General features: G+C 39.8%; 4 protein-coding genes across 9 annotated transcripts in view; 2 read left to right on the top strand and 2 right to left on the bottom strand.

Annotated features, from left to right (window-relative positions):
* LOC133916062 (serine/arginine-rich SC35-like splicing factor SCL28) overlaps positions 1-3,223 on the top strand; it is a 4,385-nt gene extending 1,162 nt beyond the window's left edge. Inside the window, exons 2-7 of one of the 2 annotated variants that reach the window (XR_009909450.1) lie at positions 215-292; positions 650-814; positions 939-1,006; positions 1,084-1,123; positions 2,074-2,351; positions 2,719-2,855. Coding sequence is in view for 1 of the 2 variants with exons in the window: in XM_062359551.1 (XP_062215535.1) it covers positions 215-292; positions 650-814; positions 939-1,006; positions 1,084-1,123; positions 2,719-2,911 (544 nt within the window). In the remaining variant the exon portion in view is untranslated. Of the gene's footprint in view, positions 1-214; positions 293-649; positions 815-938; positions 1,007-1,083; positions 1,124-2,073; positions 2,352-2,718; positions 2,914-2,995 lie in introns of those variants that run through there. The other variant, XM_062359551.1, reaches the window with a different exon arrangement.
* Positions 3,224-24,576: 21,353 nt separating this feature from the next.
* LOC133916059 (probable protein S-acyltransferase 17) lies at positions 24,577-30,944 on the top strand. The gene is made up of 11 exons (XM_062359549.1): positions 24,577-24,889; positions 24,972-25,065; positions 26,281-26,375; positions 26,453-26,620; positions 26,914-26,986; positions 27,059-27,111; positions 28,013-28,104; positions 29,544-29,596; positions 29,680-29,805; positions 30,196-30,693; positions 30,786-30,944. Exons 1-10 carry the CDS (start codon positions 24,741-24,743, stop codon positions 30,469-30,471), a joined length of 1,179 nt encoding a protein of 392 aa, XP_062215533.1. The 5' UTR covers positions 24,577-24,740; the 3' UTR covers positions 30,472-30,693; positions 30,786-30,944.
* Positions 30,945-32,700: 1,756 nt separating this feature from the next.
* Positions 32,701-37,949, bottom strand: LOC133914314 (uncharacterized). 2 transcript variants are annotated; one of them, XM_062357434.1, is made up of 7 exons: positions 37,610-37,949; positions 36,074-36,209; positions 35,758-35,996; positions 35,398-35,656; positions 34,157-34,336; positions 33,295-33,450; positions 32,701-33,211 (listed from the first exon to the last, which is right to left on the bottom strand). In XM_062357434.1, the coding sequence occupies exons 2-7, from the start codon at positions 36,074-36,076 to the stop codon at positions 33,035-33,037; spliced, it is 1,014 nt and encodes a 337-aa protein (XP_062213418.1). In that variant the 5' UTR covers positions 36,077-36,209; positions 37,610-37,949; the 3' UTR covers positions 32,701-33,034. The 2 variants fall into 2 exon arrangements, with proteins under 2 accessions (XP_062213418.1, XP_062213419.1); XM_062357435.1 differs by lacking the exon at positions 37,610-37,949 and having other exon boundaries at positions 36,074-37,240.
* Positions 37,950-42,546: 4,597 nt separating this feature from the next.
* Positions 42,547-46,785, bottom strand: LOC133916058 (uncharacterized). Of its 4 annotated transcripts, none has more exons than XM_062359546.1 (5): positions 46,643-46,785; positions 43,793-43,978; positions 43,524-43,563; positions 42,984-43,020; positions 42,547-42,733 (listed from the first exon to the last, which is right to left on the bottom strand). In XM_062359546.1, the coding sequence occupies exons 2-5, from the start codon at positions 43,973-43,975 to the stop codon at positions 42,694-42,696; spliced, it is 300 nt and encodes a 99-aa protein (XP_062215530.1). In that variant the 5' UTR covers positions 43,976-43,978; positions 46,643-46,785; the 3' UTR covers positions 42,547-42,693. The 4 variants fall into 4 exon arrangements, 3 of the variants coding, with proteins under 3 accessions (XP_062215530.1, XP_062215532.1, XP_062215531.1); XM_062359548.1 differs by having other exon boundaries at positions 42,590-42,892; XR_009909449.1 differs by having other exon boundaries at positions 42,610-42,733; positions 42,893-43,020.
* Positions 46,786-72,089: the final 25,304 nt, after the last annotated feature.

Below are 72,089 nucleotides of genomic sequence, written 5' to 3'. Positions count from 1 at the left end.
AACAGGAATCCCTTTTTACCTTGTAAATGTTTCCAAGTGCATAAATTTCATCTTTTTGCTACTGTGTCAATGTAATGTGTTAGTAGTCACTGCGAAGTAACACTCTTATATGCTATATACTGCATCAATGTGACGCAATCTCTCTTTTTTGTGTATCTGGGTGACTTTACAATGTAAATTGATTATGTTCTGTCATTTGATGTTCTTCTGGCAGGCCAGAAGATCTTCGTGCTGCATTTGAGAAATTTGGCCCTGTAAAAGACGTCTACCTTCCAAGGAATTTCCACACAAGGTAAGATGATGAACAGCTTTTTGAACAGGATGAAAAAACCTAACAATTTATCCCAGACCACTGATATTAGTTTACTGTTCAAGGACATAATATTGGTTTGATCCATAAGGATGTAAATAATAATGTAATGTAAGCATGCAAATTCTCAGTGAAAGTCATTGTTTTTGGCCGAAAAGGTCCTGGATGATGTCATGGTAGAGTGCTTGTTTTTGATAAACAATTTATTTTATGTCTTTAACTGTTCTTTTTAGAGTAGTGATTGGAATGAAAAGCCAGTTGTTGGAACCATGAAGTGTTGGTTTTGACTAAATCATGATGAGATCCTTAACCATTGGTGTAATTGGTCAATGTTTACAGGGAATTACGTGGTTTTGGGTTTGTGAAATTCCGCTACCCTGAGGATGCTGCAGTGGCCAAGCAAGAAATGAATAATCAAGTCATTGGCGGTCGAGAGATTTCAATAGTTTATGCTGAGGAGAATAGGAAAACCCCACAAGAAATGCGCACAAGAACAAGAACAAGGTGCATATATTCTTCCTTTTAACCATGCTATGTACTCTAGGTTGGGTTGGGCATTAGCGATATGGTAGTAAATTTTGAAATTGGAGGCAAGGGAACAAATTTATTTGTGCTTCTGTTGATATAGTGGTAGGTACATGGATGGGAGCTACACAAGGCGGTCACTATCAAGATCCCCGCGGTCTCGTTACCACTGTAAGTGTGAAGCTGTTCGTGAATTCATGTCTAACGTTCTTTTGTTTCATTATTAAGTATTACTTCTTTCCCGGCAGCTTATTCACCCTCACCTTCTCCAGTTAGGCGTGACTCAAGGTTTGATCTCGATTCTTTAATAGATAAATATGTTGCTTGTCCTGCAGTCCTATTTGTCATTATATCATATTGCTTCTTTTTGAACACGCCCTGACCAATTTCATTTACTTGTGCTATTGGCATATACTGAGGCAGTTGTTATTTAATCTTTCTTTTCTCTGTTATGAATCTATGATTGTGATGGCTAAAGCCGTGGGATTATATGATACATTAGCTACACTTCTCCAAGTAATTCGTTTTCATACATCTAACTTTGTATGGTTTTTAAAAATTTCCAACATTTGCAAAGCTTCTACTGAGACAAGATGGGCAAGAAATGACATATATTTATTCGACCTCACCTTGTCTACAGATTTTAATTTTGAGGAGAATAAGAGAAGGCATATAGTTACACACCATTAATCCCATTCATCGTCGTCATGGTTATTATTTCTTGAATCTTAGGTTATGCAAAATGAAATAAAGATAATATATTATGACCAAAGTCTCTTTTTTTTACCCCCATTCTACGATTTAATAATATCATCAGGATCAAGTGGATTTTCATCCCATTCGTTATGCTTTCAACTTAAATAAGGATCAGCAAGTTCCTTTTTTCATCAATAAATAAATTAGCATTCTAGCTTCCTCATAAAGTGTTATGACCTAGAGATTTTCATCTTGATTTGATGGACAAATTTTCTTCTTTGTTGAGTTATTATTTTTTAATTAGCTCCTTTGTCTTAGTCATCAGGAAAGTAACTTTCAAGAGGACTGATTATGTATGATTGTGTTAGTGATGTGGATTGGTAAATTTATTTTTAGCTGATGTGCATACTATGTCATTAGTAATATGGTTTTGTTAATTATGTGATAATTTTTTTTGAAGTTGCTGTTGTCTATTTTCCTCTTGAAGTAAGGCTATTAATTTTGCTATAAATTTTGTTGCTTTGGTTTTGTATATTATCCAGTCAACAAAGAATCTAGAGTCTAAAAGACCAAAAGAGAACCATGATGTTTGGAGAATAGGCCAAAGTGAAAGTATCATGACCTCCAGAGTTGGAGAATGTGAAAGGCATTACTGTTAAAGATAAAGCGGTACTGTCACTCAAGAGTTTAAAGATAATCTTGGCTAAGAAATCTGTGGGAAAGAATGTTTTGAAGTGAGCTGATTCTGTTGAGCCAGCTGTGGCAACATCTTAGTGCATTGTTTGGATCAGATTGGGTAGCTTTTATTGAGATGGGACAGGTAAAATGGATATCTCGCATTTCAATTCAGTTAGTTTGGTGGTAAAAGTGGGTGCTGTGCTGCTATAGCTGCTGTTGACCAGTGTGCAATTCTCTAAAATTTAGTTTGCTGATAATTCTGTTCTGTTTTTTCTTATGCTTGCCAGCTATCAATATTTTTACTATTACTAGTACCTTTATTATCATTATTGTTTTATCATCATCTTTTTAGTTGGATCCTGAGGGTTTCATCTCTAGCCTACCTTAACTTGCTTGGGACAAAGGCTGTTGCTGTTATTGTTATTGCTAGCTATCAATATTTTGATTGAATCACTCCTTGCATCCTTGTGATATTCATACTCAGCAATTTGAACTCTGACTATTTGCAGGGGCAGGGATTGCCATGACAATTGTTCACCCAGGGAGGCATACTCTCCTCATCCTCGTGACAATAGGCGCTACAGGTCAAATGGTCTATCTCCAAGCCTGGATGGACGTGACCATCCGGTATCACCATCCAATAACGGACATGGTCCACCAGTGGGCGGAATGAGTCCATCTAGATCTAGGTCTCGCTCCTAAAGGTTGCCTGCTTGATTTGTTGTTTTTATACGTCTCTTGTGTGACAGTTCTATTTATGTGCTGATTGTTTCCTTCACAATGCAGGATTAGAGCTGTTCGTGGAGGTGGGATCATGAAAACTACGGGCAATACCTTCATTTCTGCAATGTTTGCTAGAATAGATCAGTAGGTTTGTAGTAAGCAAATGTTTTATATGACGGGATGTTGTCGGGTATACCCCGTTTCTTTGTGACACTGCTTTTACGCTTTTCAAACTGATCCTGGTTATCTTGTTGGTATCATTTATGACAATTTTGTTGGTTCTCACTTGAATTCCATTGTCTTTTTAGCAAGGGCTTGTTCACCCTTTACTTGGAAAGAGGCTATTGGGATCCAAATCCCTTGGTCTCAGTTCAATTTTGAACTAAATCTTATAATTATTGGAGAAATCCCTTCCAAACAGGCTTCAATGGGTAGGTCACCTACTCGTAGGTCTGCACATTGATGTACACTGTTAACAGGGCATCTTGATGACATCAATTTGCTGAGGGGGAATCTGAATGAAAGTATTGACTTTTAGAGTTCTGTAGTGTCTAGAATATTGACATGAAAATGTGCTAGGATCACAAATGCGCTGGAGGAACTCGTAAGCCTTGTGAATTTCATGGTTGACGGCGCTTTTTGTGCTGAGGGAGGAATAGTTGGTGATTTTATCAGTTAAGGAATGGGGAATGGTTTTAACAGTTCGATTTACGCTTTAGTCGGTACCGTGCTGACATGTAATACGGTGATGTCCATCTACCGGTACAGATTCGTTAACAATGTCAGTGTTGTTGATCCACAGCAAATTAACAGCTAAAATTAGACTCGCATAAATCAATCCAGAAAAAAGAACAAGAACACAAGAGATGTAGTTCGAAGCTATTGAAACTCAAATGAACAGTAGATTCAATCACATAAATGTCCATCTTATACTCGAGATTCAATCGGATAGTTTCATTCATTCGTCACCGTACATATATACATATGAAAGGGGTGTCTCCCCGTGATGAGGCACCGTTACAATAACTGCCCATGGCAGTTATCTTTTGATTATATTTCATAACACTTCCTCTGGATCAAAAGATCATCATCTGTGTGAGATGAGTTGAATGCTCCTCTATAAATCATATGAGAAAAATATGAAAGATATGTCTGTGTAATATGTCAAAAAAAACTCCTTTAAAACCCATAGAAAAAAAAATGATGACATATATACATGCTTGTATTAATATTGTCCTATTAAAAATCTTATATGAGAAATTATATAGAAAAAACTCATAAAAGAAAAGAGTGTAATATTTATGATCTAAGAATCGTAACAGGTTATATATATATATATATATATATATATATATATATATATATATATATATATATATATATATATATATATATATATATATATATATATATATATATATGTCTTCTCGTACCAATTTCATGCACATATCTTTGGAATGTAGACTTAGGTAAAGACTTTGTAAATAAATATACGAAATTATCACAAGATATTGTTTGCAAAATATTTCTCCTCATTTATGTAATTTATGATGAAAAAATAATTTTGAGGCAATAGATTTTATGATATTGCTCTTTATATAACATGTACGTATTTCAACAATACAAGCAACGTTATCTTTATAGATAATGGTAGATGATTCTGATGAACAAATATCACACGATTCTTGTATGTGATTAATTATTCTATGACGTCATACAAATTCATGTGATGCTTCATATAATTATTTCTGAATAATTAGTGAAAGTATCCACGAGAGTTTGATTTTGATGACTTCTATTAGAAAGCTTTTCCATCATATAAGAATATAAAGTTTGTCTGTGATATGACATTATGGGATCAGATAAATAACCAATCTTTGTATATCCAACTATAGTCATGTCTTGGGTATTCTGATAGAGTAAACCAAGATTTTTTTTTTACCTTTGAATATCTTAGGATATTTTTACTCCTATTGTTGGAGTTACGCTATATTTAACTAACAAGTTATCTGCAAATGTAATATCAGATCTATTGCAAATTGCATAGTGCTCTAAAGGTATTGATATACAAAAATTTAGGTCCAAATATCTCTTTATCATTATCTGTATCACACTATGATAAATAACTCTCTTTTATTGAGTGAGCGTAATTTTGCCGCAATTACTTTCTTCTATTTGGTCCAGTCTGGGTGCTTGAGACACCATGGCATGGCCATGGACTTTGGCCTGAATCCAATTGAAGATCTTTTGTAATTTTTTAGGAGAAACATTTGTTGATAATTGTAGTTTTTCTATTGTATGATTCTCCGCAATCAATATATATTTGTGGATATTTTATTTACCTTTTCTAACTCCTCGTGATTTCCCACAACAATGGAGTTAGAGTGTTCCGATGTCCCGCACCTTAAATAGTGCACACATTTGTGTTGGGTCTTGCATGTTGAGCATCTGTAGGCCTTAGATACTAAGTATCCATAAGATGTCAATCAAATTCAGGTTGATTTGCATTTACTATATTGAAAGTTAGCTTTCTTTGTTTTCGCGGATGCTTATAAAAAGCATTATCCCCTTGACCATACTTCTCCCCCCCCCCCTCCCCCTTTTATAAGCATTTGGGAGTTGAGTAGTTTATTAGGTACCTACACTCTTTCTGCGCGCATTGAGTGCGGAAATATGATTTTATGACACATTTATTATCAGTAAATACATTTGGTAGATATTTGCATTGCGTCATAAATTTATGAATTCTTGAACTTCTTGTTCAGATTCTTTAGTATGTGGATATAAGGACTAAATGCATATAACATTTGAATTTATCTACTAGCATTCTTTTCAGTACTTTTGATCTCCTCCCAATGCCAATAAATTATCCTCATCAACGTACCAAGCTATGAAAGTTCCCTATTAGGGGATCGAGGTATTTATAATTGACAAAAAATATACCTTATATAGACCCCTAATTTCCTTTAAGGGCTTATCGATGTACACTGCGGTGGTGATATCGGTACAATGTAACCAAATTATTGCAGATAAGAAATACATATTTGATTTCCACATACTTAACTGCAATGTGGAAGCCGTACCATTTGCAGTTAGTCTTTATTGAAATAAGTTTGCGGCGTGTAAGACCGCATTACCCAAAATGAGGTTGGTAAATTGCAATTCTGAAGTCATAGTCGTGCAATTAATTTTGACTCACTTGAGGAGAGATTAAGCTAGACAATTATTGAGTGTACATTTAAGGTACTTAATACTCCAAATTAATATCTAAGACCATACAATAATCATTGAAGGCCCATGATTTGAATTCAACAGCATTATCCATTCCAATTAATTTTATCGTATGTTTTGATATTTTGCTCTTAATTTGATATTTGAGCAATAAATTTGTACATTTATGAGCAACACAAAATACCTCAATGGTCCATATAATGGTTGACTATGATCATATATATTTCCTTGAATGCATTTACAGAAATTGAGTGGCTCTTTTTTAATTTTAAGATAAGAGGACCTTAAAATTAATTACCTGTGTATGAGCGGTGCACACAAAATCTGATGATTTTGGTAATATTGCAATATTGTTATTGTAACCAATGGAATTGCTTATAATTTTCTTTTCATCCTTAAACTAGGATGACCAAGGAGATCATATCAAGTCTTGAATTTGATTAAGATTTTGAAAAAAAAAATTATCTTGAACGCACCATGTGATACGTGATTGATGTATATATAATACAATTCAGATGGAGTAATTTTCTCAAGCACTTGATTGTTATATCCATTATGGTGATGAAGAGATATTCATCATTGTTGTCATTATGTGTTTTCAGTGGAAACCATTTTGAAGGATATCTTTGTAATTTAACAAGATATGTGTAGAATCAGGATACATGAGTGTATCCTCAATTACTAATTTGAGTACCCATTGAGAGAATGATTGTGGTTTTGCTGGAACCGACAATCAATGTATCACGCCCAATGATTATCTTAATATTCCCGTGCCTCTTTTGTAGAGGATGGAAATATTTTGTCTCCCTTGATTTTGTATTAGTGGTACAACTATCCACTAAATATATTTCCTCCTTCACCTGATTGTTTCCGGTAAAAATCTATATAGAGTAAAAATCAACAGATTCTTTTAGAGATACAAATAATGACAGCAATCAAATTACAACATAAAGTAGTCCATAGATAGGCAGATAACAATTTTTGGGGATTTAGAAGACTTATTGAGGTCCCCAAATATATCTTGGGAATTGTAATCCATAAGTATGTTATCTTTATTGAGGAAGTTATCCAATTTCTACTAGATCATGTCATTGTAATGCTCTTGATAAACATATTGAGAACAACTTGATTCCATATTATTTCAGGTTTGAAGTGAGATTCAAACTTATCCTCGTTAATGTGTTTCCTTTTCCAACAAATATGAGGTATAAATAAACCAAATGCTTAGAGCCATGTCATTTCTTCGTACGGTGATTCGGACAATCACAATTATGACAAATTTGCGAGTTGTCATTGTGAACATTTTTTCTTGAAAAATGTCATTACCCTTGTTAGATCCATGAAATTATTTGCTTAATATTGTGTTTCCACTTTCCTTTGAATTTCTTTTAGCTGCATTATTGTTGTTGCAACACTCTATTAGCCAAAAGAAAAGTGGATAAAGTCTTTCTGATCATATCCGCATCTAAGACTTGTTGATCATAAAATGCAATTGGGAGCAAATTTTATGAACAATAGTGTTATAAGCTGCCATGGACATATAATCCGGAAAATGAATGAGTTGCCATTCGTATATTGCTTATGGCACTAGAAAAACCTTGTTGCTGATCATAATGCTCTTTGAGTGATGTCCAAAGAGCATGTGGATTCTCTTCCATCAAATACACATTCTTTATATCTGGATGGGAGTGATGGCTTAAAAAATATATAAGGTATCATATTTGAGTTCTCCAAATACCATTGGGGCTTCAAGTTGAGGTGCAGTTATTATTGCAATGAGTCATCATGACGTGAAATAGAGTTTTGCATCCATATCCCAAGTTAGATAGTTGTGACTATCTAACACGAGTTTATTAAACTCTTTGTTGGAAATATGAGCCTTGTAGTACATGAAATGACCATGTATTCAATTAATTTACCATGATAGTAAATTAAATAGCATGGAAATGTTGTAATCATGCAAAACTTAAATTTAAAATAAGTATTGAATATATATGTAGTCTTCTATAAAGAACAGGCGACTAAGTCACTGCTAATGTTTTGGATTTCATTATTGAGGGAATAGGTGATTTGATAATCACTACCAAAACATAGACTTTGCTCTATAAATTTTGGTTATACATTGTTGATGTAAAGAGTAAGGAGGTGCCCTATCAGGGGGTCCACACTGACAAATGCTAGCTGATAGTTGATATTATCAAGATCGTGGCCCCATCGCGCGACCAGACGGGGCTCACATGGTCAATCCCTTGATTGTAGAAGGAAACCCCGCAACCAGACCTTGCGGATAGCGAGGCAGGTACTCACTTAACCCATCTAATCTCATCTAATGTCATCCACTCAAGTATTTTCCTTCCATAGGAATCTCCTCTCAGTGAGTAAAGTCATGGCCGGCGTAGAGGTACAGTGCCCGTCCTGTAGCATTAAATGTTATAGGATGGCCTTGCAGGTGAGCGTGCGAAGGGCAGTGAAGGGACAACCTCATAGGCAAGCGTGCAACACACAATCGACCAGGGTAGGGTAAACCTGCCTATCCTTCATCATCATAGGCTAGGAGTAGTTGAATCCGTCAGTATTAGGTTGGTCTCAGGGTTTGGCATGGTCTGCTTGTATGTATCCCTCTCTTCCTACTATATAAAGGGATAAGGACCAGGCTTGTGGGGAAGGGAACTCATTTATGTAACAAGTTCTTCCAAGCCATAAGAAAATACACAAGACATGGGGATGTTATGCTATGGGAGGCTTGAACCTAAATAATTATTTGTGTTCTTGAGTTTCCTTTGGGACACACACACACATATCCACCAGAAATGTTGATCACGTGCCCATCGTCCGATATACCCTGGAAGCATTGTTAGAGATTAACCCTCGACAATTGGCGTGCCAGATAAGGGGCGCGTTTTTGCATTTCGGTAAGTGTTGATAACTTGATTGGGCTGCCCATGACCGGATCAATGGTAACCACTGAGTCCCGTTCCAAGGATCCTGGTCGCCATGAGGTGTTCGTCATGGGGTACGACCCAGATGAGCCCAGTGTGCTCTAGGCATGGGACACCGAATTAGAGTTCGAGGGCTCCGAGACTCAACGTGAAGTCTGCATGGCAGACCATGCAACAGGGGCAGTGGAGGCCCTCATGTCTTAGGCACCGTCAGTGAGCCCCCGGCCTTGCGCTCAGAGGGAAATCGGCCTAGCACCGAACAAGGAGGCCGTCGATTCTCCATTTATAGGACTGCTGCAGTATCTCAATCGCCGTGGGACTGGTCCATTTGAAATTCAAAAGGCCAAGCATGGGGAATCGAGATTCTCTCAGGTCCAGCAGTAATCAATGTTTCTCTCTCCCACATCCTCCTCTCTCTCTCTCTCTCTCTCTCTCTCTCTCTCTCTCTCTCTCTCTCTCTCTCTCTCTCTGAACATTTAACCTCCCATCAGGACGCGGTTTCTTGAGCCAACCATGAAAGTGGACTACGTCGACGACCACTCCCTAGGTGAACTTATGTTCCCTTGGATCCCAAATGGTGCGACCAGGCTCGACCATGACCACATGGCAAATCACTCAGTCTCCACATTCACGAAGGATCTTCGGGGCTACTATCAATGTAAAGAGTAAAGGGGTGTCGTGTCAGGGGGGTCCACACTGGCAAATGCGAGGTGACAGTTGATATTATCAAAGACTATGGCCCCACCGGGCGATCAGGCGGGGCTCGCACGGCCAATCCCTTTATCGCAGAAGGAGGCCCCGCGACTAGCCAGGTACGTACTCACCTAACCCGTATAATCTCATTTAATACCATCAACTCAAGTATTTTTCTTCCCCGTGCATCTTCTCTTGGTGAGCAAAGTCGTGGCTGGTGCAGAGGTGCAATGCCCCATCCCATAGCATTAAATGTTACGGGATGGGCAGTGACGGGACAACCTAAGGCGAGCGTGCGACGGGCAGTGATAGGACAGCCTCACAGGTGAGCATGTGGCGTGCAGTAACGGGACAAGGCATACCGGTCCACCAGGGTAGGGCGAACCTGCCTACCCTTTGTGATCATATGCTGGGAGTAGTTGGCTCCGTCAGTATTAGGCTAGTCTTAGGGTTTGGTATGGTCTATTTGTATGTATCCCTCTCTTCCTACTATATAAAGGGAGGAGGACTGAACTTGTGCGGAAGAGAACTCATTTATGTAACAAGTTCTTCCAAGCCATAAGAAAATACACATGATGTAGACCTCATAGTAGTGGATGAGAAACTCACTGCTATGAGCATGATCTCCGTCATGTAAGGATGGGTGACACTACAATTGCATCCAATGCTCTAGACTCCACAACCAATATTTTGCATTGATTTTTGCTATTTATGTAAGCAAAAAGTGAATCAAATATGCAAAAGTGACATTAGGTGTCGACCTTCATGACAAGAGAAATATTAGCTGTTAATGTATTAGTCTCCACTTCAAAGAAGTGGTGACATGCGGTCACTTCCACATACATAGTCTTTGTGCATATAAAATATTGGAAAACATGTTGAAGGTAGTCATCATTTGGTGTAGACCTCACAGTAGTAGGCGAGCAACTTGCTGCTATAACATAGACGCTATTCAATTAAGGTGGACAACACTACAGTCACAGCCAATGCCATAGACTCTACTACCTTGTGTTTGTACCAATATAATAGAAAAAGGTAATCACCAAAATTTTTGCATAATTTCCTGCAAATTATTTAAGCTAACATGAGGCTTAAATAAGTAAGAATTTCAATAAAGCACTTAAATAATGTAATCTTCTGCAAATTATTTTAATAATATAGTATTACTGAGGTAATACATTTATAATGCAGTATTACATCTTATTATGCAATTCTTGTTAACCTGAGGGTCCGATATATATATTTATATGAGGTAAACATTGCATAACAAATTTGTTTGAGGTCTGAGGACTTAAACATAAATAATAAGGACCCGTTATTAAATTTTTGTTAATGGTACTGCAATTATTAAAAACCTCAAGGGCTTATTCATAGGAACTTCAATATAACTGATGCATATTAAAATGCGGCATAATTTATTGAAAACCAAATGGTATTTTTGTAAAATGGTATGGCGCCGCCTCTTTTAAAGGGTCATCGGCCCATTTTCCATTTTGGCCAATTCTAGCCCCCCCTTTTTTTCTTTCTTTTCCTCTTTTCTTTGGCTACATGGGCTAAGGCCCTGAAAGTCTTATTGCTGAAATGGCTTGGGCTGCAAAATTGGCGCCTAGGCCTTGCGGCTCAATCAGCTTGCGGCCCCAATGGCCCATTTTCACCACTGGCCCAGTTGGGCTCTGATTATATAATGTCAAGGAGGAGGAAGATTAGGGTTTTGGGTGAGGCAAGCGGTCAAGTCACTGTTTTTTTTTTCACCGTGCACCACCGGAGGGTGAGCGCCGACTGAATGCTGCCGACCGCGGCCGTTGGCTTCACTGTCGGCCAAGGGCCAAGTAGTCAGATCAAGCGCCGTTCTAGGGTGATGGAGCCACCACCGGTCTTGTGGCTGCTACCGTCGCTGCAACCTCTCCTAGGGCTAAGCCGTTAGGCTGATGCCAAGATCTGTCCACCACTAGATCTGACCGAAGGGGCACCATTAACTGGGTTGGTTGCCTACGCTGCCATGAAGTGGGTGCCGCCTGCTTGCTACGTCCAGCATCATCATCCTGGAGTTGGGTTGCCACTGGATCTGGGCGTTACATAGATAGCTGCTGCGTGCCGTTGACCTAGGCTCGAGTCTAGGCCACCACCACCAGAGGGACAGTGAGGCCATCGGCATGGCCGTTGTGTGTCGCCATGGGACAGTGATGGCACACTGTCGGGGTTGGGCTGGTCACCTACTTCCTTGGAGAGGGTTGCCCATCTGAGGATGGGGTCGTGTGGCCATTCACCATTGATGTGTTGTGCACCGTTGTCGCTCGGTATGATGCCAGGTATTGCATCGTTGGATGGTGATGTTGTGCCTCTACCAAGTGGACAAAGCATGCATGCCCAATTCGATGGATTTCCCTGTAGGGACTATGTCCTTCTATTTTCTTCTATTCGGCAGCATCGCGGTGTCTTCATTCCCTTTTTTGTTGCATTGATCTTTTGATGGAGGAGGGATGTAGTGCGCATGGCCCTCTTAGGGCATGTATCTGATTTTGGTGATTAATGACAATATTGTCAATGGGACTAATATCTTTATTAAGTATATGCTTTAGGTCTCATGGATGCAACACAAGATAAGTCACCAAAGCTAGGACAAATATAGGAATGAATTGGACTTGTTCCATAAATTTTAATGTGATAAAATGGGATGGATTTGTATACAATCATGTAGAGCTCTTCACAAGCTTTCTATAGATTCTACGATCATCAAAATCAGAGTTCAAAGCGCAAAGTTAGGCCCGAAATACAAATTGCTAGTCGGCTAAAAATATACATGGTGAATATTCCGGTGTGTACAATTTGAAGAGCGGAGGATAATCCGGTGTTCACAAAAATAGACACGCCGGATGATCCGGCATTCACAAGAATTTTTGGTGGTTTGTTTTTTCAGAGAGCTTCCAAATGGGGTCTAATTCACAAAATGAGTACGCTGGACCATTTTCCAGAGGGATTGCAAAATGGCTCGGTTGGCATCGTATGCACATAGGATGTTTCAGTGTTCAAAGAGGACGTCACGCTGGACCTTCCAGCGTTCACAAGAAAGAAAATGGAGTTCCAACAACTAGTTCGTAGAGAGTACACGTCGGATGGTCCGACACTTATAATGTTGCACACACCAGACCTTCCGGTGAGTACAACAATATGTGACCGTTGGAGGAACGGCTAGTTCGCGGGGTTGATGCTATATATACCCTCCCCACTTGGCCATTTGAGGGTTCTAGAGTCTAGGGAAGCTCATAGACACTTGAGAATGTATCCAAACCACCAAAGTGCTAAAAGTGATCATCTATGGCAACTAAGCACAAGATTAGGGAGTTATTAGTTCTAATAGGCCTAGAGAGAGTTGTTGCTAGGTGTTGCTTCCTAGAGAAGGAATCAAGGAGTGATCCTACATTGTACCAAGTGGTACACCGGCACCTTAGAGACTTGGTGACTTGCCGACACTGTAAGCCTTAGTGGCTTATGCTTTTTGACACTCCAACTTGGTGTGGAGTGGCTGCAAGACTCTTGTACAAGGACACGGAGACCCTCGCCTTGGTGACTCAAGCTCCGAAGTGAAGATGGCGGCAAGTGATCGGAAGAGAGGCTTGTTGTGAGGCCTTGTCTTCGTGGCCTGGTGGCTCTACCCACTTGAGGCCTTGGTGGCTCAAGGGTCGTAATCGGGTGTCATCTGAGAGCTATAGCCTAGGGGTTGCTTCAACGTGGATTAGGGGTGGCGTTTATACCATCGATACCATAGGATAAAAATCCCTTGTGCTGAATTTGCTCTCTCTACCATCTTTGTGTTTCCGCATTTACTTCTTGCAATCTTTCCTTGCATGTTTACCTTCATAGAGTAGTTTGCTAAGATTGGCTATATGTTGCAAACCTTTGAATGGTAATATAGACACACTAGATGAACCAAAAGCACATTTATATAGAAATTGATATAGGTTTATCTTGTAAAGTTTTTAGAGCCGATTAGTTTTAAATATCCTAATTCAACCCCCCTAGGACGTCACTGATCCTTTTCACCCTCATAGTGCCTTACCAGTGAGTCCGTCAATTAGTGTCGTTGTAGAACAAAAGTGTCGATAACATATTGAAACTCAAATGAACAATAGAGTTGAGATTCAATCAGATAGTTTCATTCATTCATCATCATGTACATATATACATCGGGAAGGGGTGTCTCCCTGTGAGGAGGCACCCGTTACAAAAACAACTGCTCATGGCAATTATCTTTTGATTACATTTCGTAACATAAGCCTTCATGTACTTTGAGTGGCATAGACATGACTAAATTTGAGGTATAAGTGGAGTCGGTATCATAAACAATAATGTATGATACAAAATTAAAGTAGTCTACAAAGTAATAAAATTATATGACACTAAATAGAATCACCAAGTACAATCCACATGCAAACATGATAAAAGAAAAATTGTACATTGAAAAATACCTCACTAAACGAAGATTACACAAGAATCAATCACTAATTTATCGAACATATTAACTTGTCAAATATAGAAATGACCTTCCAAACATAGACCAAAGACCATAGATAAATTAGTATTTAGTAGTGCCATATTTGGGATAGAAAACATATAATATGCAAGTGACGACAAAAGACATATCGATAATGAAGATTTCTTAATTTTACAAATATCAAGTCCTTTAAATATCCCTTGCTCGGTTTAGCACACCCAAGTCATTACACCAAGCATCATACATCTTGTTGTGCAACTCAGTCTTAATAATCTTCATTGTTGAGAAGGCCCTTTCAACCGATGTCGTTGCCACCAGTAGAAGCAATGCCAACTCAATGAGGCGATAGACTGAAGGGAATATGATATGCCTTTCAAGTTCAACCATCTTTTTGGCTAGGCTTGCAAGATTATGCCAAACTCTAAACTCCTTAAAGGAGAAATCCACACAATAGATAACCATAAGCTGAGCTAGCTTATCCACATCAAACTTAGAGAAGGATTATCTTGGGTCAAGACAAGAAAAGTTAACAAGCAATTATGTAGATAACTCATTAAAATGATGATCCAACTTGGTGGTAATAGCATCTATAGAAATATAGAAGGTATCAACACAAAATGATGGTCATTAGTGATGTTGTTTCTCCCCCCTTTTCTTGATCGACCCAATATATCTTGGTATCGCTTCTTCCATATTTGGTATTGGAATATCATTTGCATTGCAGAATTCTCTGTCTTCTTCAAATAGTGACTCGCAATAATGATTTCTCAATTTGATCAAACATGTTTTCACATCAATAACCAAAGACATTGCCTGAACAACATTCTAGTCCTTCCTTTACAAGAGAAAAGATAGCTCATTTGTAATACGAAGGATTTGCAACATCATCTTCATCATGAGCACAAAGCTAAACAAATTCTATTGTATACACTAAACCTCCTGCTCGACATGGGTTACGCACATGCTCTTGCATAAATACCTAGCACTTCTATAACTGAATCCCACATTGATGCAATACGAAGTAAAGTCTTGTAATGAGAGCCCCATCTTGTATTTCCATGTCTAGCCAATGATGTTTCTTGATGTTTCCTTTTTCCTGAGGACATCTCACCACTCTCCAAATTAGCCAAAAGATTTATGTGATGCTTATCAAGCAATACATCCTTCTTCCTATAAGATAAAATAGTGGTCTTCACAATCAAGGCCGCATAGTTGAAGAAATCCTCAATAGATGAACAACATCTTGAGATGACAACAACTATCAACTGCAATTGGTAAGCAAAACAATGGATATAGAAAGCATATGGATTCTCATTACAGATCAACTTCTGAAGGCCATTGAATTCTCCTCTCATATTAGAAGCTCCATCATACCCTTGCCCTCGTAGTTTTGCAATGAGTAGACCATATTCACCAAGCACCTCAACCAATGCTCCCTTTAATGCTTCTGATGTTGTGTCTGCGGCATGCTTCATACCCAAAAAAATTTCAATTAATTCTCCTTTTTTCCTCACAAATTTGCATTACAAATTATACAGTTAGTTGACTAAAACAACGGAATTTTTAAACCAAAAAAACTCTTATGATAACCAAATGCTTACCTCACAATCATGGCCATTTGTTCTTTGACTGATATATCACGAGATTCATCAATAGAACTGAGAAGAGACAACCCCTATCTCTTCCTTTACTGCTTTGGTGATCTCCACCACACAACATTTTGCAAGTTCCTTTTGAATTGTTGGGAAAGTCATTTGGGCATTTTTAGGACATAGCTCATCAAAAGCAAGCCTCACTTCCTTGTTTCTTTCTTTCTACCAATCAAGAAACTCTAGGAAATTTCCCTTATTCAAGAAAGAAGAGAATTCATCGTGTCCATAGAATGGTTCACCTTGCAATGCGAGATAACTTACAATACCTAAAGATGTATCCAAATGAGTTTCATACTTGGCTAGTGCTTATTTACTATAAGTTGTAACCTTATGTTTCACACTTGTCCATTGATTTTGAAAATCTTCATATGTTGTTCTTGCTTGTTGTGGACACTACTAGTGCCACCAACATGAAGAGGAAGTAATTTGTATGCATTTGTGAGGAACGGTGACGTCTTAAGAGGGGGTGAATTAGGACACTTAAAAACTAATGTCTCTAAAAACTTCACAAGATAAACCTATATTAATTTCTATCTCAATATGTTCTAGGTTTATCTAGTGTGTCTACTCTATCGTTCAAAAAGATTTGCAACCTACTCTAGGAAGGTAAATTGCAAATATGTAAATACGGAAACCTAAATAAGTTAGAGAGAGTAAACTCGGCACAAGGGATTTTTATCTCATAGTATCGGTGACACACAAGCCACCCTTAGTCCATGTTGGAGCTCCACAAAGGATATGCTCCTGTCGCCAAGACTCTTCCGGTCAGCACTTGAGCTACCAAGCCACCAAGGCAAGGCCTCAATCACGATGAGCAACCAAGCCACTAAAGCGAGGTCTCACCACTAACCTATCTTCCAGTCACTTGTATGTCATCTTCATTTCGGAGTTTTAGCCACCAAGACAAGGGCCTCCGCGTCCCTATACACGTTTCTTGCCACCGCTCCACACCAAGTGGAGGGTCAACAGGCTTGAGCCATCAAGGCTTAAGGTGCCAACAAGTCACCAAGACTCCAAGGCACCAATGTACCTCTCGATACAAGGTTGGATCACTCCTTGATTCACTCTCTAGGTTGCAGCACTTTTCTCTAGGCCTATAAGCACTCATCACTATCTAATCTTGTACTTAATCACCTTGGATGATCACTTTTAGCACTTTGATAGCTTGGATGTCTTCTCAAGTGTATATGGGCTTCTCTGGACTCTAGCACCCTCAAATGACCGAGTGAAGAGGCATTTATAGCCTCAACCCTATGGACTAGCTGTTGCCTCAACGGCTTAAATTCATTGTATACGTCGAATGATCCGATGTGGACAACATAGTATTCACCGGACCATCCAGTGTGTACATCTTCCAAAACTAGCCGTTGGAACTCCACTCAAAGCTTCTGTGAACACCAGACAATCCGGTGTGATCTTCATCTCCATCGCCGGACCATCCGGTGTTTGTACTTGAGCCAATCTGAGCCACTGACATCTTCTCTGCACAAAATACTCGACGTATTGTCCAGTGTATTCAATCCATAGCGCCAGACTATCCAGTGTGTTGTTTGATCTTCTCTTATGAGCAAAAATACTCTGGTATGCACTCTCTTCATTCGTCGAACTATCCGGCAAGTAGGACTTCAATCTTCCAGCCTCTGCACCCTTCTCTGCAAGAAATCCTCCAGCGCATCATCCAGCGTGTATAACTCAGATCGCCGGACTATCCGGCATGTACACCTTCTTTTCCTTCTTCTGTCAGAACACTCCGGCGTTCATCACTTTTATACGCCAGACCATCCCGCGTGTAATGTTTCTATTTTCTAAAATATTTCAGTGTGTACATATGCCTCTATGTCGGACCTTCCATTGTAATCAATGTCTGTGGAACTTCTCCAATTTAAGCAAACTTTATCCTAGCTTCGGTGACTTCTTCATGTATTGCATCCATGAGGCCTACTAAAGTATATACTTGACAAACATATTAGTCCCATTGACTATATTATCATTAATAAAAAAATCACATACATGCCCTAAAATAAATGCTACAATGTCCCTAAGGATATGTTTTCTACAATCTCCCCTTTTTCGGTGATTGATGACAACACAACCAAAGCAAGTAATAAATGATACCAATTGTAAACAGCACAATGTATTATCACATTGCTTGGATGCATGTTCTTACCACTTTGTCCCCTTTGTTGTGGCTCCCACTTTCTCCAACGTCACCATCTCCCTTCATCGACCTACGCAAGAGTTTCTCCCCTTTTGTCAACCTTTTATGTATCTCACAATTGCTTTGGTCATCACAATTCTCCCCCTTTGTCAATAATATCCCGAAAAGGCTATAAACACATGTTAAAATTAAGGTAAAAATATTAAAGCACATGTGAGAGAGCTTCATAAACTATGATCCAATAAAGTGATACCACTTGTAGAGATTCAATTTAAAAGATATGTGGATATCAATTGAGATGAAAGCACATGGATCACAATTCATGAAACTCACATAATAGTCTAAACTCCCCCTATATGTGTGCATATATATGATGAGAAAGAAACATATGTAGAACTAGACAATATGTCAAGATATAAAATTTAAGTCATATTATGCATAGAGATAACTTAAATGTACGAATGAATTGACAATGATACCAATTGACGAATAAGCATTGCATAGTCTTCGGATATAGTAGAATAATTTAATTTGGAATAGCCTCTGAGACTTGTCAATTAGTCCATGATACTACAAAAGATATCACTTAAAACACATGTTAGTCTCAAAATCACAACCTATAGGATATACTTCCTCTCCCTACCTAAATTTGTGCATACAAAAGTTGAATACTTGTGAGAAATATGCAATTGATATTGATAACAATGGGAATTTATCTTATAGATTGGACTCATTGCACATAAAATATATCAATTGAAGAAATATGTCATTTAAATGATCGACAACTAATAAACCATCTAGGTTGCTCATGGGATAGAGATAAACACAAGCAACCTACCATATGAAAACCTATACTATATATTGCAATAAATTGAAATTTGCATATGCAATCCTAGACAAGGCAAGATGCTAGATGCAAAACAAAATACATGAACAAAAACAAACAAAAATCTAGCTACCATTACCTCTTTTACCTTTGAATGTGGATTTGGGTATATGATGATCATGATCTTCTTCAACGCTCCAAATCATGTACACTTGGTTTCTTGCTTGATCTTTCACTCCATCTTGTGAGTCAAGTCTCTAAATCCTCATAGTTGCCTCAGGCTTCAAGTCTTCTTTGGACCCTAAACTGATTGGGACCCCTTCATATTGATGATGATTTTCTTAGGCACCCAAATAGGTTGGTTCTACCTCCGGTTATTTCTCCTAACCATGTGTGCAATCACCCTATCTTGTCCTTTGTCTTGAGTTTGTAGTGATTGCTCTTGGTCTTGATCTTGTAGTTAGGTTTGATGTAAAGGTTGGAGGTCTTGTTGGAGAGATTCATCACCTTCTTATTCTCATTGGTCTCTTTTTTGACTTGCTTGCATTTGAATGACTTATGGCCTTCTTGATAGCATTTGAAGCATGTCACGGTAGACCCCTCTGCAAGCTTATTCACCATAATATCACGGTTATTTTGAGGAGTTTGAACATGTTCTTTACCCTTTAATCTTGCCAAGTCCTTTTTGAACTTCTCCACTTCTTGCTTTAGCTCATCATTCTCTTGTGCAATGAGGTTGTTAGGTGGTTCTACAACAACATTCTCAACATAAATCTCATTACAAAGGAGTGAGATAGATAAATCAATCAAATTATCACAAAAAGTGGAAACATTTACCTTATGATTGAAATTAAGTAGATAGGTAGATTGCTTCAAATGGACCTTAGTTTGAGATTCAATGCACTCAAATATCCTTAAGCCCTTCATGCTCTTTGTTTAACAAATTGAATTTGCTCAATAATTGTTCATAATTAGAAACAAAGGTTGCATGAATATCATTAAGTGCATCGAATTTCTTAAACTCTTTTGATTATTTCTTTAAGACCCTTCGTTGCTCATAGATCAATTCAAAAAGTTCTTCATGAGAGGGAGAATCCTCATCAGCTTCATCATCACTTACATCCATACCTTTGGCCATAAAACACTTGTGAGATAGCTTGTGTGACGACTTGTGTGATGATGACCTTGAGGAAGAGCTTTTCTTAGAGGTGTGTATGGTGAGGCTTTTATCACTTGAGCTTGACTCTTCATTTTCACTCACCCACCTTCCTATGCTTGCGAATGCTATGGCTCTTCCCTTTCTCTCTCTTGTTCTTAATCTTCTTTTCCTTCTTGATATGATCAATTGTATTGACCAAGTTTTCACTGGATATTAAATGATCAATCTTGGCATTGATCCTCTTTATATTCTTCTCTAATTTTAAGAAGAACTTGGCGGTCTTAGGATCAATTTCTTCATCACTTGATGTGCTTTGATCATCCTCTTCATTAAGCTCTTCATCTTGATCACCATCATCTTCGCTTAAGTTTGACTCTTGCTCTTATCTCCTCATCCTTTCCTTCATGTGTTGATATTGAGCTTGCTTGCTTGTGAGAATAAGGTTCTTCGTGTCGGATGAGGAAGAAGATTTCACCCCCATGTTCATAGTCATCTCATGGGCGGTGATCTTGCTGATTACTTGGTTTGGAGTCATCTTCTTGCCGATAAACCTAAATCAATTTCTATCTAAATGTACTCTAGGTTTATCTAGTGTGCCTACTCTATCGTTCAAAAAGGTTTGCAACATACTCTAGTAAAGTAAATTGCAAGTATGTAAATGTGAAAACGAAAATAAGGTAGATAGAGCAAATTCAGTATAAGTGAATTTTATCCTGTGGTATCGATAGCATAAGTCACCCCTAGTCCACGTTGAAACTCCACAAAGGATATGTTTCCAATCGTCAAGACTCTTCCGGTTACGACTCTTGAGCTACCAAGCCACCAAGGCAAGGCCTCAAGCACGATGAGCAGCCAAGTCAACAAGGTAAGGTCTTACCACTAACCTATCTTTCAGTCACTTGTACGTCATCTTCACTTCAGAGTTTTAGCCACCAAGGCAAGGGCCTCTGCGTCCCCGTACACGCTTATTACCGCCACTTCACACCAAGTTGGAGGGTCAACAGGCTTGAGCCACCAAGGCTTAAGGTGTCGGTGAGTCACCAAGACCCCAAGACCCTGGCGTACCTCTCGTACAAGGTTGGATTACTCCTTGATCCACTCTCTAGGTTGCAGCACCTAGCAACACTTCTATTTAGACCTATAAGCACTAATCACTCTCTAATCTTATGCTTAATCACCTTAGATGATCACTTTTAGCACTTTGATGACTTGGATGTCTTCTCATGTGTATATGGGCTTCTCTGGACTTCAGCACCCTTAAATGACCGAGTGAAGGGGTATTTATAGCCTCAACCTCACATACAAGTCGTTGCCCCAACGATTCAAATTCACTTTATATGGTAGATGATTCGGTATGGATAGCATAGTACTCAACAGACCATCCGGCATGTACATCTTTCAAAACTAGCCTTTGGAACTCCACTCAAAGCTTTTGTGAACACCGAACTATCCGATGTGATCTTCATCTCCATCGCTGAACTATCCGGCATTTGTACTTGAGCCAATCCAAGCCACTGACATCTTCTCTGCATAAAATACTGTGACCTATTGTCCGGTGTATTCAATCCATAGCACCGAACTATCCGGTGTGTTGTTTGATCTTCTCTTCCAAGCAAAAACACTCTAGCGTACACTCTCTTCATTCATTGGACTATTCGGTAAGTATAACTTAAATCTTCTAGTCTCTGCAACTTTCTCTGCAAGAAATCCTCCAGCGCATCATCCAGCGTGTATAACTCAGATCGTTGGATTATCCAGCGTGTACACCTTCTTCTCCTTCTTTTATCAGAATACTTCAATGTTCACTACATGAAAAAAAAGCTAAAATGTGACGGGTCATAATTGCCATGGGTGACGAGTCCCGCATGCGTTACCTCGAATGCTTCACTGATGACCAGTCATAAGTGACGGGTAAGGACCCGTCACTAATAAGATCATTGGTGACGGGTCAAAACTTAACGCGTCACTTATAACCTTCATAAGTGATGGGTCATAACTATGACCCGTCACTTATAATAAGTCATAAGTTTTCACACTTTTTGGATTAAAAAAAAGTCAAAAATATTTTTCACCCGAGCCAACTCAACTCAGATCCATCACCACTCGCCACGTGTCCCTTGCTATTTTTCAAGTTATTTTCATAATGTGCGCATCGTGGGAATCGAACTCACAACCTACCCTCGCACGCGTCTCCGTCTTACCACTTCACCCTCTCTTGCATTTTGAAGGGAGCAGGATATTTTATCCTTTTAACCTTTTTGCCGAAGATAATAAGTAATGGGTCACATTTATGACCCGTTACTTTTGAGCTTGGTACAATAGACACATAAACCAATTGATCCGGAGTGTCTTTAGTTAAATAGGTATAACTTTTGCATACAGATTTCGATTTCGACGTTTTTTTGATTCTATGGACAGATAAAAAAAGTTACATCCGTTTGTTGGATTCGGCGAATTTTTTGAGGCTAAAAACGGCTTGAAAGATTGAGTCCTCGCCCCCGAAAGTTTCTGCACCACTTTCGGAACACGTGTTCGTATCCATAGCCGCCATCCCTTACATCAAACTTGAGTAGAAATATACAATGGTTCCTATACTAGTGTTTGTGAGGTGAGAAAAAAATAAAAGAAAAAAAATAAAAATATTTGTGAATACACTACTATAAATCAAATTACTTTAGAAATATGATATTTTCTTTTACCATTTTACTACACATTTTATGGTTTGCAAATCAATGCAAATTTTACTATTGGATACTGAAAATTATATAGTCATTATTTTTAATTAATACTAGCTAGATTTATAATTGATACATTATGAAGGATATATTAGACATGTCACAACTACGTAAAAAACTAAAAAGTTGATGGGCTAATACATCTAATATTTCATCAAACTGATTGACTAATACATCTAATGATTGACTAATTAAGATTCCTTCATCTGTTCTTACTAGTCAAAACTTTTCATTAGTGATGGGTTAAGTTTGACCCATCACTAATGACTCTCTTGAATGACCCATCACTGATGAATTAGTCATTAGTGATGGATCATAACTTGATCCATCACTTATGACTGGCTTAGGATGACCCGTCATTGATGAAGAATCATAAGTGACAGGTCACAACTTGACCCGTTACTAATGACTAGCCTAAGATGACCCGTCACTAATAAAGAGTCATAAGTGACGGATCACAACTTAACTCATCATTTATGACTGGGCTAGGATGACCCGTCACTAATGAAGAGTCATAAGTGACGTGGTGACATCCGAGCCGTGCGCCTACGTCCGCGTCGCCCTCGAGATCGATGAATCATCATGGTTGTGTGTGGTGTGCCCATGCGGACGTGCAGTCTCCTTGTCTTGCCAGTTTGGGCAAATGTGCCAGCACCAAGGCCACATGCACTATCTAGATACACGTTAGACAGTGAGAGCCTTAGAGGTCTCAAATTTGGACGCAGCTTGCTGCTTGCCCTTTGAAGTCTGAACGCAGCCAGCAGTCTCGAGTCTGAAGTCTGAAGTCTGAACTTGAGTATCTGAACACACCAAGCCGCCAAGGCCTCTGAACTCTGAAGTCTGGCCGGCAAAATCTAGCTATGGCGCTTGCCATACCTTGTCATATTGGTGTATCCGCCTCTGTGTAGTCTGGATCATTGGAACATGATTAGTACACTACATGAAGATCCCAAGAGGATACGTATCTCAACTCTCAAGGCGACCACATGGAACAAGACCGTAAGGACGCACTCTTATGGCGTCATGGGGGCGAGGCTCTCATCACGAAATGTGTTAAGTTGGGTTTGGGTTTTATGGATTTTGAATACGTGTAACTAGATTACAAAAGCGGTTAAAGCAATATATAATATAATTATTAATCATGTTGCACCATACTACATTCGTTTTTTTACTTGTCGTTAGTGCGTCGACAATCTCCAATACATGTCATTGACCATTGTTTTTAGTTAGCATTTATTTTTAGAAGTCATTAAAAATATAAATATTTAAAAGTATTTTTTATTACAAAATCTACTTAGTATCATTTTCATGTGATAAATTTTATATACTTTTGTAAATGTTAGTGGACAATATTTTTATAGTTTCACTACACAAATACTACACAACATTAATTTGAGAACCGAGAGAGTATAAATCTAGAATGAAACACCATCTGCTCCATTGCATATATTTATCATAGTTGCATGTAATACTCAATCTACTTTTGTACATTGAAGGTAATTGGACTTGTAGTACTTTATTTTGTTAATAAGATGAAGCTTACGAATAAGTATTTTGCTTTTCGTTTTTTTTACTCGCAAGGGCCTCGTTGCGTAGGGTACTAAAATCGAACCAGTAACATTTAATATAGAATTAAACTAAACTCTAGAAATTCGAGATAGGATGAAAAAGAGAGTTTACAATTCAAATTCTTAAGAGTTGAAATTAGATCCGAACTATAAATACTAAGAATTCCTAAATAAATCAGTGCCCCAATCAGGACCAAAACCTCAGAAAGCCACGACGCAAAGGCAAAGAGGCTGCTTTGCTTTGTTTCCTCCGACCGTCGGCGGTTCCTTCGATTGGATCGATCAGAACCACTCCGTCCGCGGTGAGGGGAAGAGCCGGCGCGGCGGCGGCTGTGGCGTGCGGATCGGCGGCTGGATGGAAGTGCCGTGGCTGCTGGTGGCACACGGGTCGGTGACGGCGCTGGTGGTGGTGTCGTTCCTGTGCGGGCAGTGGCCCATCTTCGAGGGCACCTTCGTCGAGCGCATCAACCACTTCCTCACCTTCGGTGCATACCACCACCTCCTGTACTTTCTCGCGCCTCCCTTCTCCTCCCTCCCACTCTTCGCTCCTGCTCCTGCTTAGCAAGTGAAGGGATTGTTCGCGCAGGTGGCTCGTGCAGGCGGTGTGCGGCACCGGGGCCAGGGATCTCGTCCTCGGCATCGAGCAGTACTGCTGCGACCGACCCAACCCGATCCTGCAGGTAAATGCTACTCATCAGTACTTCAATTGTGGGGAGGGTGTTTATGACGATTGGGTATGTAGTGAAAAGTTAGGTTTTTAGTTTTCAATTTCGAAAGATCGATGTTGTGTGATGCGGGTTGCTAGCCGATTGTTGCCTGGGGTAGTGGGATTGGCCGATAGGTGACTGCTGGTGGAGTGGTGGGTGCTTGCTGGGTAGCTCAGATATTGAGTTGAATCAGCAAATGCAGAGCTTTAGCGAACAGGAATGCGGTCGATCAAATATGTTGGGGATTTGGGGTTCTTGGTTGGTTGTGCACGGTTAAGACTTAGTAAGAGTTATCTTGCATCCCCTAAACCCGCTGCATTTTCTAAACAGTGGACATGTAACTAAAAGCTGCTGGTTGAGGGAGGGGTCTTGAATTCTTCCATTTGCGCGAAATTATTAAAGGCCTTTGCTGCTCTGCTTCTTCGCTGGTGCAGTTGCAACATGTGCAGTGTATAGTTTTTTTTTTGTGGATGCCGAATTGGAGTGTGCTTAACGTTCTTGACAGATGTCTGCAGCGTACCTATTTGGATTTTTCCATCTGATGCATCGAAACTATATATGAAACTGTAAACGAGTGCATGGTTGGTTTGAAGCCTCATGGATCACAAATGGTCCATTGCAGTTGCCACACGATTGTGTGAAGTTGTGAACTGTGTATACATTAGGGAGGGGGAGGGAAGAAAACAGGGGAGAGGGGAGAAGAGAGAGAACCATATTCAGATTTGGAAGGAGAGAATAGGGAGAAAGACTGGAAGAGAGACGTTGTTGGAAAACTGGAAAAGTGACACCCGTGGCTTGCTGGGCATGCTGGCATCACTTAACATGTACAAACTTGGTGATTGAATAGTTGATCTGAGTTTGAACTCTGCATTGAATAGTGCAGAACATCATTTTCCATGATGAACTTATGAGACATACATTTATTCGCATAGTCCTGCAGTTACTTTTATTGTTATATTGTCATGATCAATAAGGAAATTTTGTCTAAATAACTATCCGTCTAATACCCTTCAAGACACATGAGCTGGCATAAAATACCTGGCATGGCAAATCATAGGTAAAATCTGAAGCTTAAAGTCATAGAAACTCCTACTGAGCTATCAACAACTACAAGCTGAGTTTCTGCTCCTTATATGTTAGCTTAATGCATACAGTGGTTTGTGTTTTTGTTTCCTTTCTCAACTGCAGGTTTTTTATGTTGCCATAATTGGGGTGACATATTTTATAGTAGTGCAGACATCTTTCAAGTACATTCCTGGGTATTATGTGAGTGGATTGCACAGGTAGCTTGTAACCACATTAACCAACTTGGGAGTTGTTTCATTATCCATTTCTAACAGCGAGAGGTCTTATCTTGCAGATATTTGAGTATCGTGGCTGTTCTTGTTGGTTCTATACTCTTCGTGCTCACTAGCTTTTCTGATCCTGGGACTGTTACTAAGGACAATGTCTCTCAATATGTATCTTCTTACCCATACGACAACATTATTTATGTGGAGAAAGAATGTTCTACTTGCAAGATTACTAGGTATATTTTACTAATTACTAGAAGCTAGTCGTTTCATGCTTAAAACATGTAAAACCATAATCTGGAAAATGGTCATTAGTTGTTTGCTTAAGTATCCTACAAAATTTCATAAACTAGTTAGCACTGAGTAATCGAGCACAAGTGCAACAGATAAAAATGATTACTTTGCAGTTCTTGTGATTTTATTGAAATTCAAGGGTAAATTTCTACCATTCTCTTTATTAAATATTCAGCTTTATGGTTACGTTTATTTTATAATATCCTAGAGTGACTCATTAGTCATTTGTGCGCAGACCAGCCAGGGCAAAGCACTGTAGAATATGTGATAGATGTGTTGCTCGATTTGATCACCATTGTGGATGGATGGTACTTGTGCTTGCTACTTGATAATATTGCTTTAGCTTCATTTCTGTTCTGAACTTGTCTGTGTTGATACAGAATAATTGCATTGGGGAGAAAAATGCTCGCTATTTTGTGGCCTTTTTAGTTTGGTGAGTTCTGTTCGGATTTCTTTCCGGCATACCTTATAACTATCTTTGTGTGTCCTAGATGGGAAATGTCAAGGATCAGTGTCATTTTCATATATAATTCTTTTTTGCTATTCTATGTTTACCTGTCTTTTATAGCTTAAGTAGAAATTCCCAATGGTCAATGTAATTTCCCAAAGAAAGCTCATTTCTGCTGTTATTATGCAACAGCACCCAAGTTTCCTGGATTTTCATTATCTCCCAGTACCCAGTATTAACCTCAACTACAAACACCAACTATAGGAACATCAATCAATGTGACAAACCCAATAGGTATCTTAAAAAAGATATATTTACCTGACAATGATATACAGCTGAAGCATCACAGCGGGAAATGAGCTGCATTAAGTATGTGGCTTACCTTCGCAATTAGCTGTCTCACGATAAGTAGTATAATTGGCTCCTTTTTTCTATTCGTTTTTTTTCCAATTGAAAACTTAGCCTTCTAGAACTTCACAGCATAATCTATGATGTATTGTCCAAAGGCAATTGTTTAGATGTAGTGTTTATTGTTGAGTAAATTAGTAAAGTTCGATCAATGTGTGCTGCAAACTTTATATTAAATTAGTAAAGTAGATGGCTGTAGTTTTTGGGTTAGGTTATAGTTTATCTTAAGTTTGTATTGCCAAATTAATCTCAGGGGATTAATCAGCTACTTGATTGTTAAACGTAGCCAAACTGTAGATCCTTCTGATTTTATGTATCATTGTGTCTATAGTCATAAGTTGCAACGTAATTAATCATCAAGGTAACTCACTGACCTGAAAATATTAGAAAAAAGTTTTGTTATTGTTTATATCACCTTCTCAATTTTTTTGTTAACTTGATGTAGCATGATTTACTTTCTCCTCCCTTTTTATAACAGGCATTTTCTTTTATGTGTGTACGGAGCATTAGTCCTTGGCTTCATTCTTGCTGGTGAGCTAAAAGAGAGGAAAGTTATCTACATATTTACAGGTAACTCGATGTCCTTTCTTGAGGACATGTTGCCTTATCCATCAGGAGTTTTTTTTTTTGAACAATGCAGAAGAGCTATGCGTCATTTCATTAATAGAAGAAAGAAAGTTTGTTAGGTTACAGGACCTAACTGCCTACTAGCACTTACAACATGCGCGCCACATATACATTAGAAACGACACCACAACACACTACCCAGAAAGAAACTATACAGGTAACAGCACCTGGAGGTCTCTTGCACCCACCGCACACCATAAGGATCCTTCATTTGCCACAGCCTGTAAAACCTTGGATGGGTCGACAACACTCCATTAAACACAACCATTCCGGTGTTTCCAAATTTCCCAAGTAACTAGATGAACCAGTGTGTTAAAGCCTTTTCGAGCCTCCTTCTCCTATCTTTTCAGCGAACTACACCACCAGCTGGACAATGATGTGTCTCGCTGCGGCATGAGTGCTTGGAGATTAATTTTTTGTAAGACGGAAAACCAAACCTCTTGGGACACCACACAAGAGATGAGATGCTGCATGTTTTCACCCGATTGATCACATAGGGGGCATTTCACCGGATGGGGCAGCCCTCATCGCGCCAACCTGTCCGCTGTCCAGCATCGGTTCAAAAGCGCAGCACTTCCAGATCATCTTCCAAGGAGCATATTTTATTGCTCCAACAAAGAATGCTAGGTATTCTGATTTACTTGAATATATCCCTGAAGATGATAGCCTCCATGTATGCTGGTCCGGCATGTCTTGCTGGAGCTGCACATCATCTAGCATCTCCCAAAGCTCTAGATACTCTACCAGAGCCACAATGGACAAAGCACCTCGTATATCAGTAATCCATTTGCGATCAACCAATGCTTCTTGCGCCGATCTTTGGTTTAGAATTCTCTTAGGCACAAGAGCAACAAGGTTAGGTGCAAGATCCATGATCGCGCATCCATGAAGCCAGCGATCCGTCCAGAACTTGGTGGATGCACCATCACCAACCGTCGTGACAACAGCCAGTGCAAAAATAGCCTTCACATTTGGGTGCACTTGCACACGCAACCCATTCCAGGGACGTTTAGGGTCGGTTTTCTCCAACCATAACCAGTATCCTTCAGGAGTTACTTAACATATCTGCACTTTAAGACTAACCTTTCACATAGGATAATGAAATTCTTTTTTCGGTTATCATGTGGGAGGATGTAATTCTCTAGACCACTTTTCAGGAAATTAATCACCAGTTTGATGAGTCTCTGTAGTTTCTGATTTGATTATAAATGACCTGCATACAGTGTATAGAGGGTTTACTTAAACTATGACATGTAAATAACATAACTACTTTATGGTATTCTATTTCATTTTTCCAGCAGTACATATCTCATATTTGCCTCGCTTCATAAAATAAACTTATATTTTCCCATTTCTAATGAACTCTCTTTTGAATTTGACAGCTTATTATGGTATTGATTACTCATTCTCTGGCCTATTTCCACATGTCGCACAGGTATGATAGAGGAAGCCATTGAATCTAAGTTTCATTTAGGCTCTACTAAATCTCTATGTTTTAACTCATGGTCAATTTCGCAGTGGTTGCTTGCTGTGCATAACACTCAGATACTTCTGAGCGTATTTTTGGCTATATTAGCGTTGCTCCTTGGTGGTTTCTGTGCTTACCATGCACACCTTTGTTTAACAAATACGACAACCAACGAGGTAAGAGTTAATTGTTATCCACATTTAAACTTTTGAAATTTAACATCTCTGTTCTTTAGAGTAATCCTGTTTTCTGAAAACTTCATCTTTGTTCTGATGTAGTGTCAAATATTTTAACAAAAAAATTTAACTCCGCTTTGCTGTCTGGACATATTTTTTTTCATCGACACAATCTTTCTAGATGAAACATTTTAATCAGTGTAGGGGGGGTGGGGGGGATTTTGTAATCAATCGAGGATGCCTCTCTTGAATCTTGAATAGACATGAACTGATATACTAAGTTGACTAATGAAGTCAACTATTTGAAAAAAGAATTTCAAACATGTTTCTAATACAAAAAATACCTCTGTAGATTCTCCCCTCAAATTGCTTCCTCTGAAAATCCTGCAGACATTCAAATGGCAAGACTATATCATGTGGATGAAAAAGGAGAATGAAGCAAAGGCAAATGCTGCTGCACTCAAGGCCAGCATAGGCTCAGTTAACAGCGAAGCACAGAAATCTCCTCCAAGCAAATGGAGGGCATTCCTCCTTAGATCCCGAACACCGGGTGACGAGCCAGTTGTGAAAAATAACATATATAACAGAGGCATGATCAAAAACTTGTGGGAGGTGATCGTCCCTTTATCAGAGCGGAAGTCATTTTCCCGAAGGAAATCAGAATGAAACTGTTGTTGTTTTCACCTGCTGTATCACCAAACTGTTGTATATCCGTGTAGAATTTGTGAAACATTTTTATCGTAGTATAGAAGAAATATTACCATGATCTTGATCATGGCATAGGAGTTAGAATCAAATATAGATCAGAAGTTCTGAAGTTGTGTTTGGTTTTGCCCTTCCTGAAAATTAAATCTCCGTGATCTCCTGGGATCTTGTAGACTTGTCCAGGTTAAAATCCACCCTCAAAATTTGCAGAGAATTCTATATCTTCCTCCAGGTTATCAGCTTTCACAATTTCATTGTTTTGGTGCTTATTCCAGGTTGGGATTTCTTTGTTTAATCATTAGATGATTAAGCGAGTAGGTGCATGCATTGGTTGGTTGAGATGGTATGCAATGCACTACTTCAGGTTTACACTTTCCCAGACAAATCCTTCCTCCAGTTAAAAATACATGATGTTGGTTTTTACTTTTCATGATCTTCAACGTGCAAAAACCACTGTTTCTTATTAGAATATAGTTATAATATATAGTAAAAATATAATATTATGAAAATATTTTTAAAATAAATCCACATGTTTGATTTTTATATTTTTAAATTAAATATTTTGAAAATTATTGATGGTCAAAGTTTTAAAAGTTTGACTAAATTTTAGTTAAAATATTAAGTATTTATGACTGGAATTAGAAACTTTGTTAGTTCCAACATTTCCAAACTCTAGGTTTACGCTTCCTAATCACATATTTAAAGGATAAATGCAAAAAAAACCCTAAAAGTCACTTAGATTTTGACTTTTTCCCAAAAGTTGTTTTGTTGCAAAACCCCCTCCCCCAAGGTTTGATTTTGTTGCAAAAACACCCCTAAAAATTCAAAAATATTTTAAAAAAATCACAAAAAGTTCTTAAAAAAACTAGAGACAATTATAAGACCTTTTGTGAAATTTGTTTTCAAAAATAATATCCTTTGCATCATATTTCATGGAGAGTAAATTTGAAAAAAAAGAAAAATGTGCAACTCATTTATTAATTCAAGTTAAATGCATAGTTAATTATTTACTAATCCAAAAATCATGAAACAAAATTTTTTAGTCTTCTTACATGATCCTCTATCTTCTAAAAATACATGAAATCTTGAAATAGTTATTGTAACGTGCATGATTAAGTAAATATGTTGCAGATAGATTAATTCATAACACCCCCAAAATTAGTGAAACCACTTTTATTAGTTTACTTAAATAATTATTTGTGTAGGAAAATTAATGCTAGACATGAAAAAGTTAAAATAACATGAGTTAATAAATGAGCTGCATATTTTTCTTTTTTTTCCAAACTTCCTCTCCATGAAATATGATGCAAAGAATATTATTTTTGAAAACAAATTTCACTGAAGGTCTTAGAATTGTCTCTAGTTTTGTTTAGAATTTTTTTGTGATTTTTTTATTTTTTTGAATTTTTTAGGGGTTTTTTGCAACAAAGTCAAATTTTTAACGGTTTTTTTGCAACAAAATAACTTTTGTGGGAAGTCAAAATCCAAGTGACTTTTGGTGGGGGGGGGGGTTGCAGTTTTCCCCATATTTAATTGTGTAGCAATTCTTTTTGTTAGTTGACATTTTCGAAAGGCACACAGGCACGACATTTGTGAACAACACGTGTAACATAGTGGATTTTTTTACATTTTGACCCTTTTCAAAAAATATATTTTACAAATTGTGCTTTGAGGAAGCAATTATGAAAATATACCCTTTTCCACAGCACCATGTATTTGGTACCATAGTTGAGTAAGCGTTGTGATTGAATAGATAGCATCATGACAATTGATACCGTGATAACTTGTGATTGAATAGATAGCATCACGATAATTAATATTGTGGTAACTGTTATATATGAAAGTATCTTCTATACTGAATTTGTAATATCATATGTGACACCTACTATGACCTCATGATATTTTACAACACCAAACAATCCAAATAACAGTCCATTTTTTGACATTATTTTTCCAAGAGTCCTTATGTAGAAAAAGTTTTTGAAAACGTCCACATTCTAAAATTTCCAATGTAACATAAGGAATCCAAATGTGCAATAGCAACAATGGTGACGAATGCCAAGCAAAAATTAGGAAAAAAAAGAGGAATGTTTTTTTTCCTCAACCACAAGGCATTTTTTAATTTTGAGTATCAAACCCTGACTGGTTAGAAAACTCGTTAAAACCAGTTTCTCAGGAGTTGCCCACGAATTTAATTGCAAAAATTGTTAAATGGCATCTGCTCATTGTTGTTTCCTAGGAAGAATTTTATAGATGGAACTCAATTGTGAGCCACCATCGTTGGCCCCCCGAAAACCAATAAACCTATACAAAATCTAAGAGGGAAAAGAACACATCAAGTTTTCTCATCTCTGTGACTCTGCTTCCCTCATCCTTTCAACTACCTACTGCTTACAGAAGAATGCCGTAGCAACTGCAACCCTGTTATGCGTTTGTGAGGAGAGAAAAAAGAAAAAGACATATTTTGAACCCTTTGTTGATAATTCAAGTATGGTCCATTTGATCCTCATGTAAGCACAAGACATTACTTGACATAGTCTGCATCATCAAGAAAACGAGCATATGCTGTCCCGTTTAGCATCTCGCTCACATCCTCCCAGTTATCGACGAGATCCGGAAGGGGGCCGGTATGGATCTTCACATGCTTGCTGAACAGCTTCCTCACAGGAACTCCGAGAAACTCTTGCACTCGAGACAATTCCTGCATACAGCATAAAAAACATATTACTACTCAGTAATCTTAGAGTTGGTCAGAGGCTGAGAACATTTATTTGTGATCACTACATTTTTGTCGCGGATCACATCCTCATAATATAGGACCATGTGGCGCGTGCTGCTGAAGCGACCCAAGCAAGTTCTCATGGATTGTTCAGCATTTCTGATGCTTGGAATCAAAATTGATAAGTCCATCTTTGGCTTGAATCTTGCAAGTATCTCAGCCTGAACAAAAAATAGGTATGGAGGACAAAATACTTTTCAGCAAGAACAGGATAAGGTTTTTTCAGTAAAACAAAAACAAAAGGATATCAGATCAGAAAATAGGATACAACACAAATGAATATAGATTGCAGTAAATGAAAGTGCACTCTTTGTATTCTCGTTTTCATTCCATGTAAAACTAATTGAAGGAAAGTTCTTTTTTCAAAATTCTTGTCAGATTCCACCTACATATCCCAGCCAAATGATCCCTGTATTCCAAGAATGCCGAGTCAAACAATCTCTGAGCTCAGCTTGCATGAAACATTGTATAAAGTGTTGAAACTACAAAATGTCGGGAGCATGTGAAGTTCAGAGATTACAGGGATTATGTCCAAAATTAAATGGTGAGCACCGAAATAATTGACGATGAGAGCATGGTGGTGTTGGTGAAAGCATAAAAATGATGAAATTTAGACTATCAAGATGTCAAGAACAGAACATACTTTTGACTGTAAGATAAAACGACCTTTCTATTGCAATATTTGCATTACTTCATTGCCCATTTAACATTGCTTGGAGTCTTCAGAGGTTGACAGAATGGCATGATTTTTTTATTGGTCATGTTTCTAAGAAGTAAGCTGTGCATAATTTGATTCATAATTTAAAAAATACGAGAAACTTGTTTCAGAAAATATTATGAGATTGCATATGCATGAGTGAGAAATACCTCCTCTTTTGAGTGAACGTGTGATTTATGAATGCCATTCAACTGTTTTGTTTTTCTATCATAGTTGTTAGCCAACACAGAGATAAGCCTCCTTAGCGTATTTCTCCTGAAAAGAAATATCACCATGCCACCTTTCTTGTTTAAATAGTTAACAATGTCTTGATGATGTTCCATAAGTCCCTGCAAAACATGAAATAAACCTTTATAATGCAATGCACTGCTTTTATATGTTATATCTATCATTGCTCAGGTCAATAGCAGGATTAGAAAGTTGTTTCGAGTTATCAAATTCCTCTATTGTTCAATCTGGAGTACAACAGCAAATGTAGATGAGGTTAGGTGAGTTTTGACTGATTTGAGCATATTTGTGAGCATAAGCATTAAGAGATGGTGCACCTGAACTGTCTTCAAAATACTCAGATAGCTCACAAATGTACATGCATCCACAAAAACAAACTAAGAGAAAAATTAGCACTTCAGCATTTCCACAAATTTGTAGCCTTAATTATTATCACTTATTTTATTCATTTTCATAATAAAAGCTAGTTGTTGTTTTCACCACAAGCCATATGGTTGTATATGTCCCTTTTCGAATAGCAAACATTATTTGTAGATTCTGTCCAGAAAGTTCAAGGAAATAAGTTGTTCCTACTTTAACTGTTAGGGTTTTAGCGGAAACATCACCAAAATCGACAAGCTAAGAACAAGATCAACACACCAAGCACGATATTTTGTAACGGGGTTCGGCCATCTTGCTTACATCCTCGGGGCATGACTACGTGCGCTCCACCCCATATTCTATTTCCGTCAATCTGCGGTTACAATAGTGGTGGCCAATATTTACGGAAATAGAAGTCCGACTACAACGCTACTCCTAGTCCCACCCAATTACAACTCAAGTCTATCTGTAACTGACCCTGTATACATATTTGACACATATCCCAACACTAACTAAATGGGGATCCCTTGTTATAGTGGAGTATATAACTATTCTTGCAGAATTTGAGCCTTCCAAGTTCTAAATAGGATTAAATTACAATGGGAATGTGAGATACCAACAGAATTCTCCATGTTTCCGTCCACATAAAAATAAAGAGTCCAAGAGCATGGAGTCAAGGTTACATGATAGGACTTATGGTTTCCCACTTCTGGAGCAACCAAACAATTTGTACTTCAGAAGCAGCTAGCTGAGTAAACCTAAACACAGAGGCAGTAAAGGGGGGAATCCAATGATAGCTTACCTGATTTAGCATCCATTTCAATCCAAATGCTGCTGTGCATCCATTTTTTGCTGCGCTAGTGGTCAAGTCCATATTATACAATTTATCCAGAGTCCTCAAAATAGATGAGATATTTTCTCTTCTATCTCTCACAGAGAAGATTTCGCCATTTGAGCTGACGTTAGGGTGGCTATTCAGCAAAGTCTCAAACCACCCACTCCCTGATCTTTGCATAGATACAATAACAAAGAAACGGACTGGAGTACATGCACACTCGGCCCTATGAACCAGGAAAAGGGTGCAGAAACATGAATTAGAGAACACAACATACACATCATACATAGAACAGGAGAAAGGCTATCTATCTTCAGAGAAAGTTACCTGCCATAAGTCATAGGCTTTGGAAAGTGTACATATCGCATCTGCTCATGTGGAATTGCAGGTTTTCTGCAAGGAATTTCTGTATGTTCTTCTTCGCTGGTCAACTTTTCTTCATTTTCAAAAGCTATCTGATTAAAGGAGAAGTAGCAAACATAGAATCCAAATAATGCAATGAAGAATACGAGAATGGATCGTAGAGGAAACACTGGTCCCTTTGAACTTTTTAATGAATGAGCACTCTGTAAATATGAAAATCAAGTATGAGTGATGTTAACATAAATAAGTGTGACGCAGAAACAATATTCCCCATCAGTACCATTCTCTATTGCAATTTTGCAATAGCATTTGCTACATCAATTGACTGATTGTTATCCTTGCATAGCATGTGAGCAAGAAATCAACATCATCTGTCCTCATTGATAGCACGCCTCACCTTTTGTGGATTAGTTATACTGCATTGCATTTATATAATTTCAAAGTTAGCCCTTGTGCAAAGAAAAATATACACATTTTGGACTGTAACAGGTCTTTGCTTCCACGGAATGCAAGGACATTAGCACCGCAAAAGTGTGACCACGAACAAAATTGATTTCAATATTTAGCAGCTTAAGAACATGTTTCTGCTAAAACATTTAATTTTTTTTATGATTCTGGGCTACGAAATGCAAAGTACAGCAATCATGGGGATAGTTATGCCAATGATTGTACAGGATTAGGTAGAAAAAGGACAATCATGTCAGGCTTGATTGCACAAAGACTGATAAATAAAGAGCCCTCCCCTTGTTGTGCCGCCGCATACACAACTTGTTTCTGAAGGAGCAATCATAAGTGTGAAAAGTATGTTCAATAAGGTGACAAGGAAAGGCAGTTTATGTTCGTGTAGGATCTGCTAATACACACATTTTCATCTATTCAGCATCTCTCAATCTAGCTAGAGAATTCAGCACAGTGACTAGCCCTTTTCCCCTGATTGTCAACTCCCAACGGCATCACCTACTATTTTGTAGGTAAGAACCAACAATTGCTTGCAACATTACAAGTCGAGGAAAGAGTCGCGAGTTTTGGTACTACACGAGCAAGGTTTAAGATTGTGACAGGCTGACAGGTACATGAATTAAAGTGGTTTAGCAAGAAAGAGATAGCAACCACCAGTGTAACCAAGGATGGCTTAACGAAGCCTAAACTCGGTTTACGAAAATTTCTCCGAAGGTAATCACGACCAACATTATTGCACCTGGATTAGACAAGACTACGTAAATAAAGTGCCCAAATTTTCTTCAGGCAATGCGTAAGCATTCCAATCCCCCTCCAACGACAGCTTGAAGAAGGGGAGAGAATATGATAGCAAACTTACAAACAAACTCAGCAAGATGCAAAGCTCAACAATCTGAGGGGGAACCAAGACGTCCAAATGCATGGAACATTGCACTAAGGAGTTTTCTTGCTTACTTGGTTTTCACCAAGTGGTTGATGATTAATTAGTATTGGCAATGATTAATTAGTATTGGCAGGTTAAAATTCCTCCTCCAAGAATGGTGAGAAAAAGAATTCCAGGTGAGAATCCTATTAACAACAGTCAACTGCTGAAAACAATCAATGCCTTACCGACACTTGTAGCACCAACAATCCCTACTCCCCAAGAAGAAAAGAAAACGCTCCGGGGATAGGATCAACCAAAAGATGAACTCGACCAACATCAAATTCCTTGCTGGCTCAGAGAAGTTCAAAGGGGAACACGGCCAGGACCAAGAACACCCCCAAAACTCCCAAACGGTCAGGCAAGAGTGGAGCAGCACAAGAAAACCCGACATCGCTAAGAGCGAGCCTCACCGACGGAAGTGTCCTTCCTTACCTGATTCAGCCGCGGCGAGGAAACACTGCAGCGAAGACCGAACCCCGAGCTAGCTAGCTTCTTCGTCTGCGCTTCTCGGGCTGCTAGCTCCTCGAATGCTGAACTCCTTGCAGCAGCCGGCTCAAGGTTAGCGGGCTGCGGGCGAGGAGAAAAAGACCGTGACGTCGCGGAGCTTGTTTGGACTTGTTACGAAGAGAGAGAGAGAGAGAGAGAGAGAGAGAGAGAGGGAGAGAGAGAAGCTACTGAAAGCGGAGGAGAGCGAGAGCCGAAAGAGGGAGGTCAGTGGAGCAGCAGCAGAAATGACATGAGACGGCCGGACGGAGGACTGTGCGTGTCTTGCTGCTGCAACCTGCAACTGGTGCCGAATGCTGATGGACCACGAAATGGTAGTGTCCGGTAACTGATTCCAGCTCCGAACTGGTTGCTGCTCCTCCTGTACTTAGAGTGTTTGCTTGCTTCAGAAATGTGCTTGACCCAAATGGGAAATGGTTATGTTTCTTGCTTTAGACTGCTACGATTACACAGAAAACAGTTTAAATTCCTCCGTTTCAAACGAGGTATTAAAATCAAGTACTGCTGCTAATTTAGCTCAGCAGTCTAGCGCGTTACAGGTTGCACGCCTCTTCCATCGCGTGATACACCAACCGCGCGATCACAGGCGAAGTATGAAGGCTCCACATGATACACACTACCCCGAAATGGAGCTCACGAGCTCACGAAATCACAGGTAGACAAAATTGTACGAGATGAGAGCATGCTAGAAACGCTGCTGCTTCCGAAACGACCGTCCATGCTAATTAAGTTGAGTCACGAGCAAGCTATGAGCTCTTTCCATTATAAGCCTTCATTCAATTCAAGGCCCGTTTGAATAGCTTTCATTTCTTTTTTTGGTCAAGAAACGAGTGCGTACATCCTCCGCTCCAAGTGTCGTTTCGGGCATAAATACGATTCCTAGAAGAAGTCGGTTTCTGCTAGTCACTATATGCTCAAACCGAGTAATAAAACTGTAATGTTGTAGATTTGGTTATATTTTCAATAGGTTATATTTAAACTAACCTGGTACAATTATCAACGTCGTGTTTTGCAGAGTTGACTGTCCTAGACTTGGCTGTCGTTTTGGGCATAAACGCGATCCCTAGAATAAAAGCTTTAAAGTCGATTTCTGCTAGGCACTATATGCTCAAACCGAGTAAATCTGTTTTTGAAGCTGTACAGTAGGGGAATCCCTACTGTGAACCGAGTAAAACTGTAATATTGTAAAATTGGGTATAGTTATATTTTAAATATCCTGGTACAATTATCAACGTCTGTGTTTTGCAGACTTGGCTGTCCTAGAACAGCAGGCAGCGGCAGCAGCGTGTTCCACGGGCCATCTTTACTCTAGACCGGCACCGATATAATGCAGCAGCAGTGGAAGTAATCGAGGACGAATTAAGAATTCAAACACGAAAACGTTCAGGTTGAATGGAAGCAGCAACGGGACAAATATAATGGCCGTCGGTCGATGCCGCCCTCACGCATCAGCTACTTCCCTTCCATTTGTTTGTCACTCTTACTGGTGGCATGTTCTCAAATATCATCCTATCGAATTTTTTTGATAAATTATCACCCGGGTCCACTACATTGTTGATACTTTGCTATTTTTGTTGACGTAGTGACATCTTAGAAGAATATTCCTCTAGATATAGGAGCAAATTGATTGAAAATGCCCTTCTTCCCCTTTCCACCGCTAGCACCACGCACTGCATCCTCTTCCTCCTCTTCCGCACTGCGCGCACTCCCGCACTCCCTCTGCTGCCCCACTTCGTCTCCCTCGCGCGCTAGTCACGCGCCCGCTACCGCTCAGGCTCGACGCGCTCCTCCTAACCCGTGTTGCCTCCCACGGGGGCTCCACCCGCTCCTCTGCTTCGAGCTCCACATCCTCGTTGTGGCGTGTCTCCACTCCCCAGCCTTCGTCCTCCGCGCGTTGCCTTCCTCGTCCCTATTGGCGCACACTCATCACAAACATGCTTGTCCTCACGCTCGCCAGGGCCTCCCACTCGCTCACTGCCTAGAGGCCTTCCTTCTCCCAAGTGCCAACCACCCGCGCCACTGCCCCTCGGCCTTCTCCATGAACATCCTACTCACCGCCCTCGTTGGCGCTGACTGGATCGACCTCGCTGAGGACAGGTAGCTACGCAAGGTTGACGAGCATGCGGTGATGGCCTCCATGCAGCGGGCCACACTACCAAGCTCCTCGCACCGCTGCGGTGCGACATTCCATGTGGTGAGATCGACGCAGACGACGTAGCAGAACTTGGTCGCCGCCTTGAGCATGCCTAGCCCGCTTAGGAAGTCCCGCTTAGGAAGTCGAAGAAGAACTCCGTCCCTCCCGCGTCGGCCCCCTGTAGCAAAAATAGCCCTATTAGACTATGATTGTGATTTTAGTGATTAATGACAATATAGTTATTAGGACTAACATGTTTATCAAGAATATATGTTATTAGGTCTTATGGATTCAATATATTAAGAAGCTACCGCAGCCGAGATAAAGTTTGATTGAATTGGAGAAGTCGCAGGAGAATTGACCTCACGGAAAGGTACGGTAAAGAGGAGTTTGCACTCACCAGAGCGTTGTGCACAGAGGCTGATAGCCTCACCGGATAGTCCGGTGATCTATATGTTGAACTCACCACAGTATTTCTGACAAAGAGGGAGAAAACTGAGGATCTCACCGGATAGTTTGGTGATCTGCACAGGGTAATACCGGAGCATTTCTTGCAGAGAAGAATGTGAGTGCAGAAGATTAAAAATCAATCCACCGGAAGGTCTGATGCTTAGTTTGTGCACACCAAAGTATAACACCAGAGTATTTCTTATAGAAGCGACTGCAAGTATTGAAGAATAAAGATCAACTCACCGAATAGTCTAGTGATCACAGAGATAGTTGCACCGGAGCATTTCTAGAAAAAATAAGATAATGTTTAACTCACCGGATGGTCCGGTGTGAATTAAATAAATACTGTATGAATACACCAGAGCATTTTACATAGAGACTGTAAAGGCTTAGATGGCTCAAGATAACTCACCCGAAGGTCCGGTGATAAATTTAAAGGCACACCAGAGTATCCGGTGTTCACAGAAGTTTTTCTGAGTTGTTGGGAAAACGACTAGTTGGCGGGTTTAAGACTATAAATACCCCTCCACTTAGTCATTTGACACGTGGCATGCTGCTGGAGTCTAAAGGAAACTCATATATACTTGCGAAGATATCTAAGCCATCAAAGTGCTTAAAGTAATCATCTAAGATAATTAAGCATAAAATTAGAGAGTGTTTAGTATTTATAGATCTAGAGTGAGTTGTAGCTAGATGATGTAGCTTAAAGAAGGGATCAAGGAGTAATCTAACTTGTACCACTCATCTGCACCTTAGAGTCTTGGTAACTCGCCGACATCTTAGACCTTTGTGGCTCAAGTTTATTGACCCTCCGACTTAGTATAGAACGACGGCAAGACACATGTACGAAGACACAAAGACTCTTGCCTTGGTGGCTCAAGCTCTGAAGTGATTATGACGGTAAGTGACCAGAAGAGAGACTAGTGGTGAGACCTTGCCTTGGAGTTTTGGTGGCTCATCGTGCTTGAGATTTTGTCTTGATAACTTGGTAGCTCAAGAGTCGTAACCGAAAGAAATATGGCGACTGGGAGCATATCCTTTGTGGAGCTCCAACGTGGACTATAGGTAGCATTCATATCATCGATACCACCGAATAAAAATCTCTTATGCCGAGTTTATCTCTCTACCTTATTTATATTTTTGCATTTACATACTTACAATTTACCTTACTAGAATAAGTTGCAATCCTCTTAAGTAGTAGAATAGACACACTAGATAAACCTAAATCACATTTAGATAAAAATTGAGATAAATTTATCTTGAAGTTTTTAGAGCCAATTTATTTTAAGTTTCTAAGTGTCCTAATTCACCCCCTCTTAAGACGTCACCGTTTCTTACAATTGGTATTAGAGTCTCGTGCTTTTGATAGACTTAACATCCTAGAGTTATGACATCTGGGGTTGGAATTGATACACATAGTGCTCCACTTTTCGATGGCAAAAATTTTTTCCGTTGAAAAATTCTAATATCTTATTTTTTACAAGTCAAAGATCTAGATGTTTGGAGAGTCACCAAAAAGGGATGAGACATTGTATCATCAACAAGAAGAGACAATTAGATGCATTAGCGAAAAGTATCCTTTTATCATCTTTAAATGTTGATGCATTTAATCGTATTTATTCTTTCACCAATGCACATGATATTTGAAATAATTTTATTGAAATACATAAAGACACAAAGAATATGCGCAATGAAAAATATCATATGCTTGTTACTAAGTTCTATAGCATCAAATAATTTACTCATGAAAGTGCTAATGATATATATTCACGTTTGAATATTCTTATCAATAAGATCAATGAGCTAGGTTTGACGTTAATCAAGTGTTAAGAAGAATACTTTAAGCTCTTCTTTCGAAGTATAAGTTGATAATTTCTATCATCTCCAACAACGACATCAAAAAGATTCCAAATGCTCAGCAAGATCACAACCTATTAGATAACCATAAATATATAGGTTGAAGCTTCTTCCTCATCCGACATCAAAAACATTTCTTTCACAAGCAAACAAACACCATACCCACATATGAAGACGAAGATGAGAAGACAAGAGCAAAAATCAAGCTCAAGCGAAGATAATGAAGATAAGGATAAAGATGATAAATAAAAAACATCAAGTGATAAAAAAAATGGATCACGAAATCGCTAAACTCATCTCTAAGTGAAGAAGAACATAAAAAAATCAATTCCAAAATTGATCATCAAATCTCTATGAAAAACTTAGTCAAAACAATTGATCACATCAAGAAGAAGAAGAAGATCAAAAGTAAAAAGAAGAGTTAAAATATTTATAAACATGAGAAGATAGGTAAGTGAAAATGAAACTAAGAGTCTAATAGATGTAGCCTGGTGGTTCCGAAGGCAGCGTGAAAGCGAGCTTTCAACAAGCAATTATGGATCAATCATGTGACTACAAAGTGGTCATTATGTTAGGTCCAATCACTAGTCGGTCTCACCACGCAGTTTCCCCTGGTACAGGAATTAAATAAGCAGGTGAGCTCATCGATTAGATGGTCGAATCAAAGGCTTTGATGCAACCCCTTGCATCCCAAGCAAGATCAGCGAAAGCATGAGAAAAACAACAAACGGAAAGCTAAGCCAGCCATAACCATGAGAGAATCTTATGACCTGCATATAATTTACCAACAAACTTAGGATTTTGATGTCCTTAAATCACTGAGAGGTAAAAGATCACGAGGACGACATCAAATCTTCCGACCTTGCAATGAAAACATCCTCAAACTCGCTGCCATCATCTGTACAAAGAACCAAAGAAACAGTCGGGTGTCTGTGTAGAGAGATCGTACAGCTATCACAAGCAGGGGCCACCGGCAAATATATATGGAACTCAGCTAAAAAGATCCCTCTTATAGAGAAATGAGTAGACACTTGTAACTTGCATGGTTCAGAGACAAGAAAAGGACTACATCCGCTTTGTTCCGTCCTAGGTATCAGTGAACTTCCAAGTCTGTGTTTCAAAATGATGATGACTATTTGGCAAGGAACAACAAATCCTCGTACTACAACAGACCAAATGGATTGCCCAAGCACTACTGATCCGTCACATTAGAGTAAAGTAAAGTTGTCCCAACTCACACATATATTAGTACAGAATACTGAAATAGGTGATAAACTGTCTGTGAATATGCCATGAAAGGTTGCTACTAGAAAGCTACGATAGCAAGCACAAACAAAAAAGAATGCCATACAGTTAAAACACGAGCGTATTGAAAAAGGGACTTTGAGCAGAGCTCTGTACCTTTTCTCAGTGTCAATGCAACGATGGCATCATTTTCAACCTGGAAACGTATATAAACAAAATTACTTAGGTACTGGACCAGAAACAATAATCAGAAAAGTAATCAATCACTCGTGTATTGCTAGTTTAGAAAAGCCATGGTTGAATCGACACATTTTTTTGGTATATACTAGTGTCTATCTTTGCTATTAAACCACTGCAGGAACAGTTGACATAAATTATCTTTATACATGGACGGACCTCTGAAATATGGGCTTAATTAACGGTACCTTTTGATTTGCCAATGTCTTTGAGTCATCCAATACGTTGTTTGTTGCCAATAAGATCAACCGTTGATTACTCGAAGGCTGATCTATCAGTGAATGCAGTTTTTGCTTAATGTTTAAAGTTGTCTCTGTTGGATCACATTGTATGAAGTAGGTAGTTTTGTTCCGCTTCACTCGAATATGCATTGGCTGCATAAGGGAAGATGCATCTCCAATGTCAGAAAAAGATCATTTCAAATAATATGCTAGGCTGAATGAATGTCTTGACTAAAACAATCCATCCCCTTTACTCTAAGAGTTGAATATGGCCCAGCTATGTTGTTCAGTGCAACCATATAAGATGGACACCTTAATGTAATACTAACACATCCATACTACTTTCCAGATATTTATCTTTCCTTCAGACACAGGGTACTCAAAGATAATCACCTTAATGTAGAACAAGTCATGATCCAATTGTGTTAATATGCACAAGCAGGAGTATGATAAGAAAACATAGCATAAAGAGCAGAAAGTACATTCTGGTATGGTTTAGAAGAATCACGTAGAATGCATTCCAGTACATGGTACACAGTAAGCAACAACTGTCAACAGGCATATTTATGAGATACTGGTACAGTATTGCCCCTACATTCAGGACCTTTCAGGGATTGGTTCTTCAAACAGGAATAGTGCAGGAACATAATAAAGAATAGAGGATGCAGAATAAGCAAGGATTAGTTCAGCTTCTATAGTGAATGCTCTGTGGAATAATGCAAGTTTGCTTCTGAAGTATTGTGGCCTAAAAACTAAATCAAGGATTTTGAGGATAGAATATCGTGTAAGGAATTTACAGGAGGAATGTAGGCTGCAGGATTACCCAGATCAAGCTATATATGATATAAAAGATTAAACAAATTTAGTACCCCATATTCCAAGAAAATGCAAACAGATTGAAAAGATATAGAGCTCGCATAAAACAGGATTAACAGAAACATTTCTTATTCAAGAGTCACGAGAAGTGTGGGAAAATCTAGACATGAGAATATTCTATAATTTCTCACAATTTTTAAACCCGACTACAAAGTATCCCCTAGCATACAACAGCAAGGTTCTAGAACTATCCATGAAACTATGGCCCAGCAGTACAGTCAATCTGAATGCCACACAAGCACAGGCAAATACACCCCAACAATACAAATTCTATAATCGAGTGGCATGTCTGAGATGTATATGTTATCCAAAACAAAATCATATCAAGTAGCTATAAATCAAACTTATTAGCTCTTTTTCCTTTTGAGATCCAATATGCATTATAATATTCTATAATCCATTTAGACAGCATTTGTTATGCGATAGGAGTCTAGGACTGAGAACATGAATTCATTTCTCTGCTATGTTACTCCTATTCCTTTCCTAAAAACATTCCATTCCTGAACTATAATAGTAGATTCAAACAATCTTTTTAGAAGGTAATCCTGAAGTGTAATCTCTCTGGTTCCATGTTATGCTATGTATCACATCCTATTTGGTGATCTGCACCACATTCGATGCCATTGATCTAAATGAAGACACTCAAATATGAGATTTTCTGTGCTCTGCAAACTAACATTCTTCTTCAATATCTTATTGACACCTTATATTCTGTGCCATGAACCTCTTTCCTAGCCACTACTAATTGGCATACAGAAGCTCCTACGAAGTTCTATTACATGACAACATAACATAGCTGATAGCTTCTCTTAACTTCACATGAGAAATCAGGTTAGCAATAAGAGTTTTCCGACAATTTTTTTTGCACACGAAATCTACCCATTTTCAGTCTTCTAGGTGTATGGTATCATGTCTGTATGCTGACTATTGATGTGTTCACAGACATCACTATTGTTTAGCTTTTTGTAAGAGATTTATGGACTATGTTATCATTTTACATGACGCCTTTACAAATTTATCACTGATTTGGACTAACATCAAACGAGTGGAGATGAGTGAAAAACCCACTAATACCCTTAGTACCAGAGAGTACCTTGCAAATCTTTATTACATTTATGGTAGGAAGGGCACCATAGCCATTTTCTGCTCCTCTCAATAGGTTGACACAGGAAATGAATCGTTTTTAATCGCCAAAGGTGGCAAGCAGGTGACTAATGAATAGAACATGTGTATCTGGGATAACATTAAAGAAATACAGATGACTATGCAAAAAGCATAAGATTACATGTATCTTTGGCCTTTATAAAGGCACAGAAAGATTCACATTATACTCCATGAACATAAGAGGCAGCAAACAGCACAGTTCCTACTTCCCTTTTTCTAGATAAAAAAAGGAGTAACAAAATATAATGTATGAACAAGTAGGAGATGATAAGCAATAGGCACCTGGCACTACCGGATTGCCCACCTGAGCACCAAGCTGAATCATACTGAGCCGGTTGCTAGCGTTACTGCCCATCCAGCAAAATTGTAACCAAGAAATCGGCTCTAGGCCTTCCTCCAGCTCTGCTACCGCCTACCGCTCTCAGGCAATCCAAATTCTCAAGCCTACCTCAAAACACCTAGCCTCACATAAGGCTGGAGGCAACCATACCCAACACACCCTATGGTTACTCTAAACAGGCTCATCGTCCCTGTCTTTCACAAGAATCAGACGCTTCCCCAATGATCCTACATGATCCTTCGTGGGTGAAGGGTCACGTGGAGGAAAACCTCAGGAGGCTCCTACAATTAGCGCGCGGACCCTAACGATTAGTCTAGGCCGCCAGGGCGCTACGGCGAGAACCGAGGACCGGTTGCTACTCCTGCAGCTTCGAACCCAGTGCTGCTTAAACTGGCGGACGGAAAGAGAGATGGATGAATCGATCGAGGGAGGCTTACCGGGTCCTCTTCCTCGCGCGCGGAGATGGTTCTTCCGGAACGTCGCCGGCTCGCCGGAGGAAGGGCAGGGGTTTGATTCGTCGCCGCGGACTCCGGTCAGCTTCGCGTCTGGGGATTCGGCTCGGCTCGGTTCGGCTGGCAACGGTCCGGCTGACCCGCCCGTACTTTCTCTCTGGCCTTACTGGGCCGGGCCTGGTATGGTCAGCATCTCGGTCACTGGGCCGGAAATTGTGAATTTGGTCACGAGGATTTGGATACGTGATGATCATAATCTTTATCAATATATCTATCTTATATTTAGTTTCTTTGTTTAAATCTTCATTCTATTTTGTAAGCTAAGTCTCTAAATTTCTATAGCCGTTTCGGAATTTAAGTCTTCTTTAGAATCTAAACTGATGAATTTATTTCTCTTACAACTTTTTCAATTCAATTAAACTTTATATCGGCTGTTATAGCTTCTTTATATATTTCATCTATGAGATCTACTAACATATAATCTTGATAAATATGTTAGTCTCATCGACTATGTTTCATTAATCACTAAAATCACTATCATAGTCTAATATGATCATTTTCACTACACACGTTATTTATAAGCACATTATTAGAAATAAATCCTCGACACGCCTCCTGAACTCACCGACTTGGGCCATGCACTCCGAACAATAAACAAGACAGAAATTGCTTTGTCGGACATGAACCTTCCTTTCGAGTGATCGTAGAAAGTTTGACGGATTGCTTATTCCACGAAAAAGCTAACTAAAAACTGTACTAGGTCTTAGGAGTTAGTACCATCTACCATGACGATGGAGCTCAGACAAAGAGAGAGGAAGAGGCACGGTCACAAGGCAGTGGCCCTGTAGGCTGCAACACTACATGCGCCATGGACAAGGTCACAAACAGATCTATGGGAGCGTCTGCTAGTGCTCCAAGACCCACGGTCGCATCCAGTCTCGATGCCTTCACCGCTGTCACCAATGCCCTCGCCTCCTACTACGCCGAGGTTGGATCCGTGGGAGGCAAATTCTTTAGGATTCTGTTCGGAAAGATCCTCGTGAGACCCCATCCATACCATCCATTATGTGATCTAATAGCTGGGCTAATGAAAGAGTGTGGATACGTATCATAAAAAAGATATAATCTTTTATAAGATAGAGTTCTATAGAATTTGTTTGATCCTTACATAGGAGAGAGAAGGGGAAGAAGCTATAGATAGAACAAAGCCAAGACAATGACATATGGGCCCGCAAGTTTTTAATTGTCGACATATGGGCCCGCAAGTTTTTAATTGTTTATCTGCTAATTTGGTTGCCACGTGGAAGAAAACCAGTAATACGGCTGCGTACGTGTCAAACCCACCACTACGTTAGTGGCGCCTTGGATCAAAACTGCCTTTTATCGGCAAAGGTGGTAATTTGTCCGGCTTTAATAGTTGAGGGTGCTTAGTGTCTGGTATTGTAGTTTGAGGACGAAATTCGGACTCCGATAATATCCCAAAGAGGTAAAGTGGACATTTTCGTTTATAAGTTCTTGCGTTTTCATAGCTGAACAAGTTCGAGCCTTTTCTCCTGGAGTAGCTCAGTTTTAAAGACAGATTATGAGTTTGATAGATGAGGTTATGATTGAAGTAGTCAGGATGTGCTATATAAAGAAGCGCTTAGCTCCCTCGTTTGCAACACCAACACCAACACCAACACCATACCAGCACAAAGATGGCTAGTGAAGTGATCCGTCGACTGGCCTTCGCCTTAGTTCTTACCACCTTGATAGCACATCAAGCTTGCGGTGCGCATCTGCATGACTGCCACACGCAGAAAGCGTTTGTTTTCCAGGTGTGTAGGGAAAGCCTTAAAAAGGATGGCCGCTTCGTCCCTCCAGACAACCACTGCTTCCTCGCCGTGAGGGACACCGACATGGTCTGCGTCTGTAGAATGCTCACCGGAGACGACGAGAGGGCGGTGAGCGTCCCAAGGATTATTCGCCTTGCGCGAGATTGCGGAAAGGGATTGCCGCCCGGAACCCCATGCGGAAGTAAGTACACTTACTCCAGAAGAATATATCCAATAATGACAGTAGCCATTTGATTAAGAGAAAGGTCATTGTTAACTGATAAATGTAGGCATGGATTAACACTTAATTTGCTTCTTTCTTCTTTTTTCAGCACATACTGTCCAGTCACCACCGAATATTCCACCGAGAGCGCCACCAGGGGCAGAGCCATGAGGGTTAATTGCTGGAGAGAATCATAGTGATGGGAGAATAAATATGTAGTCCACCTACCTGCAGGCTGACACATTGACCATGTATTTTGTGTCCTGGAATGCAGTCACTATAAATAATAATGATAAATAATAATAGCTATATATATATGCGTGCATTTTTGAATATAAATGCTCCCTCGGTTTCGTTATATTTGTTCATAGCTTTGGAAGTATATGCTTTAAAATACTTGTCCACCCACCTTATGATGATGATGGTTCTTGTTTCTATGAGACTTTAAATGCATCACTTAAGCTAGATTTGGGTGGACACCTAATTGTGGGTCGATTTATTGTTTCTTTTGTATCAATTTTGGATTTAGTTGGTTTGTGCGCAACGGTGAATATGGACAAATATAGTAAAACGGATGGAGTAGTAATTTTTGGAGAAAATGTTTGATTTATGCATGAAGCTTGGTAGCAATTGGCCTTCAACAAGTAAATGAACCGCAAATAGCCCCATCAATTTGATCGCATCAGTTGGTAAGATAAAAAAAAAACTGATAGCCATCTCTAAACTAGCGTAGTGAAATTTGTTGAAATTTGAAAATATAATCAAATGAAAGTATTTTTTATGACAAATCCACTCATATCAATCTTGTGTGTCAAATTTTAACAATTTTGTGTGTAATAATGGTCAAGATTTTTTTAGCTGCATGCACGTGTTGTAAAACGACTCTCTATTCGAGAATACAGGTGTTTGGGTTCGGCTCGCTCGGAGACGGGCGTGCCGGTCTTTTCTCTACCAGGGATAATTGCTCAGTTGCCACTCTAAGGAAGTGGCAATTGCTACTGAGGATGACATGCGGGCCACCCTGAGTCTATACATGTGGGACATAGTGACAAATGGGCAATTGCCACTTTCTCAGAGTGACAAAAAAGCGAATGCCCCTCTCTACCAAGGTGTTCTCATGTTGGGTTGGGCTTGTGAATTGTGAGCCCACGGTTGGGCTTGTGAATTGTGAGCAGTGGGCTGTGAGTTGCAAAACAAAACTTTTCCATTTTTCTAGTTGCAAGTCCAAAACCTGAGCTGGATGTTCCAATGACCACGGTGGCACCGGCTAGCTGGCAGGCAAGAAGGAGCCGAAGTAGAAGCGCAGAGGACGGCGGCAGTCAAGGAGGTAGGCATATAGTGAAAGAGTATTGATGATTGGTTAATATGGATTATCTTGTATTGAGCTTCTCAAACGATATAAATAGAGTACAGAGACTTAGGGGATAAGAAGCCTCCTGATATATATGGTAGTTCAGGATTATAAATCCTAACTACAAAATACTCTAACATCCCCCTAATTGTAGCGTGAGCATCGCAAATGGTCAGACTGGAGAAGAAGTCGAAGGTAGTAAGCCGATGGACTGACATCCTCCCACAGTCGTAATGCCGCCGCGTTGCAGGTGTTACGACTGGAGTGGAGACCGATGAGTAGCTCATGTAGATGTTAGTCCTTTATGCCGAAGTCGAGGTAGCCGAAAGCGAGGTGATTAGCTGTGACCAAGGGTGTCGTGCGTGAGATAGTCATGGTCGACGTAGCCGTGTCGGGGTTGCCATGGTCAAGGGAGCCGTAGGAAGCCACGTGCGCAACAAGGCGCCATGGTGACGGGTGCAGGGAGGCTCGAGGGAAGAAGATGGTGACATGGATGAGGCAATTGTAGAAGAGGAGGTCGATGCCGAAGTCAACACAGTCGAGGTCATCGAGGACGAGGCGTGCACCGGGTTTGCCAGGCCCGGGAACGCGTCGGGGATGCAGGCACGCACCAATGTTGTTAGTACCAGGCGCGTGAAGATAGCGAGCACAACCTTGTGCCAGTGTTTGAGAGACTAGCAGAGAAGATCTCGACGGTCGCGGTGCACAGAGCAGCGAGAAGGAGAGTGCCAATGCAACCCGCAAATGCCAGAGTAGACGAAGAGGTCGAGGAGGAGACTGCGACGTTGGTGACGAGATTGTTTTGGACAAAGACGGTAGAGGGAGGTGGAACCAGCGGTCTAGAGCGGCGACGTCAGTGTCCGAGTGAAAGTGCATCTAGCTCTTAGGTGTGATTTTGGTAATTAATGATAATACCTATAGACTAATAATGTTGTTGAGAATTATTAGTAGGTTGTTCCATAGGTGATGCATGGAGAAGAGATATGCATCAAGATGAATGAGCTATAAGTGATGCTCGGGTAAGTCAATGACAATACCTATAGACTACCAATTATATTGAGAATTGTTTTGTTATTAGGTTATTCCATAGAAGATGTATAAATGATGAAGCATGGATTAGTTGAGAAATGTCATGAGTTCAAAAAATTACATCAAAGTCATTGAGATCTTAGTGATGCTCACAAGAAGAAAGAAAAGCTCATTGAAGATTGCTGATAAGCGTGAATGCTAAGTTAGTTTTGGAAATCAAGTAACTAAAGGTATGCCGTTGTCAATTGAGTTTATAGACTAATCCACGTACTTTGTGCTTGAGAGTAAGTTGGGGTTAAGATCCATAAGAAGGTATAAATTGAATTTAAATCATATATGTCAAGAGTGAAGAACAAGATTGGACTCCATACATGATAAAGTGAATTTATTGAAGATGTCGGATACAAAATAGTTTTCTATGGCAAGACTGTGAAGGGCAAGCAAGACTCGGCTGCCATGAGAAGCTACGGGTGATTCACATCAATCACATGAAGAATCAAGAAGAGAGATGGAGTGTCGACGATAAAAAGTTGGTAACCCTCTAAAGTTTGAAGGAAAGAAGTGGTACTTGAAGGTATTCAAAGGCTCAAAGTGGTTCAAATGTGTTTTATCTTTAGAGTTGAGTATAGGTATGCCACACTATTAAGATGGATATAACGTTGAACAACTTATCGTGTCTCAATGCTCAAGAGTTTCTAACCAAACTCAAAGTGAGAGTTTGCTTTAGTAGCACGGTGCTGAAAATATGAAAGTGTCCAAATTGGCTTTCAGAGAGTTCCTAGTTTGATAATATGGGTTTAATATCATGAATTCAGTTGGATGTGTATTCCACTGAATAAGCTTTCCATAGAATCCAAAATCATCGAAATCGGATTTTGAGATAAAAAATTATAGCGCTCTTCGATGACCTGGACTGTTTTGTTAAACTATAGAGACTCCATCCCTTTATGCAAAGAGTCCGCATTTTTGCGAAGGGTCCGCAAATTCCAGGTCTAACGGCTATTTTTTTTAAAACAGCGGGTTCTTGTGTTAAAGTCTAGAGGGTCCGCAAATTTTTGCGGAAACTCCGCATTTTCTTAGGTGTAATGACTAGTTTTGGGGGGTTGGGTATTTATACCCCTTCACCCCCCTCCTTTGGTTGCTGCTAGTGCCTCCATGAAATACCTCAAAGCTAAAGTTATTTGTGCTCTCTCCACTCCATTCTAGTGTGAGATTTGAGAAGAAAAATGAGTTGGTTGAGAAACTGAATGATTGAGTCCAAGTGAGCTAAATCCCATATTGAGCACTTGAGTTTATCGGCAAAAAGTTTGTTATCACATTTGTTACTCTTGGAGCATAGAGCTCCTAGGCGGCTAGGCATCACCGACGAGCACCAGGGGTTGTGGTGTACCGCGGGAAAGTTTGTGAAGGCTTCTATTTCGCCTCTGCCAAAGAAGAAATCAAGAGTAAAAGCCAAGCTCAAGAGTGACCGAGCTTGGAGAGGAAAATGGTTGAGAGAGACCTGGCTCAAGGTGACTGAGCTCCTCAACGGAGATGTAGGAACCTCTAGTGGAGGTGCCCGAACTTTGGGAAACAAATCACGTGTCTCCTCTCTTGTTTCTTGTTCTTGAGTTCTTGCTCTCTATTTATACATATTACTTGATCTACTTTCTTGTGAAGTTTCAGCTGTAGGTACTTGGTGAGATAGGTTGAAATACATCCACTGGTGCTGGGTAATTCAAGGATTTGATCCATGTTGAATTGCATAGGCATCTACTTAAGTTTTCCCTAAAATCTCTGGAGTATCTGTATATTTCTGCAGAACCTCCACAGATATACAAACTAAATGCAGCGGATTAGCAATATGCAGATAGTTCGTGTATTTTTTTTGGAACCTTCGCAGATATACGGAGGTTCCGGAAAAACATGCGAACTGTCTGCATATTGCTAATCCACTGCATTTAGTTTATAAAAATTTTCAGGATATGCCTATTCACCCCTCCTCTAGGTGACATCAGGTCCCCTTTCAATTGATATCAGAGCTAAATCTCCTTTAAGGCTTCACCACTTGGAGAATTTAAAGATGTCAACAAGAGGTAATATGTATCTAGAACTTCTTGTGCTAGATGGTTTAAACTATTCAACTTGGAATACTCGCATGCTTAATATCTTTAGGGCCATGGGTCCTCACATAGAGCGAGTTGTATATGTAAGCATTTCCCCTCCTAGTGATTGTTTGCTATCACCTGAAGAGGAAGAGAAATGCATACATCTCAATGCTCAAGTTACTAATGTCTTATTTGATGCTATGAGTATAGAGGTAGTTAGATCCATCATGCCGCTTGAAGATACTCATCTCATTTGGACTATTCTCAAAGAAAGTTATAACAAGCCCAAATGTGATGAAGAAGAACATCTTCCGGAGATGTTATTTGAGGAATGCTCGATTCCATTATCACATCATGAAGAGCACCAAATGACTTCCTCCGTCGTCCAAGAGGATGTCACTTTGTCATCCACCTCACCAATTGACAAATCCGAGTAAGGTAATGATATGGTGAGTGTGGTTAGTAATTTTTCAATCCTTTCTTTGGGCTTTAACAATACTACTAGTGAAAGTTTTATATCTACTTATGTTGATAACTCTTCCATATCATTTAGTGCAAAAATATATATTTATCATGATGACATGGTTCCTTGTTCTCATAGCGATGCATCTATTTTCACTAGTACTTGTGAGACTAACTTTTGAACAAAGCCTTGGTGGATAAGCATCCACCTCTCTAAAATTTTCATCTCCTCATTCCAACACCACATGAGCCTTATGGCTAAAGGTAAAAGAAAACCGGTAAGTGAGGATGATAGTGATAGTGCCATTAACGGACTTGAGTTTGATCATTTGAGCAAAAAGAATATATCTAAAATGATCAAGCTTATGACCGCCCTGGAAGGATTAGAAGAAGCCTTGAGAGCAAAAAGGAATTCCTTATTGAGAAAATTAAGAAACTTAAAACTTTAAATGTGAAATATGGAGAACTTCAAAATTTTCATAGTTCTTATCCAATCTTTATGGAGATCTTAAAGTTAAGCATATTTGTTTGCTTGATAAATTAGATGCTATGCCTCTAGTGGATTTAGAAATGTCATGTCCTAATTGCAATGTCTTATCTAATGACAAATCTACTATTTCTCCTATTGATAATGCTTGTGCTACTAACTCTAATTCTCGTGTAGCATCTTTGAAGAAAGAAAATATTGAGCTAAGGGCTCAACTTGAAAGACTTACTAGCAAGCATGTGAGTCTACAAGAAAATCATGATAAGCTTTTGTGCACTCATGAAGATCTTTTAGATTCTCATGCCATGTTAGAAATATCTCATAAGGTAATGGTTGTCACGGTAAAATCCTATGAGCCTCGTGTGGACATTAGCACATTTCCTTTGCCTAATGTAAATTTGACATATGCTAGTTTGAGCAATTTATTTGATGTCAATTCTCTATCCAATGATGAATTGCCTACTAATAATTGTTGCTCTAAAGCTAATGTTCTCCCTAGTATTACTTGTGATATTGATAGTAAAGGGAAAAATAAGAAGCTCAAGGATCAATTGCATACAAGAAATAAAAGTAGACTTGGACTCAATTCCAACAAGAAGAACAAATCCAACAATGTCAAGATCAAGGGGCAAAATCAAAAGAAGATCAAGGCTCTCATCACTTGCTTCAAGTACAAGAAAGAGGGTCACCATGTGAAAGACTACCCCTTGAAGAAAGAAGAAAGGAAGAGGAACACGAAATAAGAAAATGAGAAGAAGTTTGCTCATATCAAGTACTTCAAATGCACCAATTTGCCAATTTGGGACATTTTGCTTCAAATTGTCCTAGCAATGTGAATGATGAAGCAACACTTCTAAGAAGGAAATCGAGGATCAACAAAAGGAAGTGTTATGGTTGCAATGAGAAGGGGCATGGAATTGGATCATGTCCTTACAAGAAGAAAGAAGCTTTATCACCATCAAGAACTCAAGCAAGCTCTCATCATGATGAAAAACACCAAAAGAAGAGGCCCCAAACTAAATCAAGATCACACAAGACAAAGGGTAAAGCAAAAAGGTTATCAAAGTGATAAACCTCAAGTGAAGAGGCTTCGAGGCAAAATTTGCTACATATGCCACGAAAAGAGACATATTGGTAAAAATTATCCCAAGAGTAATATTTCTAAACCTAGCCCTTTCAATAATGAACAATATTTGTTTAGGAAGGTTAAGAGTGATACTTGTGTTGCTAAGGTGATTAATTCATCTTATGCTAATTCAAAATCCATTTGGGTGCCTAAGTCTCTCATGACTAACCTTAAAGGATCAAACATGGTTTGGGTACCACAAAATATTTAATTTGTTAAATAGGCACTTGGAGATGCATTGAAGACTTCGCTTACTTGAGAAGAATTTTATTGTAAATCTCATATCAAGTTTCCTTTCAAGTTATATTTCTCATCATTTGTGAAAAAGGCGTCAAGTATGAATATTATTGATCCAACATCAAGAACCAATGACATCTCGGTAACAAGTACCTACTTTGAAATATCTAGCCTCCTTAACCTTGTGTAGGTGTGAGTTATTCACAATATTTTCATGACTGTGAACACTTTAAGTTGGCTAGGTAGTTTTTGCTTAAATTTCTACTTTTTATAAAGTGGTATGTTTAATGACTCTCAAGTGGAGCAAGTTGATCAAAATATTGTAGGAAATGAAGAACCTCCATATGAAGCAATCAAGAATCTAGCCATTGGTGAAGTAACGCCCAAAGAAGCTCAAAATCAAAAGGAGGCTGAAGAAGATGGCGAAATATCTTCAGCTGCGGCAAAAGGCGGAGGTTCCGCAAGATTATGCAGAGATTCCGCACAAATATGCGGAGGTTTCGCACATTGCTAGAAAAGTGTGAAGACTCATTGACTCATATACATGTGCAAGATCAAGCTCAAACTTAAGTTGAAGATCAAGTGATTGAAGAAGATGATACTCAAAGATAAAATCATGGTAACAACGATCAACTTATCCATGATGATGAAGATGAAGGGCTAATTCAAGTTCAATCTCAAGTGTCCAAGAGACCATTCCATCAATGATGTTCAAGGAGACATTTGAAAGAGGGATGGTAATTCCTAAAATCTCTAGTTGCAATTTTTTGTGAATTTTACCTTTTTGTGTCTTTGTGAGCTATATAAGGTAAAAGAAACACTAGATGATTTGGACTTGCTGATGGCTATGGAAGATAAACTTAATCTACATGATCTCATGGTTGTAAGTTCATTCATAGCACAAATATTTCCTTTGTATATTCCTTATGTGCCTTAACTCAAATTATAGGGTAAACTCCTCTAGATTCTTGAATGAACTAAATGCATGTTACAAGTAATTCAAGTACTTGGATGCACATATATATGGGGAGCTCATCCTATGTTTTATGCTTTGAGACTAATATTTCTTCAAGTGAAATTTGTGTTTAGTCTCTTAGTTAAATGGAGAGTATTGGAGACTTGGCTAAATTATTTGAAGATTTATTTAATTGATTAAAGAGCCAAGTTGTGTGGAATTATATCTATTATCTATTCAATATCACTCTTTGAAGGTAACCTTCTATCGCAATGTCCTTAAATTTATAGTCTTTATCTTTGTGATAGATTTATTATTCTACATAGTCTTCTGGAAATTCCTAGCTCTTTGCATGTGTAGGCTTTGTATCTATGCTTATTTAGAGTATACACTTATCCTAGTATGTGTAGTCTTTATTGCAATCTTATCATGCCTATGTTTCATATCCATACATATCTTAATTGCTTGCAAAGTGTGCTATAAATTTATTTCTAGTGCATCTAGCTTTTTTTTTGCCAACTAGTATGTGTAGGATGCATTGCACAATCATGTGTCTATTGTGGTTTTTGAGCCTTATTTGATCTTATTCGTTTAATTGAATTCTATTTGGATCTTTTGGAGATATTAATGGATCATCACATTATGAGAGAGCATTATATTTTGTGCATCTTAAATACCCATAAAGTGTGAATATATGAGCAACACCATTTAGAATTGATATAATTACTTATCTAGCATCTATATGGTATGTCAAGCTCATATAAAGCTTATCTTTGCAAGAATCCATCAATTGATCCATATTTGGTTTTAAATTGGACCTTGGGATTCGTGGTACTTATCTAGTGATCTATTTAATCTCAAGGTTTTCATTTGAATATTTTTCTCATTCAGATCAAATCAATTATTCCTTTATATTCCTTTATGTGTTTACTTGTAATAGTTGATTTTGTGAAGAATGCATGTGAAGCATGATGTTTAATTACAAAAATATTTCTTCCCATGCTTCTGGAAGAAAGTTGATCTATGGCTTGTTGCAATTAGTAAGTTGTGAAATCTCCATCTACTATTATTTTCTTACAATTAGTAGTAATATAAGTGGTAATCCTTATTGATCATCTTTGTTTCAATTTATTTTTCTTTCAAGTGATTTCTTTTTTTGTGAAAGACTTCATTTAACTCCTATGATAGGAATATTAGTTTTTTCAAAGAAACTTTCCTTTTGGAGTTTTTTTGGAAGCTTGCTATCTTAATGCTTGTATTTTTTTTTCATATTGTTGCTTGAGATAGGTTTTTGAGCTTGAATGCAATTCTATTCTTTATATATTTAAATCTTGCTTAGTTCATTTGTTGAACTTTGTGAGTGATTATTTATTGATTTTTTGTTTTAGATGTAATTTGGACAACTTTTTGATTTTGTACCTTCTTTGATCTAACATATAGAGTAAGTCTCTCTCTGGTGCTTTAATTGGCAAAAATGTGCATAGAGTTTTCATTTGATATCATGTTTATGGGAGATCTTGCTATATGTGTGAAACTCCACCACATAGGGTTTCACTAACCTTTTCAGGCCCAATAGTTAGGGGTCTAAATTTTACTTAAATGAGTTTTAGGTACAATAAAATGCATTGGATGCTCGGATTAATCATAATGAAGGTTCTTCCAAATAGAAGATCATTTCAATTGGAATTCATGAAAAAGGTCTTCATCTTTCAATTGGTATTCAAAAGAAGACCCTCTCCTTCAACTACAATTGGAATTATAAAGAAGGACCATATCAAAGTAAGGCTAAGCAAGGATGAACAATGATCTACTACGTCAATCAAATATCTTCTCATTGGTAACTTGTTCTTAATACATGCATTCAATGTCATAGCATGAAAATAACTTGCAAATATTTATTTTTCATATAAATGTTTTAAAACCTCTCTATTGCAAATATGAGTAATTTGAAGTAGCATATTTTTATGGAAACTATATAATCATATTTATGATTTATCCAATTCCAAATATGCAAAAAGATTTCATATCAAATGCTTGAGTTGCTTCTATATGCAATATTGATGAAATTTGTAAAAATATTTTGCTTAAAGTTTTTAGTCTGTTTTAAATGGCTTTATTGAACATGTAAGCTTATGGTATGTTGACACTTTGTGATAAACGAGATATTCATTATAATGTCAACTATTTTGCTATGTTCAACTTGGAACCTAATCCAAAACACAAGTGCATTCTATTGAAGGTATCCAATTGATATGTTTTGGATATTTATTCCGCACTCATGCTTGACTTGCCTTCAATTGAATTTGTTTCAATTGACATTATTTTCAATTGACATCTCTTTCAATGGGTGTGCAATTGATATCCTTTGGAATTTTAATTGATATCTTTTCTATGGCATTTGATATATTTTAATTGGTATTTCTTTTCAAAATCTCATTTGACATCTCTTTGTACCCTTTTGACCCATTGTATATCATGATCTCCTCACATGAGTCATATTTGGATAAGTGCATTTGAGCTCACTCAAATTATAAGAAATGCATATATCATGAGGAGTTTATACTATACATGGTCATGCACTAGCTTTCGATCATTCCTTTTATGGAATAGAGCTAATGTGTTTTGAAGAGAATTTCTTCTTTTAGCAAGTCCTCTATAATTCTTACCAATTTGATGTTAATTGGGGGAGAATTAGTTTCGATAATTCCATTTTGGCATTGATGTCAATTGGGGGAGAATTTGGACTGCAAGTTATATTTTGTAAGAGGGCTTTGCTAACGGGGGAGAACTTTTGCTCATAGGGGAGAATTTGTAATCCCTTATGTTTGTAAAGAGAATGTCATTTGGGGGAGCTTCAAAATCAAAACCATGCAAAGCTTTTTTTAAAAGTTTTTACTTCTCTTAAGCATATTTATTTTCATACATACTTTGTCATACTTGCGTCATATGCATATTGGAAACTCCACCTAAAATTTGAGATAGACAATATATGCTACGATATTCAAGATTCACTCACACATGCATAGATTGTTGGGGAGTTTACCATATACATATTGATTTTTACTAACATCAAAACCTTTGTGGTGTTTGATACTAGTAAAACTAGTTTTGGTAATCTCAAATATCTTTGTGGTGTTTGATGTTTCCAAAACTTGTTCTTTGTATACATTCATCTTCGGATTAAATGTATACTTAGAACTTTAAATTTTTTTCAAATATAACCATCTAGTGGGATTGTCATCAATTACCAAAATAGGAAAGATTGAAAGTGCATCTAGTGTCTAGGTGTGGTTTTAGTAATTAATGACAATACCTATCGACTAATAATATTGTTAAGAATTGTTAGTAGGTTGTTCCATAGGTGATGCATAGAAAAGAGATATGCATCAAGATGAATGAGCTCTAAGTGATGCTCGGGTAAGTCAATGACAATACCTATGGACTAACAATTATATTGAGAATTGTTATTAGGTTATTCTATAGGAGATACGTAAATGATGAAGCATGGATTAGTTGAGAAATGCCATAAGTTCAAAGAATTGCATCAAAGTCATTGAGATCTTAGTGATGCTCACAAGAAGAAAGAAAAGCTCATTGAAGATTAGTTATAAGCGTGAATGCTAAGTTACTTGTGGAAATCAAGTAACTAAACGTATGCCATTTTCAATTGAGTTTATGGACTAACCCACGTGCTTTGTACTTGAGAGTGAGTTGGGGTTAGGATCCATAAGAAGGTATAAATTGAATTGAAATCATATATGCCAAGAGTGAAGACAAGATTGGACTCCATACATGATAAAGTGAATTTATTGAAGATGTCGGATACAAAATGGTTTTCTATGGAAAGACGGTGAATGGCAAGCAAGACTCAGCCACGATGAACCATCTGGTGGTGAAGGGTAAGCAAATGGTTTGGCGCCGAAGGACCAAGGCGGTGGTGAAGAGTGAGTGAAGGCTTTGCGCTAATGCCGTGCAAGGCCATGAGAAGCTACGGGTGATTTACATCGGTCACATAAAGAGTGATGACGATATGAAAGTTGGTAACCCTCTAAAGTTTGAAGAAAAGAGGCGGTAATTGAAGGTATTCAAAGGCTCCAAGTGGTTCAAATATGTTTTTATCTTTGAAGTTGAGTATAGGTATGCCGTACTATTAAGAGAATAACTCGTCATGTCTCAGTGCTCAAGAGTTTCTAACTAAACCCAAAGTGAGAGTTCGCTTTAGCAGCCCGATGCCGAAAGTGTGGAAGTGTCCAAATTGGGTTTCAGAGTGTTCCTAGTTTGATCCTATGGGTTTAATATCATGAATTTAGTTGGGATGTGTAGTCCTCTGAATAAGCTTTCCATAGAGTCCGAAATCAGACTTTGAGATCAAAAGTTATGGTATTTGCTCTTTGGTGACATGGCTATTTTGTTAAACTATGGAGACTCCACACCTTTTTGCGAAGAGTCCAAATTTTTTAGGAGGGTTCGCAAATTCTAGGTCTAACGACTAGTTTTTTTAAAACAACAACTTCTTGTGTTAAAGTCTGGAGGGTCCGGAAATTTTTGCGAAGACTCCGCATTCGTGGGGAGAGTCCGCATTTTCTCAGGTGTAATGGCTAATTTTTGGGGGTTGGGTATTTATACCCCCTCACCCGTTTACTTTGGTTGCTGCTGGTGCCTCCACGAAACACCTCAAAGCCAAAGCCATTATGTGCTCTCCCCACTCCATTATAGTGTGAGATTTGAGAAGAAAAGTGAGTTGGGTGGAGAAATTGAAAGATTGAGTGCAAGTGAGCTAAATCCCGTATTGAGCACTCAAGTTCATCGGCAAAAATTTCATCGTTGCGTTTGTTAATCTTGGAGCTTAGAGCTTCTAGGCAGCTAGGCGTCACCGATGAGCACCCAAGGTTATGATGTGCTGCGAAAAAGTTTGTAAAGGCTTCGATTTTGTCTCTATAAGGGAAGAAATCAAGAGTGGAAACCAAGCTTAAGAGTGACTGAGCTTGAGAGGAAAATGGTTGAGAGAGACCCGGCTCAAGGTGACCGAGCCTCTTAACGGAGACGTAGGAACCTCTAATGGAGGTGTCTGAACTTCGGGAAAGAAATCACGTGTCTCCTCTCTTATTTCTTGTTCTTGAGTTCTTGCTCTCTATTTATGCATATTGCTGGATCTACTTTCTAATGAAGATTTAGCTGCATGCAATTGGTGAGATAGGTTGGAATACATCCACTGGTGCTGGGTAATTTGTGGATTTGATCCACGTTGAATTGCATAGGCATCTACTTAAGTTTTCCCTGAAATCTCCGAAGTATCCGCATATTTCTGCGAAACCTCCGTATATCTGCGGAGGTTCCAGAAAAATATGCAGACTGTCCACATATTGCTAACCCATTGCATTTAGTTTGTAAAAATTTTCAGGATACGCCTATTCACCCCCTCTAGGTGACATCATATACCCTTTCACCGAGAAAGCATGGCAGCGATGCTCAAAGAAACCAGCGAAGAACACTTGAATAGCATGACGAAGACCAAGGGTGCCGATGACTGAGGCGATGACACGCCGACGAGGTGGCTTCAGTCGGTCGAAGCGTCGTGGCACGCGGGACCGCGATGAAGGGCGATGGTCGGACCCTCCGTTCAGTCGAACCACAAGCGACAGCACTGCAGAGGCTCAAACCATGAACGACAGCACTGTGTTTCGAAGGCGACACAATGGCAACCCCCGTTCATGGTAAAGGGACACGTGTACTCCTGTACGATAGGAGCCGCTACCAATCGGCTTGGAGGAGCTACGCACGATCGTCTGATCAGACCGAGGATGGGCCGAGGCGGTCGTGGCCAAGGCATCCCAAGAAGTGGAGGCGATGATGAACCGGTGTGGAATGCCATGCAGATAGAGTGGTGGGGCAGCGACACGTGAGGGCGTCCATTGGAGCACCGCGCGCCTAGCCGTGTAGCACGGGTGGTGGTTGAGGACGTGCAGACATGGTCAAGCAGTCAGGCGACGCAGCCAGCCGGCGTGACAACGTGGTCGAGTAGCCGGGTGACGTGGTCAGCCGGCGTGACAACGTGGTTGAGCAACCAAGTGACGTGGTTAGAGGATGACCTGTGTGAGTGGAGACAGGTACCTGTGTGGATCTAAGCATGTGGCACACAAATGTAGATGTGGGAGACATGCAACTCAACATGGATGAGTATGCATGGAGATGTGGTTAGAGCCGCATGGGAGCGTGGAGGCATGGCACGGATGTAGACGCTGGTTCGGTTCTGATCTAGCGCGTGGCGCACGGAGCCGATTGAGCAAGCGTGTGGCTCGGGTAGGAGATGGAGCCGGTCTCAGACGCATGGCACATGGAGTATGAATGGTCGGTGTGGTCGGGCACGGGACAACGTGGCCGACAGAGACAACATGGGACAACACGGTGTGGACGGGCGATGTCGGTCCAATGCGTGTTGACGGCGGGCGTGTGGACAAGCGACATGGTAGACGATCGTCGATGGCGCATGGATGGGCAACAGGCATCCACGTGCGTGGACCAGTGCCTTGCTGCCACGTGCCACAGAGATACAGCCAGACGATGATGCGGCGACGCGGCGTGATCCAATGCCCATGTATCGCAGTTACCGCACGGGTCAATGAGCGACGTGATGTTGATGTCCAGATGCATGGAGGCCGGTGACAGGTTGATGCGGCACCATGCATGTGGAGATGGGCTGTGGGCCAGAGATGCGTGATGGTCCGAGACGGAGACCGGCATGGTGTCATTGAAGAGCAGTTGGTCATGATGCATGCGGGTGGAGGAGTCGGTGTTGTCATACCGAGGTCGGAGTAGAGGCACGCGAAGACGACGAACGGCAGCAAGCAACGCAAACCGATCTTGGATCAGTATAACCAAAGAGAAACGCCGATTGATGACCGGTGACAGAGAAAAAACCCGATCAATTGATTGGAAAAAGACTCTAGGGCGCCCGATCGATATGATCGGCGGCGAGAACCCTAGGTACAGGAGGTGCTGCCCTCAACAGAGATCATGAGATCAATCTCCCCAGGGGCGCGCGGTGCAGAAGTAGGTGGCGGCTAGGGTTTGTGGCATAGGATTAGAATCTAAACTCATGATACCATGAAAGAGTATTGATGATTACTTAATATGAATTATCTTGTATTGAGCCTCTGGAACGGTGTAAATAAAATATAGAAACTTAGGAGGCAAAAAACATTCCCGACAATATAGCAATTCGAGATTACAAATCCTAAGAATCAAATATACTCTATCAAAAAGGAATGCACGTAGTAGTTGGTTCCTCTGTAACCCAACGCTTGTCCATGTCTCGTTTTTCGGAGCAGTGTTATCTGTTAGTAGTAGCTCTGGGCTGACCCCTGATCCCTCTCTGAAAACTTATAACATGCTTGAATCGAAAATGCATACAGATATAAACGCATGACGTGGCTACCTTGTGCAGTGGTTAACACAAAGGACAAAGCATGCATGCGTACGTGCTGCTTACTGAATTGTTGGGACGATGCGATCTGGCACTAGTTGCCCCTGCAAAGAATAATTAATTCACATATATTACTTTATTATGAAAAAAATAAGATAAGCCTAGCTAATTTTGCGACTTCGTACCTCTTCCTTTTGAACAGAAGAGAAGGAAAAGGAAGTCCTTAATTTCTCTTCCTTCTCATCATGCTATATCGATCGGTTAATCTTTACAATCAGGTTCTTGATCCTTGCTGACTTGCCGCAAACTCACAATAGTCGAATATATGCTGTTCTATAAATACGCTAAAGTTTGTAAAGCATTGCATACCCAATATATACAACTACATATCCCGCGCCTTTTTAACTAGGTGACCAGTCATTGCGTTGCGTGGTACGCGTTGAAAAAACTCATCATGCATGGCTGCTGGGTCGCGACCAGTATTTAAAACTCTTCATTGTGATCCCAATGCAATATATATTTGTATACTAGTCTATGTTTGTACGGTGCATGTGCGCATACAGCAGAGAAAAGATGGTCGAATGCCTTGCCAGATCACGTGTAACACGAGTGACTAACCTGAGCCTCTTTATCACTGGATGCCTCCTATATATTACCAACACATGCACGTATGAGCTACCCATAAGGCTATAAGCTATCAATAAGCAATAAAATTTTTATTAAATCTCTCTCCTCACCCTCCAGGTCCCCCTTTCCCTCCAGTGTCGTTGCCACTCCCACCACCATGACGAAGCAGAGATGGCGCAAACTCAGTGAAGAGGATGTGCAGAATGACAAGCATAAGGGTGTTGTCGCCGCCGAATAAGGGTTGTCGTGTGCATCATTGGTGACAACACCACCGTGGGGTTTACTGGTCGCTTGGAACCCAATTTGACTAGATATGATGTCGATTTGGCGCCGGGACCCTCAATATGCCACGAGCTCAGTGAAAGGGAAGGGGCGATGGGGAGGCGACGGAACAAGAGGGCGTTGTGGAACAGTGATGAGAGGATGGGCTAGGGCAGTTGGGATTTTCCTCTTTTTAACATAGATATGGGTCCACCTTAAGATCTTTTGAAATAAGCATTGTGAAGGTAGCAATAAGATTTTGTGGGCCCTAGCTTATGGATTGGTTGGCCCATATACATTAGTGCTGCTCTTAGTGAAAGATAGGTGTCGTTCTAATATAGTTATGAGCCAAAGTACTTTGAATTTGATGAATAATATTGTGTGAAAGCAAAGATGGTCATCTAGTATAATTTGAGTACTTTATGTCCAAAATGCTATTACAATTTATAAGCATTTAAAAATAGTAAAATACATCGACGGTCTTTAAACTTGTTCATGTGTCACTTAGGTCTTCGAATTTCGATAATGCAGTTTTGGCCCACTAAAGATTATTTGTTAAGTGGTTCATGATAGGTGCAAGCCTCCCCAATTAGCACCTATGTACCCCACCTACGTGGCAAGTTGACTCAGGGAGCAACAAGATATGTGGGTCAACGTGGCAGCAGCCTATACGATGAGGCACCACTAGTACAGAAAAAACATGTTACAGATGGTTTTAGTCCCCTCTTACAAACGAGTTTTTGACCATCTATAAAAAAAAATAGATATCACAGACAAGTAAAAATCCGTATGTGACTTAACCAGTCACGTATAGTTTTCCTGCAAAACCGTCTGTAATATGTGTATAGAGGCAAAAAAAAAAAAAATCAGCTCGCCAGCGCAACGGTGAGACAGAAGAACGCGTCAGCGGCACACGTGCGCCAACACGATAGCGATCAAATAGCGGAGTGCGTCGGCGGTGCGCATGTGCTGGCACGACAGCGATGACACCCAGAGATGACTCGATGCCAGCGTAGCCCACCACGACCAAGCACCCACAGTGGAGTAACTCAACAAAGACGGCATAAAACCGGTCGGAGACACAAGTATGACGCCTCAACGCTGGCGTGGCCAATTGATCATGCACCCACGACGGAGCTTCACACAGACAAGAACAAGAGAGAGGACGCAAAATCAGCCAGAGAATGCTCCAATGGCACACCAGTCGGAGCAAAATCACAGCATAGCTCGACGTCGGCCGGAGCACAAATCCGCATCAGGGTCTCGGCCCTTTCCCCATCTATGCCGGCTTATCTCCATGGGTGGCCAGCACAACGGCGGCCATTCTCCATGGACAGATGAGAGGCTTTGCCCAGCAGCCAGTCCTCCGGCTGAGCTCGGGTGGCGGCTATAGAGTTTTGTGGACTATATGGTCTACCCTCTATTCCTCTATCTTATCTGTGGTGCCGCTCACAATGTCTAATGAGGCTAGAGGGTATGGACCTATTTATAGACTCCACTTCTAGGTGCTACACATGTTTCCAGATAAACTGTTAGACTCCTGAACCATGTCATCAACCACAATTAGACATGCCAATTATATAAGTCTATAATATACTAGTCCCTAGCACATATGTGTGAGTCATGTGTCATGATCATATTGTATATGAGATTAATTTCAATATGATCATGTAGGCTAACAGCCTGTAGAGCCGATACTGCAAAGCAAACCCAGCTATTCCACCCTGTGTTGTACCCAAGCTAAAAACATGTACGCACATATAAATTCCAGCAGAGTATACCTCAATTAATTTTTCTACTGTATTTCAGCACAGTCGTACTCGACACCTCAAGTATTAATTCCTCGAGTTAAATTGCACATCTAATATTCCCTGTCACATATAGCAGTTAAATAAATATTTCCACATTGAGTCGAATAGTCAAAGATCACAATATATATTACTATGAATAAATGTTGAAAGCCACATAAAAGTCCAACATCTCCCACTTGGCTAAAATATTTCAATCAATAAAATGAAGTCCTATGTCTCTAATATGCTAAGAAAATAATTCTTGCCTAACTGTTTTAGTTAGTTGATCTGCAACCATACTGGTACTAGGCAAATAAACCAAACGAACAGACTTAAGTCTATTTATTACATCACAAATATTGTGATACCTTTCCTCAACGTGTTTACTTTTACTATGAAATTTGGGATATTTGGAAACCTTGATCACCGCCAGATTATCACAGAAAATAGTGACATGTTTTGATGTACTTTGCACACCTTGATAGATGCAAGAAATTTCCTTAGCCGTACGTCTTCCTTTACTGCCTCAAATGCAGCAATATATTTAGCTTCCATGGATGAAAGAGCAACAAAAATTTTCTTCCTGCTACACCAAGAAATAGCACCTCCTGCCAAAGTGAATATATAACCTAAAGTAGATTTTCGGTCATCCAGATCCCCTTGCCAATCAACATCTGTATAACTCTGTAGGTGAAGATTATGACCGTTAAAACATAATGAATAATCCAAAGTTCCTTTGGCATAGCGCAATACATGTTTCATTTGCTTCCAGTGCTCTTCCCCGAGATTCTTTTGATATCTACTAAGAATTCCAATAGCATGGTTAAGATCAGGTCGCATGAATAACATAGAATACATAAGACATCCCAAAGCTGAAGAATAAGGAATGTCAGTCATTCTATCTTTTTGCTCAGGAGTTTTTGGACACATTTTCTCACTGAGTTTAGTTCCCTTTACCAAAGGTATAATAACAGGTTTGCAATTTTTCATAGAGAATTGTTTTAAGACACTACAAATATAAGACTTTTGGGACAAATTAAGAAGTCGTTTATTCTGATCTCTATGTATTTCCACTCCCAAAATAAAGAAAACTTCTCCCATATCTTTCATATCAAATTTAGAAGACAACCAAGCTTTAACTTCCATCAATGTAAATTTATCATTATAAGTAATAAGAATATAATCAACATATAAAGACAGTAGCACAAATTTTCCACCAATAACTTTTGAATATATGCAATGATTACCTTCCGTCACTAAAAACCCATATGACGTGATAGCATTATCAAAAATAATATACCATTGACGTGAAGCTTGTTTAAGACCATAAATTGATCTATTCAATTTGCAAATCTTATTTTTTATTCAAGCAGGCTAGTGCTCTGCTTGAGGCGCTCATCCGCAATACGACTCCTCAAGGAGGAGGAGGAGCCGGGCGCCATGCCGACTACTCGGACATCCTCCGTACTAGTCCTCCCACTTTCGCGTGCGCCGATGATCCTCTCGACGCAGACCACTAGATGTGCACCATCGAGCAGAAGCTCACTTTGCTTCGGTGCGAAGACCACAAGAAGGCCCTCTTCGCCGTACATCAACTTCAAGGCGCAGATAGTGTGTGGTGGATGAACTACCTCGCCATGCACTCTACCGATCATCGCATATCATGGGCGGAGTTCCGTCAAGCCTTCCGCGACTATCACATTCCCAAGGGAATAATTATCAAACGGCGGGAATTCCTGGAACTCAAGCAAGGAGGAAGATCAGTCATGGAGTATGTGCAAGTGTTCAACCACTTGGCACAATATGCGCGGGATGAAGTCAACATGGGTGAGAGGAAGCAGTACTGTTTTGTCAACGGTCTCACCACCAAGATGCAAGATTGTTTGTCTACGCATGAGTTTGTCGACTTCAACAAGATGATGAGCACCTCCCTCACCATTAAGCACAAGCTGAAGAACCATCAAGAGGAAAAGAAGTGCAAGAGGGTCCCACCACCCTCTCTGGGCAGGAGCTATCAATGCCCGCGTTTGGGAAGTCAACCCCCTCGATCTCATTTGGTGACTTTGGCTGCTCCACGCCCAATGTGGATAGCGTAGCGTTCCTTCCCTGTTTCACAAGGGCAAACTGCAAGACCTGCAGGGTCACAAGAGAGTGTGACTAGTGGCCCCGACAGCCCATGTTACAACTGCGGGCGTGTCGGACACTTCGCACATGGCTGCCGATTCCCAAAGCCAGGAGTCATGGTGGTTGCTCCAAGACCACCACTACCGGGGTAGCCCTCTCAGCAGGCATCCAGGGCTGCAAGTTCCCAAGCATGGTCGGGTGAACCACATCACTGTTGAGGGAGCCCAGGAGGTCGATGGCGTGCTTTTGGGTACGCTACTTGCAAAGTCTTAACCTACCATCATACTTTTTGATTCCACAACATCTCATTCATTCATCAAGGAAGATTATGTGTCGCGTCATGACCTTGTCACCGAGCCACTTTCCACCATTTTCCACATAGATGTGTCTGGCGCAGAAATTCTCATCGATGAGGTCCCTTTCCTTGCAAACTTGATCTTGATTGACACCAGAAGGATTGACATCATCTTAAGGATGAATTGGCTAACAAAGAATGGTGCTCGCATTGATTGTGCACGAAGGATCGTCTCTCTCAAGAATTCAGCCAGAGTTCGGATTCCCTCCACATTGGGGAGGGTGGTCCCTGTCTTTACGCCTTGGAAGGTGCCACAACAACGGTTCTCTGGAATATTCCCGTGGTGTGCAAGTACCCGGATGCTTTTTTCGGAGGAATTTCTGGGGATGCCGCCCAACTGGGATGTTGAATTTTTCATCGAACTCGCACCCAAAACGGCCCTGGTATCGAAAAGACCCTATCACATGCCTCCAAATGAATTGATGGAGTTGAAGAAACAGTTGAAGGAGCTACTAGAAAAGGATTCATTCATTCGAGCTCCTCACCTTGAGGATGCCCAGTGATCTTCATCAATAAGAAGGATAATACATTGAGGATGTGTGTTGATTACCGTCCTCTCAATGCGGTCACCATCAAAAACAAATATCCTCTTCCCCGCATTGACATGTTGTTCGATCAACTGACCGGTGCTCGATTCTTCTCCAAGATTGATTTAAGGTTGGGATATCACCAAATAAAGATTCGATCGGAGGACATTCCTAAAACGGCCTTCTCCACTCAATATGGACTCTATGAGTACACGGTCATGTCCTTTGGCCTAACTAATGTGCCTACCTATTTCATGTATCTTATAAACACCGTGTTCATGGAGGAGTTGGATTCTTTCATCGTGATCTTCATCGATGATATCCTTGTTTATTCCAAGACCAAAGAAGAACATGCCCAGCATCTTCGAGTTGTTCTTGAAAGACTCCGTGAACATTGCCTCTATGCCAAGTTTAGCAAATGTAAATTTTGGCTCAAGGAATTTGCATTCCTTGGCGATGTCCTTTCCGAAAGTGGTGTCGTTATAGACCCAAGCAAGTTTTAAGATGTGCTTAATTTGGGGCAGCCTCAGAACATCATTGACATCCAGAGTTTTCTTGGACTTGCGAGATACAACTGTTGGTTCATTGAGAACTTCTCTAGAATTGCCAAGCCTATGACCAAACTCTTGCAGAAGGGTGTGAAGTTTATTTGGTATGATGCTTATGAGCAAGCCTTCCAAACTTTAAAAAATCTTCTCACCACTGCACCCATCCGTGCTTAACCAGATGTGGAGAAGAGTTTTGACGTGTATTGTGATGCTTCTCATATAGGCGTCGGCTATGTTATCATGCAATTGGGTCGAGTCGTCGCCTATGCCTCTCACCAGTTAAAGAGCCACGAGGAAACTTATCCAACTCATAATTTAGAGCTTGCAGCCATTGTGCATGCTCTAAAAATCTGGCGTCACTATCTCCTTGGAAATCTCTGCAATATTTACACCGATCACAAGAGTCTTAAGTATATCTTTACTCAAGCCGACCTCAACATGAGGCAACAGAGATGGCTTGAATTGATCAATGATTATGAATTGGAGGTTCATTATCATCCCAGCAAGGCAAACGTCATTGCCGATGCCTTGAGCCGAAAGGCTCGGTGCAATTGCTATATGGTCAACCTGGAAACACCGCACTTTGTGATGATTTTCGGAGGTTTGGACTCAATATGGTCTCGAAGGGCTTCCTTGCAAATCTTGAGGTCAAATCTACCCTTCTTGATCAAATCAAAGAAGCGTAGGAGAATGACAAGGGTATGGTATGAATTCATGACAAGATGAAGGAGGGCAAAGCCATTGATTTTTCGGAGGATGATCAAGGAGCTTTGTGGTTTAGAAAGTGACTTGTGGTCCCTAAGGTCCATGAGTTGAGGAAGAAGATCTTGGATGAAGCTCACGGCTCGTTGTTGTCCATTCATTCCGAGAGCACCAAAATGTATCAAGACCTCAAAAAAATATTTTGGTGGACCCGCATGAAGCATGAGATCGCTCGGTATGTCACCGAGTGTGATATTTGCCGGAGAGTGAAAGTCGAGCATCTCAAGCCGGCTGGTTCACTCCAACCTTTGCCGGTTCCATCATGTAAATGGGAGGAGATTGGTATGGATTTCATTATCGGACTTCCTAGGACCTCTCAAGGCTATGACTTGATGTGGGTGAACATTGATCGATTTACCAAGTCTGCACATTTCCTTCCTATCAAGACCCGTTATAGTGTCAAGGAGTATGCAGAGTTATATCTCTTGAGGATTGTATGCCTTCATGGGATTCTGAAGACGATCTTTCCGATTGGGGTACCCAGTTCACCTCTCATTTTTGGAAAAGTCTCCACGAAGCCATGGGTACCAAGTTATTCTATAGCATCGCCTATCATTTTCAGACCGATGGACAAACCGAGAGGGTGAGTCAAATACTTGAAGATATGCTAACGGCTTGTTCTCTCACCTATGGAAAGAGGTGGGAAATATGCTTGCCATTTGTAGAATTCTCCTACAACAATAGCTTCCAATCTAGCATCAAGATGTCATCTTTCGAAGCTCTTTATGGAAGGAGGTTTCGAACGCCTCTATATTGGTCTGAGTCTGGTGAAAGAGTTTTTCTGGGTCCGGATTTAGTTAAAGAGGCAGAAGAACAGGTTCTAAATATCCGCAAGTGTCTCCTCATGGCTCAGTCTCGACAGAAAAGCTATGCCGACTGTCATCGGCGTGAGCTTGTGTTTAAGATCGGAGATTTGACTATCTCAAAGTCTCTTTTCTAAAGGGGACACGACGTTTTCAAGTCAAAGGAAAGATAGCACCGCGATATGTTGGCCCTTTCCAAATTGTTGCTCGGCGAGGTGAGGTGGCCTACCAGCTAGAGCTACCTCCATCCCTCTCCACCATGCACAACATCTTCTATGTCTCACAATTGAAGAAATGTCTCCACATTCCAACCAAAGTTGTGACTGTGGATGGCCAAGAACTTCAACAAGATCTTTCTTATTGCAAGCATCCTATTCGCATCCTCGATGAAGCTGAAAGAAAGACGCGACATAACATCTTCAAATTTCTCAAGGTGCAATG

This window comes from Phragmites australis, chromosome 4, assembly GCF_958298935.1.
Source record: "Phragmites australis chromosome 4, lpPhrAust1.1, whole genome shotgun sequence".
NCBI lineage: Eukaryota > Viridiplantae > Streptophyta > Magnoliopsida > Poales > Poaceae > Phragmites > Phragmites australis.
Note: the sequence above shows the minus strand (reverse complement) of the source record. Positions and strands in the feature narration are given on the sequence as shown.

What these genes read in the sequence shown, in the direction of transcription:
- LOC133916059 (XM_062359549.1), top strand. Translation starts at nt 24,741, where the DNA reads ATGGAAGTGCCGTGGCTGCTGGTGGCACACGGGTCGGTGACGGCGCTG. An exon ending in GGTGCATACCACCACCTCCT is followed by an intron (nt 24,890 to 24,971) that starts GTACTTTCTCGC and finishes TTGTTCGCGCAG; the next exon opens with GTGGCTCGTGCAGGCGGTGT. An exon ending in ATCACCATTGTGGATGGATG is followed by an intron (nt 26,987 to 27,058) that starts GTACTTGTGCTT and finishes GTGTTGATACAG; the next exon opens with AATAATTGCATTGGGGAGAA.
- LOC133914314 (XM_062357434.1), bottom strand. An exon ending in TGAAATGGATGCTAAATCAG is followed by an intron (nt 34,337 to 35,397) that starts GTAAGCTATCAT and finishes CATGTTTTGCAG; the next exon opens with GGACTTATGGAACATCATCA. An exon ending in ATGTGATCCGCGACAAAAAT is followed by an intron (nt 33,212 to 33,294) that starts GTAGTGATCACA and finishes TGCTGTATGCAG; the next exon opens with GAATTGTCTCGAGTGCAAGA.
- LOC133916058 (XM_062359546.1), bottom strand. Translation starts at nt 43,975, where the DNA reads ATGCATATTCGAGTGAAGCGGAACAAAACTACCTACTTCATACAATGT. An exon ending in AGACATTGGCAAATCAAAAG is followed by an intron (nt 43,564 to 43,792) that starts GTACCGTTAATT and finishes ATACGTTTCCAG; the next exon opens with GTTGAAAATGATGCCATCGT. An exon ending in TGCATTGACACTGAGAAAAG is followed by an intron (nt 43,021 to 43,523) that starts GTACAGAGCTCT and finishes TTCTTTGTACAG; the next exon opens with ATGATGGCAGCGAGTTTGAG.